The sequence below is a fragment of the Eptesicus fuscus genome, chromosome 18, assembly GCF_027574615.1.
Source record: "Eptesicus fuscus isolate TK198812 chromosome 18, DD_ASM_mEF_20220401, whole genome shotgun sequence".
NCBI lineage: Eukaryota > Metazoa > Chordata > Mammalia > Chiroptera > Vespertilionidae > Eptesicus > Eptesicus fuscus.
The window spans coordinates 16,416,145-16,477,715 of record NC_072490.1 but is presented as its reverse complement, the minus strand read 5'-3'; the positions used below and the strand labels follow the sequence as shown (position 1 = coordinate 16,477,715).

At 43.9% G+C, this 61,571-nt stretch overlaps 2 long non-coding RNA genes across 2 annotated transcripts; both read left to right on the top strand.

Moving 5' to 3' along the window:
* Window positions 1–16,575: 16,575 nt before the first annotated feature.
* LOC129152175 (uncharacterized) lies at window positions 16,576–20,021 on the top strand. Its single transcript, XR_008558915.1, has 3 exons — window positions 16,576–16,667; window positions 18,549–18,606; window positions 19,795–20,021. It is a non-coding gene; the product is annotated as an uncharacterized LOC129152175 (long non-coding RNA).
* A 19,854-nt stretch (window positions 20,022–39,875) lies between these two features.
* LOC129147136 (uncharacterized) lies at window positions 39,876–41,027 on the top strand. Its single transcript, XR_008554475.1, has 3 exons — window positions 39,876–39,890; window positions 40,649–40,717; window positions 41,012–41,027. It is a non-coding gene; the product is annotated as an uncharacterized LOC129147136 (long non-coding RNA).
* The last annotated feature ends 20,544 nt before the right edge of the window (window positions 41,028–61,571 follow it).

The following is a 61,571-nucleotide window of genomic DNA, read 5'->3' as shown; positions in this document are numbered from 1 at the left end:
GTCTGTGATGCTTAAGGAACCTGAAAGCTGGTCGGCTGGCCGTTGTATCCGCCCGTTAATTTTTCAAGATGGGCCTTTTCTCTGTAAACAAGAATACAGCATTGATACATAACAGTGGGAAAGGGGAAGGAGGGGAGAGGAAGAGAAGTAAGTCTACAAAGGATGTGATGGAGGTGAACGGAAGTAGAGTCCTCGTCAAAGTAAAAATAGACAACTGCCTGTTTGTCAGCCAGAGGAGGGATGGGGCTGCTGCAGCCGACCACACCCTATGCGTGCTGCCTGCTGGCACTTTCCCCCTCGGCCCGGGCTTGTGGGTGGGGCGGGGAAGTGGGGCAGGCAGTATCATTGAACAATTCTGGAATCTGAAAGGCCATCGTGGCCTTGAAAGGACATCTTCCTGATGTCCTCCCCATCAGTGCTCTGCCTGCAAAGGACCTCCCAGCAGGGGATACCCTATAAGGTCCCAGTGCCGTGCTGAGACCAGGTGCTAAAAAAACACCAGCTTGAACAAGTGATCTTGTTACCGGAATGGGGACCTGGTGCTGAATAGGTCTGCCTAGGGCCAGCCGGTAGTGCGTGGGTTCTTGACTTGGTGCAGGAAAAATTTCACTGGGGCCAGGGAAACGGGGAAAGGCTGGGGAAATGAGCCGAGGCTGGTCTGCGCTGGCTCACTAAGAAGTCAGAGCAAAGCGGGCCTTGGAGACAGGTTCAGGGGGTTTGTCTGGGACGAACTGCTGCTGCCCATGGCTGCCCTGGTTGTAAGCCTCGTGGGGGTCCCTTAGAGTTCAGGAGTTGCATGCCTGTGGGGGAAGAAGAGGGCGGAGAGCTGGGTGTGTTCCTGGGTGGGAGAGCCAGCACTGGGTCCTTTGTCTTTAGGCTTTGATTTCTCTCTTGCAGGTGGGAATCTTAGGGGAGAGCTCAGGGGAGGTTTCAACTGAATAGTCACCAGTTTTCTAGGTGTGCCCCTCCAGGGTCCTGGTCTCCACGGATTGGTCAGTGTCAGGGCAGAGGGTCGTTAGTCAATGCAGCTGGTCCTGGTTTTGTTGCTTTTCTGAGTCTGGAGTGCAATACAACCGAGGCCTAGATGTCCTCTCTAGGGAGGCGGCCGGCTGTACCTGCTGTAAATTGCTCTGTCAGTTTGTTCAGCTGTCTCAGTTTCCCTATTCTACTTGTCTTGGCTTACTGGCCTGTCTCATTCTGACAGTTTGGGGCATTCCAACAGCTAGTTTTTCTTTCAGTGGCATTGGCCACAACATCAAGCCACTTAAGATGGTTGACCAAAAAAAAAAAAAAAAAAAAAGGTGATGCCCAGCCGGCATGGCTCAGTGGTTGAGCATCGACCTATGAACTGAAAGGTCACGGTTCAATTCCCAGTCAGGGCACATTCCCGGGTTCGGGGCTCAATCCCCAGTGTGGGGCGCGCAGGAGGCAGCCAATCAGTGATTCTCTCTCATCACTGATGTTTCTATCTCTCCCTTCCTCTTCCTTCTCCCTTCCTCTCTGAAATCAATAAAAATACTTTTTTTTTTAAAGGTGATCACAAAACAAGTAAGTTTTGATCTTATGGATAGCTCAACTGGAACTGACCCAGGGAAACTATTTAGCTACAGGCATTCCAGTTTAGAAAGCAGAGTGATTGCAAATGAATAGAGCTTCAACTTTTCAGCCGGTTTGAATGTGGAAGTCAAAGCTGGACCTTTTGTGAGCAGTAGGAGGCTGGATACCATGTCTATGTTCTGGCATATATATAATTAAAAGATATCTGGCTGCCCACACATTGTCCCTGCATTAGGGACTTCACAGAGCTCAGAACAACAGAGCCCCTCCCCTACCACATCTTAGTCAACCTACATAAATCCTTGGCAGAAATGTGATAATAATGAAAACTAACCCCACTGTCCCTCTAGGTTGAGTCACAACGGAAGGAAGAAGTATTATTTAATTCAAAACATTCTCATTTGGGGCAGAAAAAATTATAATGTACATCACCACCAAATGGAAAACAAAGATTATAAACAGGGCTATTTTCCTGGGACTTGATGTCTTAAAACAAAAGGCTTCATTGTTTGCAGACTATATTTTACACTAATGTCTCAGTTTCTTGTTTTAAAGGGAATTATCTGAAGATATTATAGAACTTCCTGAACTACTCATTTGCTGTAGACACATACGTTTAAAAGATGCCCGAGGCCTATTCGAAAGCAAAACAAAACAATTAACATACACCCCTGATTGTGACTTTATGCTTAACAAACCTGTTGTTTAGGACACAGCTTTAAAAATGCCCTTGAAAATGTGAAGACCTGAGATTTGACTCTGGCAGACAGAGTTATGAAACTTTTTCAGAATAATTCTGTTCTTAACCTGCTCAGTCTTGGGTACCACTTCCTGGAAAGGGCACTGATGAGATGTTCTCAGAACTGATGACTACCCATCAGTTTGCTTCTGTGCAAAAACAGAGCTGACTGCTCAGTTGAGAATACCCAAGAAGTAGGCTCCCAGGGGTAATGTCTTTTCTGTTATCCTCCTTCTTTAGCCTTAGAGCATCAATATAAGGTTAGACACCTGGCTCAAGCCAGGCCAAATAAGAGTACTGCCTTGGAATTTTTCACATTGAAGTACGGCCAAGAATCCCATATTCTCTTGTATGAGAGCAAGCGGTCTGAAATTTGAAGGTATGGTGTTCCTTACCATATAGAGGAAACCAATCTTCAGTGGTAAAAATAAATAAATACATAAATACATAAATAAAATAAAACAAAAACAAAAACTGACACTTAGAGAGATAAGTCAGAGAAGTAGAGAAGTGCTAGCTGCATTTGAGTTTTTGGTTCCATTTGTCCCTAAGATCACTCAGCTGTCTTAAAGTATAAGATATCACAGAATCGCCCTGACCGGTTTGGCTCAGCAGATAGAGTGACGGACTGTGGACCGAAGGGTCCCTGGTTCGATTCCAGTCAAGGGCACGTACCTCGGTTGCAGGCTTCTCCCTGGCCGGGCCCTGGTTGGAGCGCGTGCAGGAGGCAACCCATTGATGTGTCTCTCTCACATCAATGTTTCTCTCTGTCTTTCCCTCTCTCTTCCACTCTTCCTAAAAATCAATGGAAAAATATCCTTGGGTATGGGTTTAAAAAAAAAAAAAAGATATCACAGAATCTATTAAAAAAATTATTATCATCACCACCATTCCTTTTTGGCCTAAGTTACTTAGGTTTCTAACACACCAAAAAACAGTTCTATTAAATCCAATGATTGAGTTGGTTGTGAAAAAAATATGAATCAAAGTTGCCAATATATTTTTATCAAAGAAAATTTGATCCAAGGGACTATAGAGAGATATTTATTTACAATGTACACCCCACACTGGGGATTGCTTGTTAAGAATCTTTCAACAAATGTCTGGACAGCACACATGTATGATGTGCCATCCTTATAGGACCATAAAACTAGGAGAGGGCATGTCTACCATTCTAGGATCTTAAAGTTTTGTCTGAGATATAGTTAGTTTTGTTTCCTTGGGAAATAGTGTTTCTTGTTTACCCACTACAAGAACATGAGCTTACACAGGCAGGGATATTGCTTTTGTTAATTAACAAACAGTGCTTTGCATATACTAGGCCCTCAAGAAAAATGTACTAAATGAATAAACTAACCTTTGTCTGTGTCCTAATCCTGTTAGGTATGTTAGCTCTTCAAGAGTGCTAAGTTTAGAGACAGAAGATGACAATAAAATTGAAAAAAAGAGAAGATAGCTACTAAGGTACTTTGGACCAAAAGCAGGCTAAAAGGTCAAAGAGAACTAGTTTTCAATTTAACAATTTGGAGAGCTTTTGCTAACACTTCTGTTTCAGCAACAAATCAACAGATGAAGCAGATGTATCTCTCTTTATTTCACCTTTACTTAATCTCTATTTTACATACTGCTGATTATACAAATATGCATTCTTTCCTTCTTTTACTAATAGCATCCTTTTCGTTTTAGCTCAGCAAATGGCAGCCTAACCAAGAATCACATTTTCCAGCCTCCCTTGCAGCTAGGTAAGATCATGTGACTAAATTTTGACCAATAGGGTGTCCAATAAGGTTACTATATGCCCTGGAGTAGGTACATGACCCAAGCAGAGCCAAGCAGAGACCTTTGGGGAGATGAATAGGAGTGCAAAAGGAGAAGGGATTATTTTCTCTTTTCTATGATTGCTAGTTATGAAGGCAGTGTAAATTTAGCTCAGCCGTGGCATCATTGCTGTTACAGAGAAGAAGACTGCCTAAGAATTACCCAGTTTGGAAGTATGAAGCGCCATGAGGGGAGGAGAGGGGGTCTTGAGCAGAGTTGGAATCCTTGGAGCCAACTAAGACTCAACTCCCCCTCATCTTGGACTTTCCAGTAACAGGAAACAATCAGTTGCTTTGGTATCTCAGCTACATTGTGTTTTTGTCACTTGCAACTAACAGAGTCCTGACTAATGCACGAGTAACCAAAGATAAGATTAAAAAGTAGATATAGTTGTGTTGTGGTGGCCTAAAAGCTAGATAAAAAAGTTTGGGCTTGTTTTTGAAGACTACAAGACGAGCCATGTGAATTAAGAGGCTGCTGAGGCGGTATACCGTGGTGCAGTGGAAAGAGCACACCCAGATGTAACTTCCAGGCTTATCACTTCCTAGCAATGAACCATATGCAAATCCTCAGCTATTGTTTCCTCATCAGCAGAGGGGGGCAATGCCACATACCTTACTGGGTGGCTGCGTGGAATATATTAAATAATATATTGATAACTTAATAGGATGCCTGGCATATTATAGGCACAATAACTATTTTTATGGTGATAGTGGTAGTGGCCATGGTGACAGAAGAAGATGAAGGAGAAGATGAATGAAAGGGCTATTCCTGGACTAGGTTGGCGGGAGTGGAAATGAATAAGAAGAATGTTACAAGAACCATTGTCAAGCATCAGCAGGACAACATGCAGTCTGGCCCTGGGAAGTGAGGAAGAGGGAAAAGTCCATTATGATCCAAATTTAAACTATCTGTAGAATTGACTTATTCCTGAACTTGTTCTTTTGCATCCACACCACCAAAAATAGGAAGACAACCATGAAAACCAGCTCTCTGTGTGTGTATGTGTTTGTGTACGGGAGGAAAAAGAAGCTAACGATTTCATTGAGTGTTCTTCCTCTCCAGTGCCACCAGCTACATAATTTGCCCCATGCAAAATTAAAATGGAGGCCCTTTGTTTAAAAAAGAAAAATAAAAAATCAGGAAAACAAGCTTTTTTTCCTTTCTTCCAGGGTCTCTCTCTTGATCTGTTGTGTAGGGTTTTTTGTTGTTGCTGTTTTGTTTGTTTTTGCTAGTTAGTGTCACCTTACCTCAGGCATAGGGATCCTCACAGTGCCAGTAGGAACCTTCCAGGTATCTGGGGCCCTGCCCTGCAATTTGGCCAGTAGTGCTCCCCTCTGATCCTTCCCATACGTGTGCCCAGGCCCCATACTAGAGCAGAGGCAGCCGTGGTCACTGGGCAGGGATGTGGGAACAGGCACATAAGAAATGGTCCTAGGAGGCCAAGAGGTGATGGCAGGTGGACTGTGGGTGAGTTGAGGTTCCAAGCTCCAATGTCCCATTGGACTTCAATTAGAAAATACAAATTCCAAGGTAAGATTATTTTAAAAATGCCAGACGGCGACCACAGAGTATTAAACGCCAAGCATGTGGTCCCCTTATGTAAGGGTTCCTTTTATGTGTCAACTTGAACGGGCTGTGGGGTGCCCAGGTATTTGGTTAAACATTATTCTGTGAATTTCTATGAGGGTATTTTTGGATGACATTAACACTTGAATCATGGATGGACGTCATCCAGGCCGTTGAATAAAACAGAAAGGCTGGCCCTCCCCCCGAGTAAGAGAGAGTTTTTCCTGCTTTCAGACTCCAACTGAAACATCAGCTCTTTCTGGATCTCAAGCCCGCCAGCTTTCAGACTGGAACTTACACCGCTGGCTTTCCTGGTTCTCAGGCGTTCGGACTCAGACTGGAACTAAACCATCAGCTCCCCTGGGTCTGCAGCTTTCCAGCTCACCCTGAACATCTTGGATTTGCCAGCCTCCCTAACATAGTCACACAAGCCAATTTCTTATAATACAGCGCTCTCTCTCTCTCTCTCTCTCTCTCTCTCTCTCTCTCTCTCTCTCTCTCCACTCATACACACATGCATCCTACTGGTTCTGTTCCTCTGGAGCAGGCGTCTCAAACTATGGCCCGCGGGCCACATGCGGGTGTTTTTGCCGTTTTGTTTACTTCAAAATAAGATATGTGCAGTGTGCATAGGGATTTGTTCATAGTTTTTTTTAAAACTATAGTCCGGCCCTCCAACGGTCTGAGAAACAGTGAACTGGCCCGCTGTTTAAAAAGTTTGAGGACCCCTGCTCTGGAGAATCCTAACTAATCCACTTTCTGAGTGCTAGAGCTTTGTGTGACTACACTGGTCACATATCATGAAGCTGGCCCTCTTTTTATTTTCCTCACATGCCACTACATACAAGGGAGAGAGGGAGGGAGAGAGAGAGAGAGGGAGAGAGAGAGAGAGAGAGAGAGAGAGAGAGAGAGAGAGAGAGGGAAAGTGCTTAAGGGTAAAGCTTGGAGGACCAGAGAGAGAGAGAGAGAGAGAGAGAGAGAGAGAGAGAGTAGTGAAGAAGAAATTGCTTTGGTTTTAATGCGCTACCTAGTAATGTCTTGCTGTCATCATAAAGTACAAATACATTTTTATATATAACAATAAAAGTACAGACCCCATAACACAGCTTACAAATTCTAGTGACCCACGATCACATATTGAAACCTGTTGTTCTAGAAAAATATTAATTTCATATAGACAGAAGGGGGAAACATCAGAAATAATAACTGAACCAATAGCTGTATGTTAGTCCAACCCTCCTCCCTGGGCACAACCCGTGGTGCGTTTTGAACTGTGGGACTGCAAGGCCTTATCCAAAACCCTGGGGCCAGATGCTATCTTGGATTTTTTATAAAAGTGCTACAGTGTAAGTATTTACACCGCCAGCAGACTCTGGGACAGCCCTGAAGTATTCCCGTGCAGTAAAACACGGGAATATTTACACTAGTTGGTCAAAGACTGTAAATAAAATCTGTCATTCCAGGTAAGATTTTGTTTTCAAATGAGTCCAGGTGAGGTCAGATTTTGCTGCCAAATGATTTACAAAAACTCTGTTTGTAGAGCTTTCTGGATTTTGGAAATGCAGGCCAGGCTAGTGGATCCGTAGTTCTTGTTTTCTTGGTTGGCCTCCCGTGCCATTCCCATGCCCATTCTGACAGCAGTGAACTTGAGAACAAAATGAGAGAGGAGAGCTTGCCTGGAGAGCAGCTAGTGATACATAGAAAAGGTCGAGAGGAAGGCTTAGGGTTTAATGTTGTAATTGCCTTCCACACCTTTTGGCGCAGACACTGAGAGCGACGTGAGCCAACAAATGAATCAGAAACAAGGTGCAGGAGACAAAAATCCCCACGGCCTCTCCTGGAGCAGTTCCCTCATGCGCTGTAGCACACCCACAGAAACTTCCTCCTAAGGCCTCCCACATGGGAAAAGTCATCCAGCTCTTTAAGGAATAGTCATATATGCCAACGGAGTTGTACTTAAACTTAGAGAAAGAGCTTTCAAGAGACAGTCTCCGAACAAAAATAGGAAAAAATAGGTTGGCAGCTAAAGTGACAGTAATACCAAAAATAAAGGAATAAATAAAGGTATTAAAAAAGAGAGAGAGAGACAGTCTCCAACATCCAGCCACAGGTTAATCATATGCAAGCATTATCTTAAATACATATATTCATATACTAAATGTAATTATAATTGGCTACCTCATATTTTCTCAGCATATCTCTAGTCATGCTCGCAATTCAGTTGGTGTCTTAAAATATACCTAGGGGTCTTATTAGCATTTTATGGCATGATCTTGGAAATTCTCAGACATGTGGCCAATTGTATGAACATTGTTCAAGGTCTTCTTTAGAGGATGTCATTTTCAAGCAATTGAACATTGCTCCTCGGAAAGTTAAAGGAGGGCTTTGCCTACAGGGACCCTTCTGCATGGTGGTGTCCTCTCATGCATCTTGGACTCTTAGCTACCCTTGAAGGTCCAAGGCCAATGCCACCACATCTACCAAAACCAGGAACACAGTCTTACTAGGTTCTTCCAGGCGAAAGGGAATTCACTTACATCTGAGTTCTCACTGATTCTGTGCCTTTTATGTAGCATCAATTGCTTTTTACCTTGACAAATTATATCCTCTCCTTAAATATAACTGTTCTTTCTGGAAGGCACTCATTTTTACATCTGCAACTGCTTCCAGACTAAGACCTTAAATGGAAGTAAATACTTAATAATGTTCTTTTTTGTTTGTTTGTTTTTAATCCTCACCTGAGGACATGCCTTCACTGATTTTATTTTTATTTATTTTTATTTTTTTATTTTTAAAATATGCAACATCTGACTATTTATTTTGATTTTTAAAAATATTTTATTGATTTTTTACAGAGAGGAAGGGAGAGGAATAGAGTGTTAGAAACATCGATGAGAGAGAAACACCGACCAGCTGCCTCCTGCACACCCCCTACTGGGGATGTGCCCGCAACCAAGGTACATGCCCTTGACCGGAATCAAACCTGGGACCTTTCAGTCCGCAGGCTGACGCTCTATCCACTGAGCCAAACTGGTTTTGGCTATGCCTTCACTGATTTTAAAGGGAGTGGGAGAGAGACAAAAACATCAATGTGACAACGAAACATCAATTGGTTGCCTCCTGCACACGCCCAGGCCAGAGATCAAAGCCCAAGCTGGGTATGTACCCTGATTGGGAATCAAACCGGTCAGGGCACATACCTTGTGGTGTACAGGACAAATGATGCTCCAACCAACTGAGCTACACTGGTCATGGAAATAATGTTCTTAATAAAGCAATAATTTTGGATTTAATTTTCCTTGTGTGGTAATTTAAGTTAAAAATTCCTAGTAGTCTAGTAATTTTTGCATTTTTTAGCAGCTGTTCCACAAATACATTACATTGTGAAACCAATTGTGTATTAAAGAGTTTTCCTCTCATTGTTACCAATGTCTTATTATGGTATTGCTTGTTGTTATGAATACTTGTACACTCCACTTTATCAGTATTTGTTTCCTTATGAGTACCCTGAGAAAATAAATTCTATCTTAAGGAGGATCTCTGACGGGTTATTGGTGAAACTGAATTAGAAAGGTAGAGTGAACTTAATAAAAAGGGAAATCAGATTATTCATTAATTACTCAACATCAGTCACCACTGATTATGCAATAATGAAAGTAAGTCTTAAAAGCGAGAGACTCAAAAAGGAGTCAGCAAATTAGACTATAAGTGGAATGTGTAAAAGAAGTAGGACAATCATTTTAAGGATCACAACTGTTCCTCTGAACTTAACCAACCACAGTATTCAAAACACTGGAGTATGTATAGAATAAATGTTATGTTGGTTCACATTAAGCCAGAGCATTGAAGTGCTAAAATTCAACCAGGAAACCTACATAATCCCTATTGCTTAAAGAAAGAGAAAGAGAAGCAATTAATTCATCATTACTAACATAATTATTCATCAATTGGTTGCCTCCTGCACACGCCCAGGCCAGAAATCAAAGCCCAAACTGGGTATGTACCCTGAGGCCCGGTGCATGAAATTCGTGCATGGGGCGGGGCGGGGGGGGGGGGATCCCTCAGCCCAGGCTGCACCCTCTCCAACCTGGGACCCCTCGAGGAATGTCCGACTGCCCGTTTAGGCCCGATCCTAAATGGGCAGTCAGACATCCCTCTCACAATCCAGGACTGCTGGCTCCCAACTGCTCGCCTGCCTTCCTTCCTGATTGCCCCTAACCGCTTCTGCCTGCCAGCCTGATCACCCCCTAACCACTCTCCTGCCAGCCTGGTTGATGCTTAACTGCTCCCCTGCCAGCCTAATTGCCCCTAACTGCTCTCCCCTGCAGGCCTGGTCCCCCCTAACTGCCCTCCCCTGCAAGCCTCATCGCCCCTAACTGCCCTCCCCTGCTGGTCTGGTTCCCCCCCACCCCAACTGCCCTCCCCTGCAGGCCTGGTCCCTCCCAACTGCCCTCCCCTGCTGGCCATCTTGTGGCAGCCATCTTGTGTCCACATGGGGGCAGCCATCTTTGACCACATGGGGGCAGCCATCTTGTGTGTTGGACTGATAGTCAATTTGCATATTACTCTTTTATTAGATAGGATTACTGCTAAGGCAGTTAAATAATCAAAGGCTTGGGATTTTTGAAATTAGTTCATTTATCTCTTAGAAATGCAGAAGTAGTGATTTAATTAACAAGTAAGGGTTCCAGAGGAAATGTAGGAAACCTAGTTAAAGTTGAATTTTATATAAACAGCAAGTAATCTTTAGTATAAGTGTGTCCCAAATATTTCATAAATAGTTGGGATTGGTATCTTAGTTCTGATTCTTTGTTACTTTCTAATGTCATGATTCATCCATTCATTTGCTGATTCAACATTGATTTATTTAGGGCCTTATTCTGTGCAAAGTACTGTGCATAGTATTGACCACACAGTGGTGAACAAAACAGACTAATCTAGAAAAGTAAAAAGGCAATCACTTTATAATTTGATTAATGCCATGATTCACAGTTTATTCATTAGAGAGGCAATTAACCCAGCCTTGGGTCAGAGAAAGGCCCCCAGAAGCAATATCTAGATTAGGACAAAGGCAAAAGGTTGGAGGAATAAAGGAAGGTTCTTATCAGAAAGTATTTACCAAAAGGGTAAAGCTTGGAGGACCAGAGATATCATGGAGCACTTGAGAAATTAAAACCCCAAAAGTTAGCAAGGTTGAACCATAGACCAGAAGGCCATCGATGGTAAGGCACGTGATTGGAGTGGTATGCTGTGGCTACATCACTAGGGGCCTCGTTTAAGCCTCATTGAATGGTCTTTCAGCAAAGTGACCTAGTCATAGTTGAAAGTTAAAAAGCTCCCTCTGGTAGTGGAAGAGAGAGTGGGCTGCAAGTGAGGACAGTGTTATTGTGGGCTTGGGAATGGGTGTGAAGAGAAGTAGATAGATGTAAGAGCTATTTAAGATGTCACTCCAAAACTGTTTAGTTCTTTGCATGGGTGCACAATCTTTGAGCCTCTGCTCTACCTTTGCTTTGATGTTGCATATTACATAACAAAGCCCTGCTGCCTTAGCTTTGCAAGGCAGTTTTGCCTCAGCCATTACTGTCATGCAGATCAACTAGAAAGAAATGGGAGTCCCATATGGGAATGGTAAACCAGATGTATGTAACTATTTGTGTTAATATGTTTAGTAAAGTGTACATAATTTACCTATAGTGTATTACAGATATATATTTAATCCTTACTTGAGGATATGTTTTTACTGATTTTTTAGAGAGAAGAAGGAAGAGAGAGAGAAAAAGAGAAACACAGATGTGAAAAAGAAACATTGTTGGGTGCCTCCTATATGTGCCTCAACCGGTGATCAAACTCACAACCTAGGTATGTGCCCTGACTGGGAATCAAACTCACAACCTCTTTTTTTTTTTGTAGAGAATTTTATGAGTTTATTTGAGCCAAACTGATGACATCCTGGGAAGCAAGATCTCAATGCTCTCAAACTCACAACCTCTTGACGTATGGGACAATGTTCCAATCAACTGAGCCATCCAGCCAGGGCCATTGTGCAGTTTTGATCGACCTGGAGTTATTGGAGAACCAGCCTGGAAATGGACACTTTGCCAGGACCCTGGACAGAAATGACCTAAGAAGGTCACAAATTATACAAGCTATCCATACAGACAGCTCTTATTAGTAGAGGAATCCATTTTAGCTTTTTCATGAGGATGAACTATGCCCAGCCATGATAAAAGAAATAATTCAAAAAGGAAACCAGAAAGAGAAGTCAATGATAAGCAAAGGAGACAAGACCAGTGATAAATGTGGGTTAGTGAAAAATAAGAAGATGCAAACAACTAGTCATCAACTAAAGCACAGCCACAGTTAGCCTTTACTGAAAGTTGACTATGGGCCATGAACTAATTAAGTATAATATAGTATATACCTGATCTCATTTAATTCCCACAAATATACTAAGGAATTAATCATTGTTCCTATTTTCCAGATGAGGAAAATTGTGGCTCAGCATATTTAACCCTGCCCAGATCATGCAGCATGTTAGTGCTGGAAGCAATATTTGCACCCCAGGTTTCTCTGCCTTGAAAAGACAATTGTGCTGCTCATAGCCTTTGGTATGATATGAAAGAAAAAATGCTGGGTTTAATCTCCAAAATTTACAGAGAACTCATACAACTTAACAAAAGGAAGACAAACGATCCAATAAAAAAATGGGCAAAGGACCTAAGTAGACACTTTCGAAAGAGGACATACAGAAGGCCCAGAGACGTTTGAAAACATGCTCAAAGTCACTAATCATCCGAGAGATGCAAATCAAAACAACAATGAGGTACCATCTCACACCTGTCAGAATGGCTATCATCAACAAATCAACAAACAACAAGTGCTGGCCAGGATGCGGAGAAAAAGGAACCCTCGTGCACTGCTGGTGGGAATGCAGACTGGTGCAGCCATTGTGGAAAACAGTATGGAGTTTCCTCAAAAAGTTAAAAATGGAACTTCCATTTGACTCAGTAATCCCACTTCTAGGACTATATCCCAAGAAACCAGAAACACCAATCAGAAAGGATATATGCACCCCTATGTTCATAGCAGCACAATTTACAATAGCTAAGATTTGGAAACAGCCTAAGTGCCCATCAGCAGATGAGTGGATTAAAAAACTGGTACATCTACACAATGGAATACTACGCTGCTGTAAAAAGAAGGAATTTTTACCACTTGCAACAGCATGGATGGAACTGGAGAGTATTATGCTAAGCAAAATAAGCCAGTCAGAGAAAGATAAGTATGACATGATTTTACTCATATGTGGGATATAATGATCAACATAATTTGATGAACAAAAATAGATCCAGAGACAAATGGCCAGGGAGGTGAGGGGGGGAGGGTTAGAGATCAACCAAAGGACTTGTATGCATGCATATTAGCATAACCAATGGACACAGACTCTGGGGCGGTGGGGGCTTGCTCCCAGGGGTGGGAATGGCTGGGCGGGGGAGGGGGGTTCAATTGGGGAAAAAGGAGATATATGTAAAACTTTAGACAATTTTTAAAAATTAAAATTAAAAAATTACCAAAAATACTGCCCAGCTGACGTGGCTCAGTGGTTGAGCATGGGCCTATGAACTAGGAGGTCATGGTTTGATTCCCAGTCAGGGCACATGCCCAGGTTGCAGGCTCGATCCCCAGTGTAGGGCGTACAGGAGACAGCCGATCAATGATTTTCTCTCATCACTGATATTTCTCTCTCCCTCTATTTCTCTCTCTCTCTCCTTTTTTCTCTGAAATCAATAAAAATATATTTAAAAAGAAAGAAAAAAATTCTTTTCTGATGGAGGGTCAACTTGACATTTCTGAAGCATTAGCCTTCCACTCTAAACAGGACAACAAGGACAATTCATAGGCACCATTAAGTTTACGGAATGCTGGGACCTTCCTTGCTGGGAGGTACAAAAGTATCCATGCATAGACCTGACAAGGTTAATAAAGACAAGTTTTATAATTGTGGAGAAGTTATTCAGTACACTCATCCATTACTTCTTAGATAAGGACAGATGATTTAGCCAGAAAAATTAATTTTAATGATTGATTTATAATTACTTAGAAAACAGCAACATTCATTTCAAGATAGTGCTAGGAGCCATGTTCACCAAGATCACCAAGAGTAATCTCATTTCCATCTTATGTGTATGATATTCTGTTGAACTAAAAGGGAAATTCCATAGAAGTACTCAATCTTAGTTGCATCAAAGTTCTTAGAAAAATGTTTTATGATATCATTGTGAATCAGTGTCAGACAGGTAAGTTGAATGCTAGTTCCATTGAATAGAGGTGTAGTGCCTTAAACAATTATATCCCAAAAAGATCAATGTTACCTTGGGTATATCTAGTGCTATACCATTAGGCCTCATACTTAGATTTGTCTTTTTCAATATATTTTTGATGATTTGGAGGATGTGATCTATCTTCTGAGCTTCAGCTTTATAATGAAATCACTGCTGAAAAGCTTTATGTGGATGTCCAAAGCTACTCAACCTAAAATGTCCCAAACTGACCTCATTACCCTCTCTTTCAGACTGGCCTCTGCCTACTCCTCCCCAACTCAATTAATGGATTGCCATATTAGTCAAGAATCTCAGATGCAAGTACTTGAACTAGAGTTAGCTTAGGCAACAAAAAGAAAATATCATCTCAGGAAATCTAAGGAAAACTGTACAAATTGTAGAAGAACAGGGAAGCAAACGGGCCACGTGACCAGCTAGAGCCAGAGTCTCAAAGATTATCAGGACTCTCCTCTGTGTTTTTGCTTGCCTGTTGGCTTCATTTTCTTTTGCTTCAGACTGACTCCTTCTAGAGCTGTCAGCTCCTTTACATTATATCTTGAAACTTTGTCTTAGTTAGTTCAGGCTGCTATAACAAAAATACCATAAATTGTGTGGTTTACATGACAAACAAAATATGAGAAATATCTCACAGTTCTGGAAACTGGGAAGTCCCAAATCAAGGCACTGGGAGATAGGTGTCTACTATGTTCATGACAAACCTGTCCACTCAAATCAGTGAGAGAGTCCTTCTGGACTGCTCTCCCTCTTGAACTCCCTCAGCCAATCAGCTAGCAAACCTCCAAATACATTAAATTGGTTCCCTCCAATTTTTTCAAATGACATTTCACATTCTACTTTAGATCCTCCTTATTTCTTGCCTGTAATATTGATTGCAGTTTTAGCTGGTGGCATTGTCTTCTGTTTTTGCCATTCTTCGTGTAACCATCAGAATGAACTTCCTAAAACACAGATATGGTCATACTTCCAAAAATCTCCATCACCCAAAGAATAAAGTTCCAAACCTAGCATATAATGCAAGGTTCTTCCTAAGTTTGATGCAGTTTTTCCAGTCTCATTTCCACTAGTTCCTAACATACTCATATTCCGGGACTTCAACTTGCTTCTTCTGAAATTCAGCCAGATATCTCACCCAGGAAATATAAGAAATGTCTGCTTAGTTGTAAAGCTTTAGACGTTAGCAAGAGAATTCTAAAGGCCTCCTTGTTTAGCTGCTGATGGGACCTGATCGCGCACAGAATCTAAGAAGGAAGGACATGGAGAGACACTCTAGTCCACCCTTCCTTTACTTTTACAGATGAGATACCATAGTTCCTCAAGCAGAAGAAAAGTGATTTTATCTATATGCTAATGAGCACCAGCCCAGGTCTTCTGATTTCCATTCCAGTTCCCCAAAGTGAGTAAGAAGTAAAAACAGTTCTTAGAAACAGGAGAGACAACTAGGGAGGAAGAGACGATCCAGAAAAGCAGGAGGAAATGCCTTCATTGTCTCAAATCATCCCTCATCCTAAAATGTGAAAGTAAATAAGAAAAGTCTATGAAGGCTAGGGAGAGGAGGGGGAGGCACACAGGAAGTGGAGGCAAAAGAGAGGAAGAAAAGGAGCAATGGCTAGTTTAAGAAATCATCTCCTCAAAAAGGGGTGGGTCTAGGACCAGAAATAAAGGACCCAGATGGTTTTAATGACCAAACTCTGCCTCTTGCCTTTCATCTGACTACAACAGGAACTGTCACCAGTGACGGGCCATATCCTGTCAGTGGTCCGCCTCACAGGCTCCCACTGGTGCGTTGGAAGTGTTTCAGTGAGTCTGGGATACTCTCCCATTCCTTAAACCTCACACCAAGAAGCCTGGGAGTTTATCCACGCCCTGGATGGCTCCAGGATTCAGGACTGTGGTGAAACTTATAAGATGAATAAACCTCTATCTTCGAAGTCTCTTTTGGTCCTATTATTTACTTTAAAATGCGATACATGTTGGGATATGATTTCTGGATTATCTCAACCTCCTTGATCAAGCAAGAACTGTTAACATTTATGAGAAATACAAAATACCAACAAATGTGTGGCCAAAAAGAATATTTTGAATACATTGGATTCTGAGGGCAATCATGGGTAAAATTCACTTAGAAATCATTCTCCTCTCTTTCCTTCTTGTTCCCTTCCCCCAACAAAAGTTGAAATATTAAAAGATCCCAATGTTAGAATTACCTACAAATACCAACCCAACATACTGATCATAATTTTACCACAGACTAGCAAAGCAGAAGTAACTCCGGCAGTTCTGAAGTGAATCAATGGCCTCCCATGGACCCACCCAAACTCCTTTTCCAACACTTGAGTTAATACCAGTATCACGAGATCCCAGACCGTGTTCTTCTTTTTGTTATGTTGGAAAGAATGACTAATCCCTGTATACTATTCTTGGACTCTGTTATTTTGGCCAACTTAGGAAGAATAGACTAATACTAATAATATCCAACGTTTACAGCACGTTCACAGTTTACAAAGCCTTTTTCCATTTAATCCTCACAGCAGTTCCCAGATGAAGCAACTTGCCTGGGCTCACCCATAACTAGGTGGCAGAACTAGGAAATAAACACAGGACTTCTGAATCCAGCCTTCGGTTTTAACTGTGCACTAGACAGGGTAAGTAGTGGTAGCTGCTGTCACTAACAACCTTCACATTTCAATGGTGTAGCACAGCAAAGTTTTTTCTTGTTCTTGTCACAGCAATGTGAGGGGCTGGGGCTGGGGATTCTGCTCCATGTAGTCATTCAGGGACTCATAGTCCTTCTACCTTGGGTGTCACTATCTTCCCCATGGGGTCCCCCAAACCACTAGAAGGTGGCAGATCACACAGATGTTTATGAGCCAGGCCTGGAAGTGGTACACATCATTTTGGCTCAGGTTCTTTTGGCCAGAATATCATCTCAGCAAGGGAGGCCCAGATGTAGTTTAGCTGTTAGCCCAGATTCACAAGCCTTGGGAAAGCAGATTTGAGAGCTTTGCCTTTAGTGCTTTGGCTTATCAAGTCTCCATGAGCTCTCTACTGCTGGGGAGGCCATGTGGGGAAATCTCTGGAAATTATTTTTCCTTCCCATCCAGCATCTTTTTCCTCCTTTAAACTCCCAGGATGTCTGTATATTCCTCTTCACTATTAATCCTTTCTCAGGAGCTGTTTTGAGAGCTATGCTGTTCTCATTCTCTTTTAAGTTTTCATCTGTGTATTTGTCTTTCTCTCCATAAATCATAAGCTCTTTAAAAACAAAAATATGTCTACTATCGCAATACTATGAGATAAATTCCTTCTACCCTCCCTCATCAACCCTCCACTTTCATCCAAATAAACTCAATTATGTCCTATTATGTTCAAAATGCTGTGCATGGTGCCACGAGGAGAAGCAAAGAGGAATTAGGCACGAGACTACTATCTAGAATACATTTTATTTATTTGTTTTTGTTAATCCTCACCCTAGGATATTTTTTCCATTGATTTTTAATATTTTTTATTGATTTTTTTACAGAGAGGAAGGGAGAGGGATAGAGAGCTAGAAACATCAATGAGAGAGAAACATCGATCAGCTGCCTCCTGCACACCCCCCACTGGGGATGTGCCCGCAACCAAGGTACATGCCCTTAACCGGAATCGAACCTGGGACCTTTCAGTCCGCAGGCTGATGCTCTATCCACTGAGCCAAACCGGTTTCGGCCTCCATTGATTTTTAGAGAGAGTGGAGGGGAGAGACAGAGAGAGAAACATCAATGTGAGAGAGACACATTGATTGGTTGCTTTCCACATGTGATCAAGCCTGTAGCCAAGGTACATGCCCTTGACTAGAATCAAACTTGGGACCCTTCAATCCATGGGCCGATGCTCTATCCACTGAGCCAAACCAGCTAGGGCAGGCATGTGTCTTAAGAAGCTTATAAAACAAGGCTAAAGATGAAAGTGCAATAAGGAATGTGGAAATGCTAAGGAAACATGGAAAGAGATTGGTTCTGAATTGAGGGGAAGGGGACTGGAAAAGACTTCACTGAAGAAGAAATAATAATGATAGTAGCTAACACACTGAATTTCAGGAACTGGCATTAAAGTGCCTTACAGGTAGCATCCATGTCATTCTCATAACAACCTTATGAGATGGCACTATTATGGCTCCCATGAGCCAGAGAGAGGAAGAATATGCTATAAAGACTTTACTGGGACAATTGGTGAAATGTCAATATGGACTGTGGATTGGACAGGTAATAGTATTGTATGAATATCAACCTTCTTGATTTTGATAATTATTTGTGGTTACATCCTTGCTAATAGAAAATTCACCCTGAACTATTCAGGAATAGAGGTGCGTGGTGTTATAAACTGTCAAATATTATAGAAAAATAGTAATAGTGTGTGTGTGTGTGTGTGTGTGTGTGTGTGTGTGTAAGGACTGGGAGAGAGAATGATCAAAGAAATGTAGCAAATAATAATTGGTAAATGTGGGTGACTGGAGGTTTTTGTGCTACTCCTGACATTTTCTGTAGGTTTGAAATTACTTCAAAATGAAAGGTAAAGGAAGGACCATTGGCACAGAGTGAAGACGTGAGTGGCCCCGCTCACCCAGCTTATTGATGGTGGGAAATGGTCTTCTCCAGAGTCCACTGCTCCTCCACCTGGTCCTCGGGAAGGGCCCCCTCCCCTCTGCCGCCACCTCTCCGCGGGCACCGCCCACTTCCTCACATGGCAGCTGCCAGGACCAATGAGCGCCTCCCTTGACGAGGGAAGGCCCTCCCCCTCGGCGGACCCTGACGCTGACACCCTTCTCCCCTGGCTCCTGGGTTTGACCGAAACACCCAGCCGCCCTGCATGGGGCGGGATGGGCGATGGACAAGGGGACACACCAGGGGTGCAGGGTAGTTTCTGGGCGGGGAGAATTGCCACCAGCGGAAGCGGAAGCAGAGCCTGGCTGTCCCCTCCTCCCTCGCTCCCACCTCAACATGAGACCGCTGGGCAAGACACACACCTGCCTGGCAGACACACACCTGCCTGGCAGCTTGTGTTCAACACATAGAACATCACCTGCTATCGCTCCGCATCTTCCCTTGCCTCCCTTCACGACTCCCCATCCTTGCTGCCTAGGGTTGCACGTGCCCGGGGATCCTGGCCTGGGGCTCTGTCCCGGGGCAGGAGAGCTAGGAACCCCCACGGTACTGCCCCTAGGAGCTGGGTCGGAGGCCAGGAAACTCAGATAAAGGCAAGACGAGGAGTGGCTTTCAGGAAGTAGGAGGAGAAGGGTAAATAGTTTGGTGGGCCAGGTGGGTGGGAAGGGGGAGCAGGGAATGAAATGAAGATGCAATGCCTGCTCTCGAGTTTAGACATTTCTGTTGGTACGAACATGAACCAATAGGACTTTTTGAAGTAGGATGTATAAAGTAATAATAATAACAATAATAGCTAATGTTTATCAAGCACTTACTCTTTGCTAGCCTTTTACACTAAACATTTTTCGTAAATTATTTTATTTAATTCTGTGAAATGGGTACTGTCATTCCTCAGAAAAGTTAATAAGCTTGCTCGAGGTCACATAGATTTTGAACCCCCAAATCCCGTGCTCTTTGCCACCAGAGCTGGGTTTAGGAGCATCATTTGTGGGGAAATAAAGGGCAGATTGGTGGCTAAAACATTAGAGAGAGGGCTGATGGGGGTCTTCTGCAAAGAAGAAGACGGGAGCATGTGAAACAGGCCTTTTCTTTTCCACATACACTTATTTCAACGTGTTTGTTCAAATAGTTACAGCATGACAGGGGCTGATCTTAAAGCTGGTGACCAGGCTGCGAATGACACAGACCTTCCTGTACTCAAGGAACTTTCACATGAGAGGGAGAGACAGGAGTGAATCACACGTATGTTGTTGCCAACTGCCTCGCCTGGGAAGGGAAAGCACAGCGTGTGAAGAGAGCACGTTCCAGGGAAATGGTCTGGTTTGGCAGCCAGGGCTCCCACTGCAGAAAACAACCCCTGAGGTGAGAATCTGAGTAGCTGATGAAAAGGGGCCAACCGGTGGAAACATGTGTTCTGAGGTCTTTTGAAACTCAGAAGTCTGCGACTAAGCTCCTGATTGCTTCCCTACCCCTAAATCTCCTCCAGCGATCCTATCTCCGGTAACGGATGCATCATTTTCCATGTTGTCCCAGGCCAACACATTGTCATCATCTTCAACTTCTCTCTCTTTTTTTTTTTTTCATTACTCAGATGGGATTCATCAGCAAAGGCTGCTGGCTTCATCTCTAACACACATGGAGTGTCCTGTCACTTCTTACCATCGCCCCTGCCACCGCCCCGGTCCCAGCCACCACCATTTCTCAGCGGGAACTGTTGCGATCGCCTCCTTGACTGGCCTCCTTAGTGCCACGCTTGTTCCCTACAGGTTGTTCCCAACAGCGGTGTTAAAGTGTCAATCACATCATGTCACTTCTGTGCTCTGAACCCCCCCACCAGCTTTCCATCCCCTTCAGAGGAAAACTAAAAAGCCTCGAAGCCTCGCAATGACCCACAAAGCTCTTGGAGACCCAAGGCCCTTCCCTAACCTCTCTGTTCACCGCGTGGGCCTCTCCTGCCAATGTTCTCGCCTCGTCCCTTCTACTCCAGCCGCACTGGCCTGCTTGCTCTTCCTTAAATACCCAGACCTACGTCCACCGTAGGGCCTTTGCACTTGCTATTCCTTCTGCTGGAAATCCTTACCCCCACTCCCACCCCAACTAGCACTTGCCGTTCTCCCTTCCTGTTCCCTAGTAATCCTTACCAGCTAATCAGTTCTTTCGTTTATAATCTGTACCCCACCACCTCTAGAATGTAAGCGCTATTGTGCCTATTCATGTCCAAAATGCTTTAGCATTGAAAACAGGGCCTGTGGGGAGGGGGGGGGGGGGCATGTGCAGGGGGGTGGGAACTGCTGGGGAGAGATCAGTAGGGGAAAAGGGAGACATATGTAATACTTTAAACAATAAATAATTTAATTTTTTAAAAAAGAGAAGGAAACATTTTCTCCCCCTCAAAAAAAAAGAAAGAAAATAGTGTCTCTCTGTGTGTAGGGGGGTGGGGGGAGAGGGCAGGAGGGAGGGGTCAATGGGGAAAAGAGGAAAAGGGGGAGAAAATTCCTCTCACTCAAGGAATTCATAAACAAATTTCAAATATGAAAGTACATAATTCTGGTCATTTTTTAGTGATGACAAACATCCTTCTATGTCATTAAGGACAACAGCAAAAGAAAATAGTGTCTGCCACGAGCTAGAAACTCAAGAAGTAGCTGTGAAATGAATTAATTTAAAATTGTTGACGGCTTGTTCTGCAAGGCACATTGCCGCTGCATAAGCTCAAAATGACGGAGAGAGGAGGTTCTGGAAGCCCAGGCCCCTGCGGACTTCCTTGGACGACAGCAAAGCGCCTACATGCACCATCTCTGGGTGGACATTGTGACGCGTGGCTCAGATCACTCTTCAGGAATGACAGTTCTGTTCTCTCAGCTCAGCCCCTTTTGAGACTTACCTCACCCAATACCTTCCAAACCCAATGTCTGACGGATGTGACCAGTATCAAGGCCTGCCTCTCGCCCCAGTCCAGAACAACTCAAAGGATGCTTGCAGGATCAGAACTCCCTGTGGGGTGGGGTGGGGTGGGCTGAGGCCGCACTGGCCCTGCATGACAGCTCCACCTCTCCCTCTGCCCGAAAGTGCTTCCTTTCTCTCCTTTTCCCCAGTGTGGATGGCAGGAGCACTTCCCAGTCAGCCTCCACACTAACTCCATCTCACAGTCTGCTTCCCGGGACACCCAATCTGTAACAATGCACCCCCAAAATCAATGCATCTCCATTTCTCATATTGAGACCTAAGTAGTGACCTTTCAGCACAGCAGGCAAAGCCAGACTGTCTCCTAGAAGAGACAGGGGGCTTCCGAAGGGCCAAGAGGCCTTTACCTCTGAACTCACACAATCAATGGCGTGCCATTAAGGAGGAAATATGAAACACATCCAGGCAGCTCTAAAGAACGGAGATGTTATCGCTGGGACTTTGGAAATTCAGTGCCATGCCCAGGTAACATAGACGCTTTTAACTGGGACCTACTGAAGATAGCTCCTGCCCCTTGAGGAGGGTTCTGGGAAGACTGTGGTCTTCTCTGTACTTTGGCATCCTCAAATAATGAGGCTTAATGGAGTCCAACTTACAGGAACACGGAGATAAGGAGAGGCAAAGGGTGGCACCCAGGGTGTTCTGCATACTTTCTAAGTTGCTTCAACATACCAGGAGAAGAATTTAGGTTTATTTGTCCAATACAAATGGACAAAACATTTAAAGACTATAAAACGAACTATGCATCTTCTTAATGTCTTTGAAACTGGGAGATGCAGGAGTCCACTCACAGAAGGCGTGCCGAGTGATCCCCATCCCAGGCCTCGCTCCCAACAAAACAGATCTGAGCACGTCTCGAACCACCTTCGATGCTGCTTCTAGATACTCTTTGCTGATAACAGAAAGACCAGACTCCTTACTACCGTGTTGAATGCTTTTCACAATCAAACCACAAGCAGACACTCTAGATTCCATTCTAATTCCGGGAACGTTCCCTTCTCCCTGCCCCCAACTTTCGGAATCATTTCCTATTCCCTATAGGAGCTGGGCCTCTCCCAGCCCTTTGTTTTCGCATTTGCTCATCTCCCTTCTCTCTCCCTCTAATTCCATTCCTGCTTCAATCTCACCTATCTCTCAACCTCTCTGACTCTCCCCAACTCCAGGCATAATTCATTGCTTCCACTCTTATTCCCATGCAGTACCTTGTTTTGTTATTTTTCTAGTTTTCTTCTTTATTTTTAAAATATATGACAATATTGCCCAGCAGGTGTGGCTCAGTGGTTGCGCATCAACCTGTGAACCAGGAGGTCACGGTTCAATTCCGGGTGAGGGCACATGCCTGGGTTGCCGGCTCGATCCCCAGTGTGGGGCGTGAAGAAGGCAGCTGATCACTGATTCTCTCTCATCACTGATGCTTCTATCTCTCTCCCCCTCTCCCTTCCTCTCGGAAATCAATAAAAAATATATTTAAAAAGATGACAATATTAATACATGCTTATATATTAATATTGTAAAGGGCAACAGTATATAGAGTGGCAAGTATAAATCCCTTTACCCATGTTTTAATTCAGAAGTTGGTTGGTGGGCATGGAAGAGGTACACAGGTGTTCATTATATTATTCTATATACCTTCTTAATTCTGGACTATGTCATTAAAAAATGACAGTCCTTCCTTTTTCTTGCCACCCACCCTCTTTGTCAGAAAACCTAGTTAAGAGTTGGTTGTGTACTCATTTTTCTAGACCTTTTGCTATGTTTCTAAACATATAAATATACACTATTGACATAAGAAATGTCCAAACATGTAGAAAATTTTTATAAGAATTTAAGCCAAGGAGAAGGAGAGGGTCAAGGAAGGGGGATGGGAGATATCTGTAATACTAACAACAATATAAAATATATTAAAAGAAAAAAAGAATTTGAGCCAAGCTGACATATGCTGGAGAGCAAGATCTCAAATGCTCCAGAAAATATGAGTTTTGCAGGCGTATTTTTGTGTTGTTGTTTTGTTTTTTTTTATTTTTTATTTATGCATTTGAAATTAAGGAGGGGACATAAGGCAGCTTACATGAAAGTGGGAAAAAGCAAGGTGGGGATTGGATTATAGGCTGGTTAAGATTCTGTGTTCTCTTGAAGAGAGGTCACATATTAGAAGGAGGGGCCTGAAAGAAGGCATTTTAAAGGTGTATTAACCCAGATGAGTGAGCCAATGGACACGGTTTGCTTAAGGCAAAGATAAGTCTTTTAGCAAAGAAGATGGTATGCCTGGGGTGGGACTACTCATCATGACCTACCCAGTTAGAAATTGATGATCTGATCACCCCCTGAGGTTCCTTTCTATAGGACCCCCCCCCCTTTTTTTTTGTCCACAACTCATATGCACATGCAATTATTTTTTATTCAAATGGAATCATACCATTCCTATATTCTTAAACGAAGAGACTTTAATTCTTACAGCAGTTTCAGGTTTAGAGAAAATTGAGCAGATAGGAGAGAGTTCTTATTTACTTCCCTCCCCTCTCACAGCTTCCACCATTATTCTTCTTTAATGAATTTATCGGGGTGACAGTGGTTAATAAAAGTATATAGGTTTCAGGTGTACAGTTCTACAATACATCTTCTGCATATTGTATTGTGTGATCACCAACCCAAGTCAAGTCTCCTTCCATCACCATTTATCCCCTTTAAGCTCTTCTACCTCCCCCCTTCTCCTTTCCCTCTAGTAATCGCCATACTTGTGTCTGTGTCTATTAGTTGTTGTTTTTCCTTAATCCCTTCACTTTTTTCACCCAGTCCTTCAACACCCCTCCCCTCTAACAGCTGTCAGTCTGTTCTCTGTATCTATGAGTCTGTTTATATTTTGTCTGTCTATTTATTTTGTTCATTGGATTCCACATGTAAGTGAAATCATATGGTACTTTTCTTTCTCTGATTGGCTTATTTCACTAAGAATAATACTCTCCAGGTCTATCCATGCTGTAATAAAAGGTAAGATTTCCTTCGTTTTTTTATAGCCGTATAGTATCCCATTATGTAAATGTATTACAGCTTTTCTATCCATTCATCTGCTAATGGGCACTTGGGAAGCTTTCAGATCTTGGCTATTGTAAATAAGGCTGCAAGTTTCCCTCATTATTAACATCTTGCTTTTTGTGTGGTATATTTGTTATAATTGACTAGAGGCCCGGTGCACGACATTCGTGCACTGCGGAGGGGGGGAGAGTGTGCCCCTCAACCCGACCTGCACCTTCTCACAGTCCGGGACCCCTCAGGGGATGTCCACCTGTCAGCTTAGGCCCAAGGAGTCCTTAGTGCTGCCTCAGAGGCGGGAGAGACTCTCGCCACCACTGTTGTGCCAGCCATGAGCCTGGCTTCTGGCTGAGCAGTGCTCCCTTTGTGGGAGCACACTGACCACCAGGGAGCAGCTCCTGTGTTGATCGCCAGTCCCCTGTTGGGCAGTGCATGACATAGTGACTGACGGTTCGGCTGTTCGGTCGATTTGCATGTTAGGGTTTTATTATATAGGATGAATCCATTTTGATACATTATTATTAATTAAAGTCTAGTTTACAATAGGGTTCACTCTTTCTATGGGTTTGCCAGATACATAATGTCACATATCCACAATTATAGGATCATACAGAATAGTTTCACCTCCCTAATCCGCCCCTGTACTCAATCTATTCATCCTTCCCCCACCTCAGCCCCTGTCCACCAGAGATTTAAAAGGTCACCCAGTGCAGCCATTGCATTTCTACCTTTTCCAGAACGTAGTTGGATCACACAGTATGTTCTCTTTTCAGACGGGGTTCTTTCATTTAGCAACATGCATTTACGTTTCCTTCATTACTTTTCGTGGCTATAACTTATTTTTTGATTTGACATCAACATTTTCCCATGTCCTTATATTGGCGGCGAAAACGGCACCAGGTGTTAGGTGGAGTCAGGCTGAAACTTGGTTCAGCAACCTTGGTACTTGAGTTCTGGCTCAGAAAGAACTCAGAGCCAAGACTATAAGAGAAAGTTTATTTAGAAAGTCACAGAGTTAGAAGAAATAAGTCATAGAAGAAATGGCCTCAGGAAACAAGTTGCAAAGGCAAAAGAAAGGTCCTTGGAGCTTGGGAAAAAGAAAGGCCAGGAAAATGGGCCTGAGGGGAGGGGTTGGGGAAAGGTACCTGGGTGCTCCTTAGAGAGCTGAGATGGGTCCTTCGGCCTGAAGGTATTCATCTGGAGGTCTCAGGGGAGGATCCCAATAGAATATTCTATTCATCAGCTTGCCAGGTGTATCCTTTCAGGATCGTGGTCTCCACTGATTGGTTGGCTCCAGGGCAAGGGGTCATGGGTCAATGCAGCTGGTCCTGATGTCAGTCATGGCATCACTTATCTGGTTTTACTGCTTTTCTGAGCCTGGAGCTGAAACACAACGGAGGCCTAGACTATTCTATGTGGGTCAGGACCTCATTGTCCTGGGGGCTTAATGCTTAAGGGCTAATCTCAGGCCTCCCTGTTCATTCCCCATCTAAGGGGGTCTAACCCGTATGACCAGCAGCATGCCAGGGGAGGAAAGGTCAGGGGAGGGTCCACACCGCATGACCAGCAACATGAAAGGTCAAGGGGTCTAAACTGTATGACCATTGATGTGAGGGAAGGAAAGGTTACCTTGGGGGCTGGAGGTCCTTGTTTTCCCGGTTTTGCCCATTGCTCGGCACCCGGGGCTTTTGACCCCGGTGACCTTCTGCACTCGGCCCATTGTTCTTGATCTGCTCATGCCTGTCTAACTGCTGACCACACTGACATCCATACCTACCTTTTTCTCTCTGATAGCTACGTCAGTATGTCATAGTATGAGCGTCCAAACTTCTTTATCCTTTTTTCCCCTGATGGGCATATGGGTTTTTTCAAGTTTTCTGATGGTCTATTTACATAACTTTGTCTTCCCTAAACTTTGTGCTCCTTAACCATAAACATGGTGTTCAACAAATAGCGTCTGTCCACAAAGAACTATAGACACAAGAAAAGGGTGGTAGTGACTCAAAATAAGATGAGGCAAGATTTCCGTAAGTGACGACAGAGGAATTGAGAGGAGGGAGGCCGTGGCAGGCTGGGAAAAAGCTGGTGGACAAATATTTAACAGGAGGTGGGGTTGAAATTTGGCTTTGAAAGGGTGGGTGAGGATTAGGAGGAAGGGTAGATTTCAGTCCTTTTCACTTCTGAAAAAAAAAGAACACCTGATGATTGCCAGATGGGAGGGGGATTGGGGAGAGGAGTGAAAAAGGTGAAGGGATTAAGATGTACAAATTGCCATTTATAAAAACAGTCACAGGAAGGTCAAGTACAGCATAGGGAATAGAGTCAATCATCTTATATAATAAAGAGGTAATATGCAAATTCACCGTCATGCCCTCACACAAGATGGCCGCCCCTATGTGGTCACAAGATGGCCACCACAAGATGGCCAGCATGGGAGGGCAGTTAGGAGCGATCAGGCCAGCAGGGGAGGGCAGTTAGGAGTGACCAGGCCAGCAGGGGAGGGTAGTTGGGGGCGACCGGGCAGTCAGGGGAGGGCAGTTAGCCATCAATCAGGCTGGCAGGGGAGTGGTTAGGGGGTGATCAGGCTGTCAGGCAGAGGCGGTTAGGGGCAATCAGGCAGGCAGGCAAGCAGTTGGGAGCCAGCAGTCCTGGATTGTGAGAGAGATGTCTGACTGCCAGTTTAGGCCCGATCCTGCCTAAACTGGCAGTCAGACATCCCCCGAGGGGTCCCAGATTGGAGAGGGTTCAGGCTGGGCTGAGGGACACCCCCTTACCCCCAGTGCATGAATTTCATGCATCGGTCCTCTCGTATTATAATAACTATGAATGGTGTCAGATGGGTACTGGACTTATTGGGGTGATCACTTCCTAAGTTAGAAAACTGTCTAATCACTGGGTTATACACCTGAAACTACTATATGTCAACTGTAACTGAAAAAATTTTTAATTTTTTAATAAAATAAAGAAGCTGCGTCGGCCTGCTGGTGCTGGTGTCATTCCTCAGCAGCCAGGGCCTGGACACATGCCCACCCTAACGGCTTCCCAGGAACACAGATAGATGTGCCTGCTGCGACTCCCAGGCAGGCCCGGGCCAAAAAAGGCAAGGAGGCCCTGCCTCCAGGAGCTCTGGTTTCAAAAATATTCTTTGCTTGTGGAAACCAAGTAAATGCCAACGGACTCACGGCCTGTCTGCTCCTGCTCCCGGGGCTGCGGCTCCTAACATTTCCCACCTCCTCCGTACAGAGTGCCTCACGGTGCATTCATTCCATCTTCCCCTTCCTCACCCACCGCTCTCCTGCTCAAGGTCCACGGCTCAGTCGCCTTCATTCCTCCGGCGGCACCTGCCACCGTGAGCAGCCCTTGCTGTTGTTGTTAAATGACTACCTGAACCAATAGTGGTAGAAGCTACCTTTCCTAATTTGCCAACCCCCCACCCCAAGCATCCCCTGCAGCAAGGATTCTAGTACAAGTGGCTTATTTGGGAAGTGATGGGACACCCACACCTGCAGAAGGGAGGGGAAGCAAGCTGGGGAAGGGAAGGCAGCCATGAAGGGTGTGTTATCAAGCAAGTTATCTCCCAGGGCAACTCTGGGAAAAGGTGCAATATATGCCCTGGGCTGCTCCTGGGGGCATAATAATTTCCCAGCGCTTCAAGCTGACCACACATGGACCACAGGGTGACCTTTTATGGTTCCAGAAAAATCCCTTGGGCTCCAAGGGGCAGATGCTGGAGGTCAGCCAGAGCATACCGACCTGGCAGAGTCTGAGGCTGAGGCTGGGCTACCACCTTCCAGGAAAAATACCCACAGATCTCAACTCCCTTTAGAGATTTGTGGCAAGCTCTTGTCCCTACTCCCACCCCCATACCTGAAGTGACCGGAATCAATGGCTCTCCGCCAGCCCAGTCCAGCTCTGCCTCCAAGCCTGTAAGTTCTCAAAACACAACGAAAGCCCTGTGAGTCATTGTTGCACCTTCTCCAACAGGCAGACTAGGGGTGTGGGTTCCCATTTCCTACCCGACCACCCCGAATTGTTTATGAGCCTCTTCCTTCCAACCACACAGAGTACTTTTCCTGATAGACCGGGAGGACGCAATTTTGGCCACCTTGTTACATGTCCAGCATTTTCTTACCGAGCCTCCCTTAGAGATGGTTTCCCTTCACAGCAGTTGCTCAGCTTTCCTGCCAGTGTTCATGGGCTCTGTGATCTTCAGGGCATCCGCAGGGGGAAGAGCATTCTCCGCACAGCAGAGAAGAGGAAGCGGAGGCTCAGAGAAGAGAAGGCATTGGCCCAAGGCTGGGGTTGGACCCTGAGCCCACCTGAGTCTGAGCTAGCTCTGTTGCTTTTTCTCTGTTTGGGATCCATTTCTTTTTCTCATAATAATGCCCACATTCCTTTTGGGGGCATCTATTCTGCCCCTATTAATCTTCGTTATTCAGGTGAAAATGTCTCTAACCCCAGCTTCAGAGGAGCTCACTTGATCCAGGTACAAGGCAATCGCTGTATATTTTCCCCTTGGTTTGAAGATGGGCACGTGACCCAAATCAGACCCAAGTTTCCATTAGAAGGGAGACAACAAGAAGCTCCTCTTTCCATGGAGACTGGCAGTTGTAAGGGTGGTGTGAGCCTGCATCCACCAGGAACAACGGTGGAAATCCTAATAATGGAGACAGCAAAGAGGAAACTGAGGTGAGGAGAGAGGAGGAGATAGGTGACGTCACTTGAGTCCCTAGATCCAGCCAATCCTGAAGCCTATTATCTCTGGACTTTTCAGTCACAAGATCAATAAATCAATCTTAATCTCTCCACCCCTTCTTCCTTCCCTCTCTTCTTTCCACCTTCTTCCCATTCTCCCTTCCTACTTTCTAAGCAAGTGTGAGTTGGGATTTATTATTTGCAATAGAAGAAGCAAAAGAATCCTAACAAGTTTGGACTCCTCTATCCAAACTCTTCCCTATGACACTACACAGACTACATTTTGCCATACACACACACACACACACACACACACACACACACACTCACACTCATTTATTTTTGTAGAGCACTTTGTAAAGCACCTTCAGACCCATTTGCTCTGACAATCCTCTGAGGAAAGACAGATAGATGTTAAGATGCTATTGTCATTTTTATAAACAAGGAAACCAAAACTCAGAGAGGTTAAGTAACTTATCTAAATCACACAGCTAGCCAGGAGTGGCACACCAGATAGAAGAACCCAGATCTCCCAACGTCCTTCCCACCGTATCTTACTGGAGTTCTGGTTTCTTGACCCATCTTGGTGATCATGATGTGACCTTTGAAATAAGTTCACCTCTCTGGGCTTCAATTCCCATCTGTTATATGAGGGGGTTGGCAACTACAGTTTCTCTGAAGGCCCTCCCAAAACTTGCATTCTGATGCACTGTGACTTTGCTTCGCATCTGTGCCTAGGACTAGCTGGGAGAACTTCTGTCCCAATGGTCGGAGACTTACTCAGCACACACACACCTGTCTGATGACGTTCACGTTGCTGATGGTTCTGTTCTCAGCAGGAGCAAACATAGGTACTAAACCAATAGTAATAAAATAATTGTGTGGATGCCCGGCACCCCATCTGCTCTATTCCTGTTTAGAAAAATATGCCATGTATCAGACTATTTTTTGTCTTTCAGCCTCAAACACAATGAAATAAGGCAGGTTGCTGCATAAATAAAGCAGGTTGCTGCATCCCCCCTGACAGGACCACTTGTTCTGCACTGGCCCTCTGTCACTCATATGACTTTGTATTGGGGTGAAGGGGTGAGGGTGGGAGTGGGAGAGCTGTAAGCTAAAAAGTAAGTATGAACATGAGATTCAGCTCCTAGGCTATCCATGTACTCTCCGGGTGGGGCCCATGGCTTCTCAAGGTCTCAGACAGGGAAGCATCATGACCACACACTGATGGATTAACCAGAGTTTAAAATCCACTCAGAGTACCTGCTTATGAGCACCCCACAGCCTTCAGTAGCTCTGCAGACTGTCTCCATCATTCTTGGATTTCTTCCTGGACACTGTTTTTAAATAGCTCTATAAAGAGTGGGGGCACAGAACCTGTTTGCTTTGCTATATTTTGCTGAACCCCAACACAGTCCTTTCCAGTGACCTGCAACCAAGTGGCTTATGAGAGAGTCAGGGTCATGATCAACCCATGAACATTCCTTCAAGGCACCGGCCCGCTCCCCATGCAGATCTCCGCTCAAGAGCCTCCTTCCAGTCACTTCACTTGAAGGGAGACATTTTGTCCTGACAAGTCAGCTCACGTCCTGTACTCTGTCTGTTCTTTGGAAAATTATATGACACAGTCACATGATCACCTTTTAGTGTCCCAGCTGTTATTTCTGAATTCGGAATTAGTTTGAGCCGATAGGACTGAAAACTTGTTCTGGTCCTGTCCAGTGGGAACTAGACAGTCATAGCAAGTAATGGTCTTTTCCCCAGGTCTTATCCCAGGTGGGTGGTCACTCTCCTAAGACAGAGCACAAGTCACAGAACAGGCAAGACCTCTACTTATGGGCTTTGAGGTCAGATGCACCTGAGTTCTAGTTCCAGCTCACTGTTGACTTCATTTACTTACTATATGAACTTGGGCAAGCAATGACCCTCTTGGAGCCTCAGTGTCCTCATTCTCAGCTAAATGGGAATAATAACAATAGTGCCTACTTAACAGGATGGGTATGAGGATTAAATGAGTGGCAGGGTAGACTTTTGAAATAATAACTTTTGGGACTAGTACAAACTCTTATACCTGGTCCCAGGATGGTGTGTACTTGGCGAAGAATCCTCAGAGAGCCCTGGGGATCTCGGCTACAGCACACTACCTGGCACACAGCAAAGTACTCAATAAATGTAAGCATAAAAAAGAAATACAATGGAAGATTGAGAATCAATGGATGGATCCCCAATCCCTCCAGGTCATAAAAATGGGCTGAAGTAAAGGGCCGTTACTCAAACTCAATTTATAGATTTTCCAGAGTTTAAGCCTGCTGTGTGCAAGATTCAGACTTCCAGCGGGGAAGATGGTCCATTGTATTTGACTGGAAGGACCTAGCTTCTACATAGATCTAAAGACATGTTGGTGAGGCCCCCAAATTCTAGGTGCAAATTTTTCCTGAACTCTGAAACATAACATCTTTAATCACCTTTCAAAATCCAGTTTTCCCCTGCAGTTTAATCCAACCTCCTGAATGCGGTACCCAAACTATTTCAAGATTAGTTTGGTTTCTGTACTAACAAACTCAGACTAGGGCCTGGTCAGCAAACTAGGGCCTGTAGGCCAAATCCAGCCCCCTGATAGTTTTTATAAATGCAGTTGTTTCAGAACACAGCCTTGTCCATTCATTTATGTATTGTCCGTGGCTGCTTACTCAATAAAACGGCAGGATTGAGTAGTTGTGACAGACACCAAAGGGTCCACGGAAGCCTAAAACATTTATTATTTGACCATTATAAATGTTTGCTGACCCCACAAAGACATTAACTTATAAATATCTTCTCTTGTATGTTTCACCATTTAAATTTCATCTTTGGAACAAGGAGTATATTGAAGGCAAAGACCAGCTGTCTACTTCTATTGTATTTCCCATAGATATTTCTTTTTTTAAAATAGATTTTAGAGAGAGAAGAAGGGAGAAGGAGAGAAACATTAACTCACTGCTTCCTGCACACCTCCACAGGGGATTAAGCCTGCAACCTGGGCATGTGCCCTAACAGAAATGAACCAGTGACCTCCAGGTGCATGGGGTGATGCTCAACCACTGAGCCACACCAGTCAGGGCCCATAGATGTTTCTTTCTTTCTTTTCTGAATCCTCACCCGAGGATATTTTTCCATTGATTCTTAAAGAGAGTGGAAGAGAGAGGGAGAGACAGAGAAACATTAATGTGAAAGAGACACATCGATTGGTGCCTCCTGCATGCATCCTTGACCAGGGTCCAGGTGAGGGAGGAGCCTGCAACCATGGTACATGCCCTTGACTGGAATTGAACCCGGGACCCTTCAGTCCACAGGCCAACGCTCTACCCACTGAGCCAAACCAGCTCGGGCATGGGTCCATAGTTTCTTAAGATGACAGTCAAGGCATCCTCAGTCAGGCACCTCACCTTCCTACTTTCTTAGTCTAGGTAAGTCAATCTGTCCTCTAGTGTTTCCCTAGATTCACCTCTCCATCCAGCCTCTGGGTGCTTGCCAAGAGGAGGGGACTTCACTTTTTGCTCCAGTGTTCCATCAAATTGTGCTGAATTTTCAAGTACCTTATCTCAAGCCCCTTATCTCTTGTGATGCCTTTCCGGATTCCTCCAGCAGAAGGCATCTCTCCCTCCTTTGAACTGTGTTAGTGTTTCTTGAATGACAAAGACACTACTTCATTCTTTAGCTGTGTCTCTAGTTAAAGCCTGGAGGGCAGGGCAGGCACTGTGCTTGCCTCTTCCCTTCCCGGCTTCATGAACTTCATGATCTGCCTTGTTATTAGAGGCACTTGTGGAGCCGATAGATCCTGGCTGGCCCAATACTAATTTAGACTTATCTGCTTATAAAAGCAATGTCTACAAGAATCCGCTTATAAGGTGCTGCTTTGCATGAGGGGGAGGACATTCCAAGAAGAAGTTTAGTGCAGGAAGGTGGGGAGAGTGGCATGATTTTTGCTATCAAAGCAGAGCGCAGGGATTCATGTGGGCCCAGGGACAGAAGGAACTGTGGCAAAAGCAGGAGAAGCAGATGCTGGAGGGGTTGTAGCTCACAGGGCGTTAACAGCACTGCTTGGGGCCAGGCCATGGTGTGGCACAGAGCTGGGAGTCCTTCTCCCCATTTCGGTATGAATGCCTCCTGGTTTCTAACGTTCAGAGTTTCTGGCTCTGAGAGACCTGGTAGAAATCATCCTAGCCTGGGGAGCAGGATGAGGCCAACAAATCAGGAGAAAATTGCTGTTGGAAAGATATTTTGTTATTCACAGTTCCCAAGAGGAGGGGCATGGCACTTGGGTCTGGGTCGTTAGGAGGCAGAGGGAGGAGGGGGAAAAGAGGGAAAGAGCCTTAACTTCGGTTTCTGTGGGAAGGAATGGGTGAGGCAGGGTAAATTTGACTCATTTCAGCAGGCTCTAGGGTAGAGGGGCTGCCCCTGGTTGTTACCTGGCCCGTGGGTGATTAGGCAGGGGATTAGGGACCCTAAGTGTGAGAGCCCTGCCAGAGCCCAATATGTAAAGGAGGTGGTGGGGTATGGGCTCAGGATTGGCTGGTTTGCATATGCATGATTATAGGTTTGCATAAGGCATGGTTGTAGGTTGAGTCCTTTACTATCTCTAGGAATTGCCTAGCCCCAAGAGGGGCAGTACTTCAAGGCCCCATGATGTCAAAGCATCAGAAACACACGATTAACACAAGTCTCAACAACTCTGGCCACGGTCAGGGACTGTATTAGTTTGTGAGGGCTGCTATAATAAAACACCTCAGACGGGGTAACTTAAATAACAGAAATTTATTTTCTCAGCCCAGCTGGTGTGGCTCAGTTATTGAGCATTGCTCTATGAACCAGGAGGTCATGGTTCAATTCCCCATCAGGGCACATGCCCAGATTGTGGGCTCAATCCCCAGTGTGGGGTGTGCAGGAGACAGCCAATCAATGTTTCTCATCATTGATGTTTCTATCTCTCTTTCCCTCTCTCTTCCTTATGAAATCAATAAAAACATTTTTTAAAAAGAAGAAATTTATTTTTTCACAGTACTGGAGGCTGGAAGTTCAAGATCAACGTGTCAGCAGGGTTGACTTCATTCTGAGGCCTCCCTCCTTGACTTGCAGACAGCCACCTTCTCCGTTATTACATAGTCTTTTCTCTGTGCATGCACATCCCCGCTGTCCCTTTACGAGTCCAAATTTCCTCCGTTTATAAGGATACCAGTCAGATTGGATTAGGGCCCACCCTAACAGCCTCATTTTAAATTAATCTCCTCTTTATAGGTCCCATCTCCAAAGGGTCACATTCTAAGGTCAGGGTTTAGGGCTTCAACATAGGAATTTTGGAGGCTCAATAATTCAGCACATAACAGGGACATTGTTCAAGGAGCTTGTGGGATGGCTGGAGTTGAAGAACATCAGAAGACTGTCATTGAGGAGACACCTGAGAATCAAGGGACGCACTTGGTAGAGGGCAGGGAGACACAGTTGAGGACTATGAGCCAGTGAAATTAGGATAGTATGTAAATGTGACTTCATTAACATCTATGAGCATTGGGGGCCTTAAAAATTTGGAACACGAATATGTTTTCACCTGTGAAAGATTATCAATGAATCCATAGTGAATCGGAATTCCACCAATACCGAAAGCCAGTTCCCACAAGCCCGGGGGGTGGGGGGTGTCAAGTCCTCTTTAAAAAAATACAGCAAACATATTTACTTGTACTATCAGTTAACGGCCTGACAATAAAGAGTATGGGTCCTCTCTTTGACCACAAAAGTTTACTCAAATCTTACAGGGAAAAATAGGGCTGACAGACTGAGTGAAAGAAAGTGCACAATTGTCTAGGTTTTAAACGTTCCCTTGATAACAATCCTGCCATTCATTTCCTTCTTCCAGATCCTTCTCAGGAGAATCCGGTACAGGCTATCTCACTCCCTTCTCCAAAGTGTGTGTATGTGCGCGCACGTACACACACACACACACACACACACACACACACACCCCTTTCCTCCTTGTGTCCTCAACTCAACACCCACCCTTCTAGCAGCCAGATTTCCTCCCTCACTAACCACCACGAAGGGCGCTGCAGAAATCTCTGCCCTCTGCTTGCAGAGGTGGTTGGAAGCAGCTGGCAGGAGCAAGCTGCTTGCCGCTATACTCTTCTCCATGCCTCCTCCTTCTCACAGGTGGTATGAACGCTTTATTACTTACAGACTTGTCCCACCTAAAACAAAATGAAAGGAAGGAAGGAAGGAAGCAAGGAAGGAAGGAAGGAAGAGCCCTGACCAGTTTGGCTCAGTGGACAGAGCGTTGGCCTGCGGACCGAATGGTCCCAGGTTCGATTCCAGTCAAGGGCATGTACCTTAGTTGCAGGCACATCCCCAGTGGGGGGTGTGCAGAAGGCAGCTGATCAATGTTTCTCTCTCATCGATGTTTCTAACTCTCTATCCCTCTCCCTTCCTCTCTGTAAAAAAATCAATAAAATATATTATTTAAAAAATAAAAAAGAAAGGAAGGAAGGAAGGAAAAAAGAATGAAGGAGCATGGGTCATGTCAGGAACTCTGGTCTCAGCTCCTCAGGAGGCAAGAGTTCAGTTATGTCAATAAGTATGGTGTTTCCAGCGGTATCAGAATGGACCAGACTTGGAAGGCCTTGTAGCATTCAAAGTTGTTGCTTGCAGGCAAGGGACACCAACTCTGGACAACATAAGCAAAAAGAGGATTTCCTTGAAGCTTATCAGGAGGTGGCTCGCAGAATTAACCACTTGGGCTTTTTATTACACATTGTTAGGTCCATTTGTTACTAATACACTTAGCTTGTTTCTTTGTTTATTCTCAGTGAGACAGTGGAATCAACACAGGCTTTGGAATGAGACAGACCAGAGTTCCAATCCATGCCCCACTACTTAACGTCCTGGGAGTCCTTTCCTAGTTTCTGTTTTATAAAATGAGATTAATAGGATTTATCACAAAGGGTAGATATAAGGGTTAAGTGAAATAATGAATGCAAAACACCTGGCAGGATGATGGGAACACAGTGGGTACTTCATGTGGCAGACTTTGAGCAGAGGACTGTGGATATGGTGGGAGACTGGAGTTCTCATTCCAGGACTGCTGCTTCCTATATAACCTCGGGGGAAATTGGTTTCATTCTCTGAACCCTGCTTTGCTGATCTAGAAAGCCATAGAGTTAGATGATGCCCAAGGTCTCCACACTGTTCCCTATGAAAACTCTTAGCTCTGCAAAATTCCTTAGGTTGACTCACACCCAGCAGACTCTAGTCCCAGCCTCTGTCCCAGACAGAAAATCTTCTATTTGGTTTGTTTGACATGTTGGGCTTCTAGAAAAGAATTTGATTGAAGAAAAAAGTAGCACGGCTCTTGTAAAAAATTAAATAGCAGCGTTTTCCAAGGTCTTCAGAATGCTTCGCCATGCTCAGACTCTAGGATTCTGTGAGGGTCTGAGCAATGATGGTTTAGTCCACCAGCCCATCTTGGAAGAGGCTTTGACCTTCCTCCCCCACCTGACCAGTTTGCAAGAAGCCAATGGTCACCGGCAATTTCCAAGAGTGGCCAGGCATGAAGTACTCAGAGGTGGAATCATGACCATGAATAAGAACTAAACATGCAACCAAGAGGTACAGTCCCTGGCACGGGGACACGAGGGAAGGGCGGGTGCACATTGTTCCTGTTGGAAAATGCTTAAGTCAGGTACATGACTGGGCATGTTCTTTCTGACCAGCAAGCTGAGGATAAGAAAGCACCAAGGCTGGCTCCCGGTCAGGGCCTCAGCATTCCACTATGGCTTTCTTTTCCAATATATCATAAGCAGTGTGGCCTTCTTATGAAAAAAAGAGGGGTTGGCCAAAGGCTACCTATTTTGCTGGTCTGATGACTTTTCATTTACCCCGTCCATGAATATTTATTATGTTCAATCTGCTGGGCTCTGTTTTAGGTGGTGGGGAGAGAGACACATGCCTAAATTCTGCATTCCAGTCTGGGGAGAAAACATAAATTAATAAGCAAACAATTCTATACGTCAGGTGGCAGTAACTGTTCGATAAAAGGGACCAAAATAAAAGGGGGTGCTATTTTGGAGAGATTCTTTTTAATATATATATATATATATATATATATATATATATATATACACACATATATATATTTCAGAGAGGAATGGCGAGGTAAAGAGATAGAAACATCAATGATGAGAGAGAATCATTGACAGGCCACCTCCTGCACGCCCCCTACTGGGGATTGAGCCCACAACCCAAGCATGTGCCCTGACCTGGAATCGAACCGTGACCTCCTGGTTCATAGGATGATGCTCAACGACTGAGCCATGCTGGCTGGGCTGGAGAGACTCTTTCAGGAAAGTTTAACAAAGGGTTGACATTTGAGCAGAGACATGAAGAAGTGGGAAAGAGAGGCTTTGGTTCTCTGGGGAAGAGTGGTCCAGACAGAGGAGGAGTAACCAAGAAGGCCCTGAAGGCTGAGCAGCACGGGGAGTGGAGTGGCGGGAGTCATGTGAGCAAGGAGAAACATGACAGGAGCTGAGACTTGGGGTGTAGCAAGGGGCTACATCACTTATTTTAGGCCCTTACAATTCATTGTAAGCAACTTGGAAGTTATTCTGAAGCCACTGAAGGACTGTGAGCAGAAGGATGATTTAACTTTTCAAAGGGTCACCCTGGTTGATATGTTCCCAGTACGGAGGCAAGGGTGAAATGAGAGTGATCAGTTACAATGTAATAATCTAGGCAAGAGATGGTGGTGGGTTAAACTATGGCAGTAGCGGTGGAGGTGATAAGTGGTTGGATTCTGGATGTATGTTTAAGGTAGAGCCAACCAGCTCAACTAAAGGACCAGGACATCACCTTTGTTTTTACTTTAGAATCTCCCCCTCTCCTATCTATTCCTCTCCCCCATTCAGCAGAGGGATTCCTCTTGGGACAAGAGACAGGAAAGAAAGCAAAGCAAAGAGATAGAAAACATGATTGCATAGGAATGGGGAAACAAAAAGAAGATATAAAGGCAGCAGAAGAATAAAAAATAGAGGAGGCAAGAAATGACATCAACAAGAGGGAAAAAAGCAAGAAAAGGAAGCCAAATGTTATCCACCTTCCTAGCCTTCCCACCTCTTTCCTTCCCTGTTGATATAACATAAAAGTAAAACTGGGGTTGATTTCCTCTGTAGGCAAAAGCCCTCTTGGAAAAACTGTTAACAGTTTTCTTCTCAATGAGCATGTACACAACGCCAGGCTGAAGGAGGAAAAATAGATTTTCTGTCAAGAAAAATGAAAAGCAGGGCTTGTGGGTGAGCTGCGCGCTGAGATCTCCATTCAATCAATCGTCACTTCTGAGAAAGCCCAGTCTCTCTGCACAGCAATAGGTGCTGGCCTAGGATATTATTTTCCCTGCCCTCTTCCAGAAGAGAAAGATCTCATTTCCAAAGACAGAGGCATTCGCCATCTCGCCTACGTCAACATCCGCAGAGCTAGTTTTATGAAGTGGTGTTTCATGAAGTCACGGTACCCTGGGGGGTAACCAGAAACCATTGTTTTCACAAGGGGGGAAAAAGCAACCGGAAGTCACAACTTCCACTGGAGACTCTAATCATCTCCTTGCCAGTGTGGGTGAGAACATTCTCTGGCCATTGCAGCTTTTTGATACTTACAGTGAGGGAAATGTTGGTCATTAATCTTGAAATCTTGATGAAAGATTACAGAGTCATTTCCGCTTTGGAGAATTGTAATGTGTTCAAGTGTTTAACATAATCTTAAAATGCAATAAGAACCTTCCTCTGATTTTATCTCCAGGCTTAAGCTGTCAACACAGATGCATTAGGTTGGTAAACGGCAAAAGGAAAAAATAAAGAAGTGGTTGTGCAGAGACCAAAGATACTTTCATTTCCCTTAAAGCTTGGCTTAATCAACAGTTTCAAAGAGTCAAACAGCAGGCTGTTTATATGAAATTTTGCCAGAAATAGTTAAGCTGAAAAAGAAATATTTTCCCTTTAGGACTTGCAAAGTTCTAACGGAGACATTTTGTATAATAGATCCACTTCTGTACTATGACCATGAGATCTATTTATAAAACTTGCTTCAATAAATGAAAACAAAACAAAACAAAAAATCTGACATTGTTAAGCTTCAATTGCTCTCAAAATGTTTTCTCTACTCTCTCTCTCTCTCTTTGCTTCTTATTTTCTCCATAGTCTCCCATACCACTAAACCCCAAACTACCAGAGGCATTTTAACATCTACACTAATAAAAGAGTAAGATGCAAATTGACTGTATCTTCGTGACACCCACCAGACAATCAGGAGTGAGTATGCAAATTAACCCAACAAACATGGCAGGTTAATTTGCATATGCAGGCTCTGAGTGGCCGGGGGCAGGATGGGACGCCATGGCGACAACGCAGGCGTTCCGCACCGCCCCAGCCACTCTGGGCCTCTGGGCAGCTTGGGAAGGCAGAAAGGCGGCTCCGGCCGGAGCGAAGGCGGTGCTGGCAGCCAGGGGAAGGAAGGCCCATTCTTGTATGAATATTCATTCATCGGGCCTCTAGTCTATAATAATAAAGGCGTAATATGCTAATTATACCAGACAATAAGACGATCTTCTGGATGAAGTCGGGGCTGTAAGAGAAGCCCAGGTTCCGGGTACCTGCCAGCAGCTGGAGGGAGGAAAGCCTGGGTCCTGGGTGTCTGCTGGTGGCCAGAGGGAGGGAAGCCCTGGTCCCGGGTGCCAGAGGGAAGCAGGTGCCGGCAGCCAGGGGAAGGAAGGCCTACTCTTGCATGAATTTCGTGCATCGGGCCTCTAGTTAAATCATAAAAGATAATCAGCCTGGAACTTTGATTTTTTTTTTTTTTGTTCACCCCGTCTCAGAAGGACAGGATGTCTACTAGGGAAACCTTTTACCTGAGCTGAGGAGTAGGCTTTTGAAGGAAGACCAATAGCCTCCATCAAGTCTTGAAAATAACCAATAAACAGATAGTAGGGCCTCCTCCATGATTCCAACCAAGGTCTCCTCTCTCTCTCTCTCTCTCTCTCTCTCTCTCTCTCTCTCTCTCACACACACACACACACACACACACACACACACACACACACACACACACACTGTCTACCGGGAGAAAGCCTTTGCATTTTATCAGTAACTTTGACTTTGGAAACTAAGCAACTATCATTTTGGCAGGGATACCCTTAGGACCTGAAGGTCAATATGCAGCTGGCTGTCTCTTACAAGTGAAATGTTCCAATAACTTCTCATTTTTATCTCCTCCTCCTGGAGCAGAATCCACTGAGTGAATTGGATGTAAGCACAAAGCCCAGTAGCCATGGACTTCGAATCATCACTTCTCAGGTAGCCCACTCTCATGTCTCAGAAACCAATTGGTGACAGCCCGGCAACGTAAGGCCATGGCAAACCCATGAATCATTAAGCAGTGATGTCAGAAGAAAGGGCTTCTGGGTGAAATGTTAGCATTGGAAGAATAGAGCCATTTGCACTCTCTTTAATTACACTACAAATTAAATTACATGTGATTACATTAATTCAGATAATGAGTGATACTAGGCACCCATAGGTTTTGCAACTTTTAAAAATCATACTCTTCCTCCTCCTCCTCCTCAATTGCCTGACTGTTTTTCTTCCTAGAGGCATCACTCAAGGACAGGAATATGTAAGGAACTCCCTGAGAAGTGGAAATGACAAAAAGATGGCACTATTGAAAATAAAAATTCCACTTCAAGGGACACTTATGTGAGGTCTGTTTAATAGGATTATCATTTAGATGTGGTTCCTTCACAATTCACAAATAATACAAGCTTGCTCCAAAGTGAGGACAAATTTCTTCATTAAAAAAAACTAGCTTACTTTTGGGAGTAGCCACTAAATATTAGGTGACTTCCTGGTTAATAAGTATAACAATGCTGAAAAAAAAATGTGGTTTCCATTTTACTTTAGGAGCATTATTTATTATTCACTCAGATTTCAAATACTTATTGATCATGTGCTTGTTTAAAATGTTTACAAAAGCTAATATATTCAATTAATAATCTAAATTTCTTCAGCAAAAAAGATAAAAATAGTCCTATCCGCTGTGGCTCAGTTAGTTGAGCATCATCCCATGTACCAAGAGGTTGCCAGTTCGATTCCAAGACAGGGCACATGTCCAGGTAGCATGCTCGATCCTCAGTAAGGGAGAATGTAGGAGGCAGCCAATTGATGTTTCTCTCTCTTTCCCTTCCTCTCTCTTTCTAAAATCAATTTTAAAAATGTTTTTCAGAATATATAAAAATGTATTTACAAATACATTTTATTAGTGTGTAATACATATTCTACATATTTTATTCTGTATTTAAATATATAATATATATATATATATATATATATATATACACACACACACACACACACACACACTAGAGGCCCAGTGCACAAAATTCATGCACAGGTAGGGTCCCTAGGCCTGGCCGGTGATCAGGGCTGGTCAGGGCCTTCCAGCTGCCAGCTAGGGCCTTCCTTCATTCTGCACCACCCCTTGTTGGTCAGCACATGTCATAGTGAGCGATAGAACTCCTGGTCTCCTGGTTGAACTCCCATGGGAACGCTTTGCATATTAGCTGTTTATATATATAGGTATATGTGCAACCCAAAGAAAGTCGAGAATAGCTACTCCTTTAATATATATATATTATTGATTTCAGAGGGAAAGAGAGAGGGAGAGAGAGATAGAAACTTGAATGATGAGAAAGAATCATTGATCGGCTGTCTCCTGCATGCCTCCCACTAGGTATGGAGCCTACCACTTGGGCATGTGCCCCAACTGGGAATCGAACCATGACCTTCTGGTTCACAGGTAAACACTCAACCACTGAGCCATGCTGGCTAGGCGAATAGCTATTCCTTTTAAGCCACAAAGATATTGAGAGAAAGTACCAGTATAAAGGTTTCTATCAATTCAAGTACTTCCATGGTATCTTGGCAGATGATGCTCATTAACTAACCTAACACTCATTGTCACCTCTTTTCCTTGTTCCTTTCCAGTCAGTAGACACTTGCTTTTTCAGCTTCCATTGCTGTGGGAGAAGCCACTTGTCAAGTTCTGGCCAAGAAGGCATCCTGGAAAATCTGCTGAGGAGATCATAGAAAAGCATTTGCTTTTCCCAAAGGGGCAGATGGTATTACCACCATCTCTTCTTTCTTCCTTGCATAAGGATGTGATGCCTTGAAATATAGTAGCTATCTTGACCCCATAGAATGATTAACATGAGTATGAAAGGCAACACGCAGAGCATAAAGATCCTGAGCCCTAGATATTATCCAGCCATTCCACCAACTGTTTCCTTCTAGATTTCCCTGAAAGACAAATGAACCTTATTTATTTACCCTGCTTTAGCCATCATTGTTGTGTGTGTTTTTTTGTTATTGTGTTACCTGTACCCCCAAACATTTCCTACCTGATATAAAGTCTATAACCCTAGACAGACACTGAAATAAAATATAAACTTAAGCTCTCCAAGGTGAATACAAGTAATGGCAAGATAGGAAGTGAGAGATTAAGAGGAAAGGAAAAGTACTCAAACATTGTCTAACTTGCTTGGTATGACAAGAACCCAAAAGAGCCTGAGGGCACCTCACAACTCTTTGATTTGATCTTTTAAGAGTAAAATAAGATGGGGAAAAAGAGTCTTCAAAATATTGCACTTTGTCAAGGGGAACCATCTGATAAATTAGCCAAGTCATTTAAAAAACAAACTACACTGAGGTGTGTGTGGGGGCGGGGGGGGGGGGGGGGTGGGGGTGGGGGGGGGGGAATGAGGGCATGTGCCAGGGGGTAGGGGAGGCTGGGGAAAGGTCAATGTGGGAAAAAAGGAGATATATGTATTACTATGTATAATACTTTAAACAATAAAATAAAATAAAAATAAATAAAAAACAAACCAACACCCCACTAGTCACAAAATGACTTAGAGGAAAATGGCGGGGGCGGGGGGAGGGGGGAGAGGGAGGGCAAGAGAAAGCATAAAAGAAGGGAGGAAGAGAAGGAGGGCCATCTTTGCCCCATCACAGGCTCTCAAAGAAAAAACCTGCTACTAGATATAACTCGTGCTTTGCCTGTATCCTCTTGCATTCCATCACCATTTTCATCCACACCACATTTTCTTTTTCTTTTTCAAATATATTTTTAATGATTTCAGAGAGGAAGGGAGATGGAGAGAGAGAGAAACATCAATGATGAGAGAGAATCATTGATTGGCTGCCTCCGGCACACTTACACACACACTCCCGCCCCCCTTCCCTCCCCATCCCCCCCACTCCCGGGGATTGAGCCTATAACCCGGGCATATGCCCTGATCTGTAAGGGAACCGTGACCTCCTGGTTCATAGGCCAACACTCAACCACTGAGCTAGGCTGGCCAGGCACACACTGCATTTTCTTGTGCACCGATTCCCAGGATGCTTTCACTCACCATAGTTGGAACGTGTGTCTCTTGGTCAGAGGACTGTCCTCAGTACCAGAGCTCCCTTCGCTCAGAGAGTCATGAAAGCCCAGGAGGGTGTGCACTCCCGAGACAGCCTTTACCCACTGCTTGATGGGCACAAGAGTATCAATAGTTCGACTCCCTTGTCTCTGTTTGAGACAACTACCTTCTCCGGAGCTCCCTGTGAAGGAGCAGGCCGTGGTGAGAATGTGCCTGGCTCTCTCCTTTTCCTCACCACACTCCCCCACTCCTTATTGTTCCTTCCCAGGAATTCTTCCCCTGAAAGCACTTGAATTTAAATCTTGGTCTCTGGGTCTGCTTCTGGTGAACCCCACGTAAAACTCCATTTCTCTTGACTGTGAATAAAATTGTTCACCCAAGGCCAGCAGAACATAAAAGCAGAAAAAAAGTTAAGTAGACAGTGAATCAAAAAGAAAATGAGAAGAGGTTCATCAAAAGCCAAAAATATAAACCACAGTTCTTCGGGCTGTCCATTCTGGCCTGCTTGTTGCTAGAGCAAAGCAGCAGTATTTTCCCCAAAGGTACAAAAATAATTCGCTATCCTGCTACCCATCAAGCTCTTTGTAACACTTGAATTCCAAATCAAAGAATCACATCACTAATAATAAGCAAATGCTTACAGTTAGCTAGGGGGGACAGCTAAGAAGAGAGCAGAATGACTACTACAGCACAGCTGGGAAGTGTTCCCAAGCCCGGCCCGGGCCCTCTTCCTTTTAAGGAACACAGAGAGGAAATGCAGAGCTCTCTTCATTTATTCAGGAATTTTCCCATCCCAGCTGGGCGACCAGCTGCAAGGTTGAGTTAAACAGCAGTCTCTTATCTTTCTTGTTAAGGGACTAGTCTCCAGGGACCTGAAGCTCCATCCTCATCACAAGAAACCCAGACCATGGCTCAGATGACCGGGTGATTCACGTGTCTTAATGAGTGCCTCCACTTGCTGCACCATCGCTAATTTTAGCTGGAAAATACCAGGGCAGTCATTGTGGAGCCAGCTTCGTTTTATCAAACCACCAAAGGATCAGTCTCTGAGGCTCTGGAAAGGCTGGGTTTAAGGTAAAGACTAAGCCTGTGTGTTTGTTCTTTTCTTCTTCTTTTTCAATTAAATAAAGAGTCTGAGAACCGACAGGCCAAGAGAAAGAAAACTAGTATGTTTAACGTGAATATTGATGTGCCTATAAGGTAAAGATTCCGAATTCACTACTCTAGGAAAAAATATTTTGCTTCCTTGGCAAAAATGAACAACTTCTAAAAAATCTTAACCCCAAAGTGAACAATAACACCTCTTGTGACTCAAAATGACAAGAACCCAAACAATTGACCAAGTGGGTATCCTGAATTCATCAGTCATTCCCAAATCCGATGCTATTCCCACTACTGAAATAGAAACCACATTTAGGATTAAAAAAAAAAATAAAGACAAGTGGAATGATTCAACAGAATAGAAATGAACTTTGGACCTTTCTGCATGGTTTTATCAAGTGTACTTTTAGCCCAAATGGTGACAGTTGGTGATTAGTCCACAAGATAAATTAATTTTAAAGTAGATCATATTAAGGAGATTAGACAAGTTGAGTAAGGTCAAAAGTTTACTTTTTATGGCTATAATAGTTCACTTCACTTTTTATATTTTAATTTTTATTGAAGCATAAACGGCATCCAGTAAAATGAATAGATCTTTCATTTGCTGCTTGCTGAGTTTGGACAAATGTGTACGTCCATGGATCCACCATCAACACCCTGATGGAGAACATTTCCTGGTGGAGCTGACGCGCAAACCAGCCTTCAAACCCGAAGAACTTCTGCACCCTTTGCTTAAGTGAGTCTTGCTCTTATCTGCATTGTTTAAGGCACTTTGACCTCAAACCTAATAATGTCTGTGACCTAAAGTAGAAACCGATATGGAAACCAAGGCCGCATTCCATCCCTAGAGCTGGTCCCGGGCCAATCTGAAAAGCCAGTTAAGTTTACCTCTAGGGTCATCCAAGCATCCCTCACTTCCTGCTGGTTTTCTAATGGAACCCCATACCTTTCCCCACCCTATAATCCGTTCTAGTTCTGCTCTCAATTTTCAACCTTGTTTCTCTCTCTTCCCTCACGTTTAAAACCGAATACAAGGTGCACACTCTCAACATACTCTCAGTTGAGAAAAAAGAGAGTCCTGATTCACACTAAGGAATTCGTGATGGATGTGTTCTCATGTAACCAGAGTCAAGCTGTAACACAGTCCAGGGATCCTGGTCATGGTGGGGTTGCTGACATTGTCCATAGCACATCCATGGGCAATGCTGCTCTTGAAACCTCTCCTATCAAATTGTGCAAGCAGCTACCATTTACGCCTCCACATTTAATAGGCTTACGGCTCCATCTCCCCTAGTTTTTATTTCAGGCCTGCTCCAGGGCAGCATCTGGAATACGGCCATGGCATCTTCATTCTATTGAGATCTGGGGACTATAAATGACAAAGGAAGTGAGCAACTGAAAGGCCTGCCATCATTAAATATTCAGGAGCCGAGCGTATCTGAGTGTCACCTCATAAAGTCTCTGCTCTTTGGAAGTCTGCAGGAGCAGAGCTGGGTGTGCCAGGGGGTGAGATAAACACGGACAACTGCGCCTCTCATTTGAATCACCCCCCTCTCCTGGAAGGCCCTAATACATCAGGTAGGATGGCTATGAATTTTAACTTCTGGGCCCTCCAAAATGTCCCTTATTCTTACACTTTGACCTCCAGGACCAACCTCCATTTTCCTTCTTCTCTCTTTGCTGAGGAGATCTAATTCCTTGGGCAACCAAGTAGTTAAAATTTTACTTTCTAGGGATGGGCTCTTATGCTATAAAAATGTACAAAATTTGACATAAATTCAAATCCCTGCTGCCTACGTACCCTCTAGGGATATGGCCCACCAGTGAAGAGTCTATACCTTGGGAAATTTAGACCTGGTCATATTCATTTCTTTAGGGCCTCCTGCTTTAACTACATTCCTCTCAATTTCATCCACCCATTTTGGTTAGATTTCCAGATCCCATCAAGCAAAACCCCAAGGGGTTCTTTTCCACATCAACGGTGTACCCAGAATTCCATCATGTCTACTTTGGCATCAAACATGACTATCTTAGAGAAGAAGTCCTCTTTCGGTGTTGTGTGCTTTGCAAAGGCCATGTGACTTAGACCACATGTCTTTGAGCCTCTGTGATTGGTCGGGAAACCTTCCTTTACAGTTCACTGAAGTCACTCTTGCTTCATCTCCAGCCTGATTTCTATTCCAACTGAGCTCCCCTATTCTTTAGAGTTGCATAGATCGAGCTGCCAGTGAGGTTTGTCACACGCTTTCAGTAGAAGCAGCAGAGCCAGCTGCAGGATGCTGCAGACTCTGTTTGATAATGGAAAACCCAGATCTGGGTAGATGGATGTTACATTTGGAGGAAATGCCGTCACGTGACCAAAGTTCCTGCACCAAGGGGAGAACACACAGATATTCACATACCTGAGAAGTCATGGAGCTTCGGATGGATAAAGCAGCACTTCATTATTTCTTGTCCCTCACAATCCTACAGCCATAGGAAAACTCAGGCAAGCAAAAGGAAATAAAGCTCATTAGCAGGGAAACAAGCTTATCTGTCCCCTGAGTAAAAACTTTCTTTTCTCTACACATTTTACAAGCAGGGGGCAGGAGGAGAATAGCGTATCGTTCTCATTAATAACCACCTTTATCTTTAGATGAGGCAAACATTGCCCCACGTCATTACGGTCTTATTATGATTTCAACAGAGTACTTCATACCTCCTAAAGGGTTCTGGTATTTAAATATATTCAAGTAAAAATACACAAAACAGCCTTCCTTCCTTCTTCCCTCCGTCCCTCCTTCCTTCTTCTCACTCCCTCCCTCCCTTCCTCCCTCTCTCCCTCCTTCCTTCCTTACATCCTCAGTCAAGATGCATTAAGTAACACAGCAAGACCTAAGGTGATTCTACCCAGACTAAGTTCAATTGCACAAGTATTTGCTGGGCTCCTACTCTGTACAGAGACAGTTTATCTGTGCATAAGGATAAACTAATTAGACATCTGCCTTTAAGAAGCTTCAAGTTTAAAAAGGACAAAAACACCCAGATCACAAATGACTATAATATAACAGAGAACACTAAAAATGTGATCATCATGGTATGGCTACTCCAAGAGGGGAGATCCTCATATAAGGCATTGGATCGTAAAGGATGCAGGGGCCTTAGACCAACAGAGATTCGGATACCAGAGTTTTGAATAGACTCACTGGGTCAATTCAAACCACCATCTGAACAGTGACAGTCATTAAATGTGACCGTTGATGGGTGGTGGCAGCTATTGGGCATCAGCTTCAAACCTGAAAGGTCAATTTCCCTCAGAAACCTTGCTTGGGTTCTTGGCAACATGGTAGATTTGGTTCCAATCTGGTTGGCCTGTTTTGTAAAGTCCAGCTCTAGAGAGTCGATGGGAAAGGACAGTGTAAAGAGACAACCCATCATGTTGGTGTGATGGGTGAAAGTTGTTGGCTATACTTGGCCTGAACTTTGGAAAAATACAAGAGCAGGCTTTTGTGGCTGTGGATACAAATATTTTTATGAGACCATTAAAAGTTCTTTGACTATAACTGTCACATTTTAAAAGACAAAAAAGTCTCCTTACTAGATTTTCGAAAACCCAGATTCTTGTTCCATCCTCAGTTCTCTCAGTCCCACCAAAATGTCACTCTAAATTCCCCTTACTGCATTTTCCCCATTATTTCACACATCATGAGATTGAAACAAAGTTACTAAAGGGAAGTGCTAAGATGTGCAGATGTTCACAGGCAGCCACTTTTCCACCTATTTTCAGCGATTTCTTCTCATAACTAATGTTTGCAAGAAAGTAAGGCTCAGGCTATTGATGCGAAGACAATGGGGACCCCCCAGGTTCAGAAATGCAGTCATTGGACCAAAACTTGAGAGCTAGGAACAGTGTGGCCATCTAGAAGGCAATGGTAGGTGACAGATCGCCAGAAAGATTCGCAAAATACAAGGAACTGAAACTGGCCAATCTCAGAATACCAGTAAAATAGAAACCAAGAAGAGAGGCTGTCAGAGATGCTGGCGGGGCGGGGGTGGGGGACTGAGACCAGAAGGCACACCATGTTATTGTCCTTTCAAACAGTGCTTCTCAACCAGGGGTGGTTTTGCTTCCCAGAGGACAGGTGGCAACTTCTGGGGATGTTTTTGGCTACCTCAGCTTGTAGGGATTGGTACCGCTACTGGCATCTAGTGAGTCGAGACCAGCAGTTCTAAGCGTCTTACAGTTCCCAGGACAGCCCATCCCAACAAAGGATTATCCAGCCCTGGCTAGTGGTGCTCAGAGGTTAGAGTGCCGGCCCATGTACCAAAGGGTCATGGGTTTGATTCCAGGTCAAGGGCACGTACCTGGGTTGCATTTTCGATCCCTGGCTGTGGTGGGGCATGTTCAGGAGGCAAGCAATCAATGTGTCTTACTTGCATTGATTTTTTTTTCCTCTTTCTCTCCCCTTCCCTCCTTCCCTTCCACTCTCTCTGAAAAAAAAAAAAAATTAAATAACAATAATAAATTTAAAAATATTCTTGGGTGAAGATTAACAAAACAAACAAAAAATGATCTGACCTAATCAACTTGTTAAGGTTGAGAAACTGCTCTAGGGAGTGATTACCAACATCACTGCTTTATCATATTTCCTGTTGTTTTTCTGATTATAAAAAGTACTCCGTCACATGTAAAAAGCAGTACATATTTAATCGGGAACACTTTATCAGTACATTAAAGTTTTATCATCATCCCATTAATTATGACATAGAAGTCCATAGTCTATTTTTTTCACCCCCAGGTTCAGAGGTTGGGAACTCAACTGTCAAGTGAACCTCGCCTGCTGCCGAACGCTGAGCACATGATGAAGTCCATACTTTCTCTAATCGCTTAAACCAACAGGAAATACTTTGATGTGATTTTCTTTTTTATAGAAAAAAAAATAATTGTGGCCAAACTCTTTCCAGGAAAAAGTCATTTACCATTTTGAAGGGAGAGTAACATTTCTTGAAATGTGGACATAAAGTGAAATTTGTTTCAAATGAAAAGCTGGGGGCTTGGGAGCCTGCACCTGGTAACTACACCCAGCACCCACCACAGGGCTGTGAATGGCCGTAATCAGCAGCAGGATCTGGAGTGCCATTGAGAGGAAATTGTGGGAATTAGGAGCTGACGGCATGAAAAGCGCCCTGATTACATGATGGTGATGGAGGCTGAGAAAAGTCAGGATGACAAAGGACCTCCTACATGAAGGAACGATTTGGTTGGCTTTACTGTGTTTCCAGATGTCTGCCACACAGACCAATGTGCAGGCATTTTGTCTGAAAAGAGGAGCTGGGCCTGACCGGCGTGGCTCAGGGTTGAGCAGACGTCTACCTGTGAACCAGGAGGTCATGGTTTGATTCCCAGTCAGGGCACATGCCTGGGTTTCGAGCTCTATCCCCAGTGTGGGGCATGCAGGAGGCAGCCAATCAATGATTCCCTCTCACTGTTGGTGTTTCTTTCTCTCTCCCTTCCTCTCTGATATATATAAAGGGCTTACTAAGCAAATGAGCAGTGAAACCTTAAAAAAAAAAAAGATGAGCTGGTGTGGTTAGGAGAGCTGGCAGATACTGCACTACGTTGAAGGGCACAGACATGGGAGATGGTCTGCCTGGATTTAAATCTTCATTTTCCACTTACTATGTGTCCAGAGCCAATTGCTTAACCTCCTGTGCTTCATCTGTGAAAGGGGTTTTGTCGTGGGTGTTATAAGGCTTTGCAGGAGACATTGTTAGTGTTCTGGCCACATCGCCCAGCATCCCTTTAGCATTTTCTGTGCATCCTTTTTCTAGCTTCACTGCACTGCTGCTTTCACCTGCCCATTAACACCTGCAACTTTCTTTGGCAGTCTCCCACCTCCTGGAGCTGCTGGCCTGCAGGGAGAGAGCTGGGGATTTATGTTACCTGGTCCTTAGCCACCACAGCCCAAGGGCCTGACTAAGAATGACAGTTTTATAGTTGCCCTCCCTTCCATCTCTCTAAAAATCAATGGAAAAAATGTCCTGCATTGACCAGCCAGGACCCCCAAAATTTTCAGTTTCTCAGTAACACTAGCCACATTTCAAGGGCTCTATAACCACCTGTCTAGTGGCTTCCACGCCAGACAGTATAGATAGAGAGCACCCCACCCTTGCAGATAGTTCAGTTAGTACAGCCTCAGACTGATGGACTTCCAGATCTTCTCCATCCCTAAGACTCAAAGTCTACACCTAGGAGAGGAAATTAATAGCCTGAGAAGACGAACCAATGAATGAATCACTGCATGATTTGACATAACTCTGGAGAGAGATGTAAAATGGCCATGTCGTGCTAAGAGGACACACTGAAAACAAAACAAAGAACCATGAGCTCCTGGCGACGTGAAGAGCTTTATTCTGCCTGCGGTGACCTTGGAAGCAAGAACGGTTAGCGCTAACAAGGCACTGTCAATATCCTGGCTGGGTGCCAGTGAGATCCAGTGTTCGTTGTCTGCATTGGGGTGTGTTTGGCTGCCTTCCCCGGCCCGCCTATCTACTGGGCTGTGGCCAGTTTATCAGTGTCTCCCCGGCCGGCTGCTGCTAGCATCAGGAGCGTCTCCTCTGAGGCAGCACCCAGGAATGCTGTCCAAGACCAGGCACAGCCCAGGCCAGAAAGTCCCCTCAAGGTCTCTGAAGTTACTTGGCCTCTGTTGTCTGGAGCGAGGCTTCTTAGAGCCTGGTGACATGCTCTGCGTCATGATCATTTGAAGGAGCGTTGGCAGTATCCTATATAATAAAAGGCTAATATGCAAATTGATTGAACCTCGGAACAATCGGTCGCTATGACACACATTGACCATCAGGGGGCAGACTCTCAATGCAGGAGCTGCCCCCTGGTAATTAGTGGGCTCCTACAGGGGAAACACTGCTCAGCCAGAAGCGCAGCAGTTGGACATCCCCTGAGGGCTCCCAGACTGCAAGAGGGCACAGGCCAGGCTGAGGGCTCCCTGCCTCAAGTGCACAAATTTTGTGCACCAGGCCTCTAGTGTTGCTAATAATATAGGGCCAATGCTTGCATACCATTTATTAAATTTAGTAATAATAGCAATGGCTATTTTTTAAAAATTGATTTCAGAGAGGAAGGGAGAGGCAGAGAGAGATAGAAACATCAATGATGAGAAAGAATCATTGATTAGTTGCCTCCTGCATGTCCCTTACTGGGGATCAAGCCTGCACCCCAGGCATGTGCCCTTGACCAGAATCGAACTGGGGACCCTTCAGTCTGCAGGCCGACACTCTATTCACTGAGCCAAATTGGCTAGAGCAGCAATGGCTATTAATTGAATGTTTATGATGTCCCAGGGACTGTGCTCAACAGCATATATTTCATAGTTCATTCGTTCCTCACAACAACCCTAAGAGTGGATGTGGCTATATTTCACCACTGCCCTGGCTCCCAAGAGAGATGCACAGGCTCCTGAGAAGGGCTCTACAACTCTCCTAATCGCCCTGGTGTCTCCAACCCCACCCTCGTCACAAAGGGGAGAGCCTCTGGGTGTTATGGGTCGTGTGGAATAAGTCACATGGCTACTGTGAAGGCTGAGGCCATATAGACATCTCTTCTGCTGGATGATTATTGGGCAACAGCACTCTTGGCTGCTGAGGCTGGGCTGTCTTCCCTGGAAACCAAGTGGCAGGATGACTAGTGCAGCAACTCAGCACCGACAATACTCCTCACCGGAATGGGAGCCGGAGGCTCCGTGGCACTGAGAGTCCACACAGCCTCCAGGTGCCAGCAGCAGATGATGCTCCTGCTGGCTGGTGGAGGCTGGAGCACTCTGCGTCTCCACATGGACCACGTAGATCTGGTTCTTCCATTCCAGGACCACTGGCCTATTTCTCTAAACCAGAGCAATGGTAAAACATACGCCCAACAAAGCCTACTTTCAGAGGGCTGAATGAGAGATGAGATCTACCTCGTTTTACACTGTGCTTGGTATGTAGTAAACAAATAATCAATACATAGCAACTGTTAGTAGAATCATAGTTGTTGATAATAGTAGTAGTAGGAATAACAAGAATGATAATACAAATATTGGAATTTTATTTGTAGTAACTCATTCTTTGCAACTCAGGGATCTGATCTAGTCTGTGAATGTGAGTGTTGTGGAGAAGTTGAGATAAAGATTTACTCTGCCCAGTCATGCCTTCTTCCATTCCAATTACATTTTACACATGTGGAAATGGAGACTCAGATGCTTTAAGAAAGTTTTCCAGCCTGGCCAGCATGGCTCAGTGGTTGAGCATCAACGCTGTGAATCAGGAGATCATGGTTTGATTCCTGGTTGGGGCACATGCCCGGGTTGGGGGCTTGATCCCCAGTAGGGGGCATGCAGGAGGCAGCCAGTCAATCAATGATTCTCTTTCATCATTGATGTTTCTATTTCTCTCCCCCTCTCCCTTCCTCTCTGTGCTCCCAAAGCCAACCTCCCATGACCAGCCAACCTCCTGTGGTTCCCCCCCTGCCCTTGCCGGCCTGATCAGCCCCGATTGCTGGCCAAGCCGAGGGACCCCACCCATGCATAAATTCGTGCACTGGGCCTCTAGTGTCTGTGTGTGTGTATGTGTGTGTGTATATACATATGTGTGTGTGTGTGTGTGTGTGTGTGTAATTTTTTTTTAAAGAAGTTTTCCAGTGATGCCTCCAGTAACATTACCCTTCCTCTTTGCATTTCCATATACATTCTTGAGTGGGAAAGAAAGAGATGAAGTAACATGCAAAACAAGGTTAGCTCAAGGCAGTGTGTTGGGCATGTGGATTCCATCAGTCTGTGCGTCACAGCTGAAAAATAAGATTTCTGGAAATGTGTCACTATCCTGAACGGATCACAGATAGTGATGACATGGAGTCACTGCTGGCTGAGGACACTGCTGGCTGAGGAACAAAAATATTCACCCACCAGTCATATATAGTCAGAAAAGACAGTGACATAAGATAAGTGTGGCCCATCTCTGGAATTCAGTTGTTTGTCTTGTACTAAATAAACCCAGCTTCAAATACCAGACAGAATTCTCTTAATGGCTCGAGCAGCGATTTTCAACTGGTGTATCGCATGAGGCACACTGGTGTGCTGCAGGAATTTTTAAAGCATGCAATACTTTACTATTTAATCAGGGGCACTGGCACTAACCTCTTTTCCCTTAGATTGTCAAATAAAAAAATGACAACAGCCAACACAACAATAGCTGGCTGGTGTGAATAAATAAAAAGTATACCTATGTTTTTGTCAAATCGGCAAAAAATATATATTTTGGTGTGTTGCAGAATTTTAGTAATTAGTTTATGTATGCCATGAGACAAAAAAAAAAAAAAAAAAAGGTTAAAAATCACTGGGCTTGAGGAATGTGGAGTTAGTGTCGGTGACAGTTATCTAAGAAATGTCCCCTCAGGCTGGAAGGCCAGTCTGGACTTTGGACTTCCATGTCTTCCTAAGACCTTGGATCAACTCCAGAATGATTTCTGGAGAGTAGGCCTCACCCCAGGCAGGGATTATTTCTCATTCTTTCATTTTCACGAAACTGTTTGCTTTGCTTTTCTTCATGGACTGTCCAAGGGCTGAGGACAGGGTGATAAAGTTCAGCCTTCTGGTGCCTAAAGTAAGTGTGTATCTCTCACAGGGGCAGAAAGAGCCGTAGGGCGTGGCTTCCTCAAGAGTTAGTAGAATGTCACCTGGTGGGCGTGGCTCAGTTGACCTACGAACAAGAAGGTCATAGTTCAATTCCCAGTCAGGGCACATGTCCAGGGTTGCGGGCTCGATCCCCAGTGGGGGGCATGCAGAAAGCAGTCAATCAATGATTCTCTCTCATCATTGATGTTTCTATCTCTCTCTCCTTCTCCCTTCCTCTCTGAAATCAATAAAAATATATTTTGGGGGAAAAAAAGAGTTAATAGAATGTAGAACTTAACAGCTCAGGCTCCTTGGTCAGCAGACCAGGGCACGAACCCAATCCCACTGCAACTCAGCTGGGTGATATGGGGACAAGTCATTCAAACTCTTGAAGCCTCAGTTTTCCAATATGTATGTCAAGTTGGAATAATAAGACTATCCATCTTACAGGGTGGCTGGGAGGTTTCCATGAGCAAAGGTCCTTCAGGGGCTTGGCACAGTGTCTGGCATGTAGTAAAGCAGGGTTGACATTGGCAGTGTTCACATCCCAAACAGCCAGTTGCCAAAATATTTAACAACTGGAGTGGGGAGTAGAGGGACTCATCAGAATGGATTCGGTTATAGTCACCATTCATTCTGATTGGTTGATACAATGCTGTTTTGGTTGCTAAATATTTTGTATATAATTCCTGGTATTGATCATCCAATAAATACTAACTCTGATGATTATGATTGCCTTTCTCACAAGGAAGGGAATCAGGAATTCATAGGCCAGTGTGTCCTGCACTATTTGTTTCTATGCATTGTATGTTGTATTCCCAAGTCCCTCATTCCCACCTCCTCCTTGTTGCCAGGAGGGAACAGCATCACCATAGCAAACAGCATCCATGTGTCATCCATCACATGAGGAAAAATGTTCCGTGTTCACTACAGGGTAGCAGATGAGAAGAATCCCTCACTCCCATAGCTGAATGCTTCCAAGAACACAGGACATCGTTACTTAAAAAATGATCGTGTATCTTCATCAAAGAGAAGCACCGTTTCCTATCCCTTTCATGCTCAGTGGAAAATGACGAGATCAAGAAGATAAAAGACAGAGCTCGCATGTGAGGAGGCACAGATGAAAGAGATGGATGCTCCCATTTATTGGAACAAACGCAGAAATAATAAACAATGCCACCTTGGATCAAACAATGAATTTATTCATTAAAATTTTACAATGCCCTGGCATGGGAAATAAGATGATTTCCTTCACCATTTGCACCAGAAAATGTGGCTTCTAAAATACACATGCCTTTTGATTCTCTTCCAAATGGTTCCTTGGGTTATCTGATTCATTGGAGTTTAACAAAAACAGTTGCTTTGGTACTATGTCATTCTTGAACATGAGTAGTCTTTGAAGAATTCCAAAAATGCGCACAAGCACAGGTGACACAAACTAAGTTAAAATACATTAGAAGCATATGAAACCTTATTTTTCCTAAGAACACTACAAAGCATCATTTTATACTTTGTGAGGTTGTGAGCGCCCATTTCATAGATGAGAGCAGGGAATGAGCATTGAAAACAACTTGTATAGGATTTTCAAGTTCCTGAGGTCAGATTTTTCTATTTGAAATGGATTATCTCATTATTATATTTGAATTTGTTACTATTTCTCCTAGAATTGAGCTAAAAGTCACCACTGACAGTCAATCAATATAAACCCTTTGTCTTAAATAAAGAGGGTAAACCAGGTCCCAAGGCAGATGTAAACCGCGGTAGAGATAGGCAGACCCTAGTGTGGCTCCATGTTCATGCCCTGCATAATCTTGGCTCCTCGAGCATGGGAGAAACATACTACTTGCTTCTAACCAATAGAGCAGGACAGTGCTGATGCGACGTCACTCCTGAGATTCTGTTACGATATGGATAGGGCTAATCTTGCTAACATGCATCGGAGACTCTCTCTCGATTGCTGGTTTTAGTAAGCTGCCAGGCTGTGACTGGCCCATGGAGAGGGTCATGGGTCAAAGTACTGTGGGCAGGCTCTAGGAGCTGAAAGCGGCCCCTGCCTGACAGTCAGCAAGGAAATGGGGACCTCAGTCCCCCAAATGAATTCTGCCAAAAACACGAGGGAGCTTAGGAGTGGATCTCTTCCCAACCAAATCTCATAGGAGCTTGCAGCCCTGGCTGACACCTAGGTTGCAGTGTGGTGGAAACCCTAAAAAAGACAACCCAGCTAATCTACACCCAAATTTCTGAGATTATAACCGGGGTGGTTTTAAGCCACTAACTATATGGCAATTTGCTGCATAGCAATAGGAAACTAATACATAAACTTGCATCTGTCAGCACGAATCAGCTGATTCCAGTGCCCAGCACTGTGGCAAATAGCATGTGGTTATGAAAGAAATATATAGCTTGGTTCCTGCTCAGAAACTAATTGGAGAGCGAGAATCCTGGGTAGATGGAGGAGGTGGCATAATTTATGATTTCCCTGAATCTCTCAGATGAACAAACAGAGCAGTTAGGCTACCCAAATCAAACACTCACAGGCAACATCTACATAAAACTGCCTGGCAAGGGATCCTCCCAAACCCCAAACACAGGTGGGAGAGGATAAACGCCCAAAGCTTCAAGACCCATGTGGAATAAGGAATTGTATGGGGTGAAACAAAGGTAAGGCAACTGGGCTCTGACAGTCCCTGACTTTTAGGTCAATCTGAGAATAGCCACTAAAACTGGAAGGTGTCCCACAAGATCCAGTGTGGGTGTGCCCACAAGGAGATGGCAGAGTGCTGGGCCCACCTGGCCCTGGAAATTCCCCAAATGAACAGGCAGGAGCTCCCTTCAAGGCAAAGCTCTGCCGTGAAGAGAAACTACGGGGCACAGAATCCAAACCGAGCAGGACTAGAACAGTGGGGACAAAGGGGATTTTTTTAAAAAAGGGGGGTCCAGACATTAGTAGGAAAGGAAGCAGTCCAGGTATATGAGCTTTCTAAATAATTTTCAAATCAAAGAAAAGATGACAAGGCAATATTAGAAAATATTTTCAACTGGATGATAATTAAAAATGACAAGATTTGTATGTAAGGTGCAGCTAAAGCAGTATTTAGAGAAAGACATTTAAAGTTTTACCAAAGAAGAAAATTTAAAGCATTTAAATGATCATCTGAGGAAGTCAGGGGAAAAATTAATTAAACAATAGAAAGAAAAAAAAAGTTGTTTTTTATCGATCAACTGTATTAGATTTTTCTTATTTTTTTTTCCTCACCAGTGTTTAGTTGTTTTCAGTGTAAAAAAATTTGCACAGAAAAGCAGAAATTAATGATAGAAAACAAACAAAAACATAAATTTTAAAATCTTGTTCATTGTAAAGATAATTATAATTGATAAGCCCCTAGTGAGAAGAAGAGAGAGAAAACAAATATTATCGATATCAAAAATGAGAAAGATAATCTTTATAGATCCTACAAACATCAAAAGGATACAGAGAAAATATTAGCAAAAACTTCATGCCAATAAATTTAATAGCTATTAAAATAGACAAGTTTCTTGAAACAAAAAACACACACACACAAAACTCAACTATCAAACTAAGCAAGTAGAAAATAGAAAATTTGAACAGCCCTACATGTATTAAGTCAATTGAGTACCACATTTAAAAATCTTCCACAAAGAATGCCCTAAGACCAAATTATTTCATGAGTGAATGCTATCAAACATTTAAGGAAATAAATACTACTAACATATACAAACTTTTGTATAAAATAGAAGTTAATACATTCATCCCATTTTCAGACCAAACTTATATCAAAATCTGATAAAGATATGGTAAGAAAATTACTGACCCTTAATGAGTACAGATGGAAAAATTCTCAAAAAACATTAGCAAGTCAAATCCAGCAATATGTTAAAAAAAAACATCTATCATGACTAAGTGGGATTTATTCCAAGAATGCAAGGTTGAGTTGACATTTAAACATCAACCAATGTAATTTATAAAATTAAGAAAATAAAGGACAAAAATCATATAAACATTTTAGTAGATGCATAAAAAAGTTATTTGGAGAAAAAAATACCAATACATGATAAAACTATCTCAGCAAATTAGAAATGGAAAACAACTTTCTAAATCCAATAAGCAGCATATTTAAAAAGCCTACAATTAATAATATATTTAATGATGAAAGAGTAAATGTCTTCCCTCTAAGATTGGAAACAAGGCAAGCTTGTACATTCCTACCCTTTTTAGTCAACACAGAACAGGAGGTTCTGGCACCCCAAAAGGCAAGAAATAAAAAATTAGAGACATAGGCTTAGAAAAAAAGGAAAAAAATAATTTATTCACAGGCAACATGACTGTCTACACACAGAAAATCCTAAGCAAGCTATAAAACAAACAAACAAACAAACTACAATTAATAAATGATTTTGTCAAGCTTTTTGGACACTAGGTCAATTAAATACCTATAAGCTAGCAACAAACAATTGAAAAATTAATTGTAAAATATATTATTTACAATACCATCAAATCAAAAATTACTTAGGAATAAACTGAGAGATGTGAAAAATCTTTACATTGAAAACTACCAAGTATTGTTTTTAAAAATTAATGAAAATCTAAATAAATTGAGACACATACTATATTTGTGGGTTGGAAGGCTCAATATTATTACAAGTCCAGTGTCCCTAGATTCAATGTAATTCCAATTGACAATCAATCAGCAGTTATGTTTTTAAAGGTAATATGGTGTTTATTCTAAAATGTATATGAAAATGCAAAAGACCTATAATAGCCAAAATTACTTTGTAAAATAAGGTTGGATGATGCAGTGGCTTTGTGTCAACTTGGCTAGGTTGAACTACATTTCCCAGAATCCTCTTTCTTGTATGTTTTCAGGGCCCCAAGAGACACGTGTTTGTATGTAAGATTCAGAAGGTAGAAGTGAAGCAGCAGGCACATCAGAAGGTTGGGGTAGGCAATTTTGTAGCTCATGCACATTGCTGTTTACCTTCTGATTCGTGCAGTGGGAATGGGCAGCAGCCATGTCAGCACCTTCTTCTGGGTCCTCCTGTAGCTGCTCTGAGTGCTGGGCTAGGTGTGTGTTTCACTCCAAGATGAAGGACATCACTCTCTCTTACAGGGCATACACTTCATCACGATTGTAGGCAGTGAGAACTGACAAAGGGTTCCAAATCATATTCTTGGGTTCCAGCTCATCTGGCTCTCCACTACTTTAAATCTATCTTTGCTTCCTGAGTGTCTGCCCCGAGGACTCCAAGCTCCAGTATCTCACACTAAGACAACAGTCTTACAGAGATTGTTAAACCAGTTACCATAATAAAATAAAATAAAATCTCTGTAAAAAAAAAAAACAAACAAACCCTCTTTTTAATTATATATAGTCTTCAAGTGGTTCTGTTTCTATGATTGAATCCTAACACAGAGAACTTTTACCAAATGATTTCAGGACTTACTGTAAAACTGCAATTATCAGCACAATGCAAAGATATGTAAAGACAAATCTATATATATAAAATCCTAATAAGCAAATAGACCGAACAGTGGAACAACTACACAATTGAACAACCAGTCGCTATGATGTGCGCTGACCACCGGGGGGCGCACGCGGAACATGGCAGGCATCGGCCACGACGGGATGGTGGAGCAGGTGAGCGGAGGCGTCAGACCAAGGTGGGCGTCGGTTGCTGTCATTGGGGCGAGCCTCAGCTGGTTACTGAAAATTCTTTGCTCCCACACGCCGCGGTCCCACCTGGCGCTCACACCTGCTGCCGGCACTGGCCCTGCTTGCACCTGCTGCTGGCACTGGAGCTGCACCCATTTGCTGGTGCCTGGTGCTGGCCCTGATCGCTCAGTGCCGTCAGTGGGTGTGAGCGGTGGGTGCCGGCCCCGATTGGCCCTGAGGGCTTCTCCACCTCTCCCTGCTCCTGAGGGGCAATTGGGGCTGGCAGCCGCCTCTTGCACTTGCTGCCGGCAACGGCCCCACTCACATCCACTGTCAGTGCTGGAGCCACCACTCGCACCCGCTGCCGGTGCCTGGTGCCAGTCCTGATTGCTCAGCGCCATCAGTGGGTGCGAGTGGTGGGTGCCGGCCCCGATTGCCCCTGAGGGCTCCTCCACCTCCCCCTGCTCCTGAGGGGCAATCAGGGCAGCAGCTGCCACTCGCACCCACTGCTGGTGCTTGCCCCAATTGCTCCGCACTGTCAGCTGGTGCGAGCCAGGGCCGGCGCCATCAGAGCATGGGAGCGGTGGCGGTAGGAGCAGGGCTGCCAGCAGACAGGGGACGGGGGCGCGGAGGATGGGCCGAGACCCGCCCCTGTGCCCACCGCAGCCTGGCAGCCCACAGTTTCTTTCAAGGTGCACTAATTCGTGCATTGGGCCCCTAGTAGATCAATAAAACAAAATAGAGAGTACAGATGTAGACATGAAAATCTAGAGTCTATTGATTTTTGATACAGGGATTAATGCAATTCAGTGTAAGAAAAAACAGTCTTTTAACAAATGCTGGACAACTGGATACATATTAAGAAAAAAAAGTGACCTTCCACCTCTATATCACACCATACACACAAATTTACTCACAATGGATCAGATATTAAAGCACAAGAGTAAAACTATAGAACTTCTAGAAGAAAACATAGGATAAAAATCTTTGTGAACTTGGGATAAGGAAACCTTTTTTTAAGACAGGACACAAAAAGCATTATGCATAAAAGTGCAAATAATAAATTTGAATTCATTGAAGTTAAAATGTTCTGTTCTTTGAAAGTATCATTTAAAAAATAAAAAATGACAGCAAAAGAAAGCATCAACAAAACAAAAAGGGAGCCCACTGAATGAGAAAACATATTTGCAATGATACATCTGATAAAGGGTTAATATCCAAAATATATAGGGAACTCATACAACCTAACAGAAGGAAGACAATCCAATTTAAAAATGGGCAAAGGACCTAAATAGACACTTCTCCAAAGAGC